Source organism: Hordeum vulgare, chromosome 5H (assembly GCF_904849725.1).
Source record: "Hordeum vulgare subsp. vulgare chromosome 5H, MorexV3_pseudomolecules_assembly, whole genome shotgun sequence".
Lineage (NCBI taxonomy): Eukaryota > Viridiplantae > Streptophyta > Magnoliopsida > Poales > Poaceae > Hordeum > Hordeum vulgare.
The window spans coordinates 222,086,147-222,158,235 of record NC_058522.1 but is presented as its reverse complement, the minus strand read 5'-3'; the positions used below and the strand labels follow the sequence as shown (position 1 = coordinate 222,158,235).

Genomic DNA, 72,089 nt, shown 5'->3' with positions numbered 1-72,089 from the left:
AAGTTGGATGCACACCCACTAGTTTTCCATTGAGCTTTCACATACTTATAGCTCTAGTGCATCTCTTGTATGGCAATCCCTAATCATACACGTTGATATCTATTAATGGGCATCTCCATAGCCTATTCATACGCCGAGTCAATGTGACCATCTCCTCCTTTTGTCTCACAACCACCACCACACTCTATTCCACCTATAGTGCTATATCCATGGCTCGCGCTCATGTATTGCGTGATAGTTATAAAAAGTTTGAGAAAGTAAGAGTGCGAAAACAATTACTTGGCCAATTCCGGGGTTGTGCATGATTTACATTAGTTGTGTGAGGATGATGAAGCATAGCCAGATTATATGATTTTGTAGGGATAACTTTCTTTGGCCTTGTTATTTTGAAAGTTCATGATTACTTTGCTAGTTTGATTGAAGTATTACTGTTTTCATGTCAATAGCAAACTATTGTTTCGAATCGTACAGATCTGAATATTCATGCCATGTGAAAGAAGTTGCAAAGGACAACTATGCTAGGTAGCATTCCACATCAAAAATTCATTCTTTATCACTTCCCTACTCGAGGACGAGCAGGAGTTAAGCTTGGGGATGCTTGATACGTCTCCAACGTATCTATAATTTTTGATGGTTTCATGTTATTATCTTGTCAAACTTGGGATGTTTTGTATGCCTTTTATTTATTTTCTGGGACTAACTTATTAACTCAGTGCCAAGTGCCAGTTCCTCTTTTTCCATGTTTCTGACCCCTTTCAGAGGAGATTTTTAAACGGAGTCTAAACGGAAGAAAATCCCCGAAAAGATTTTTTTGGAATGGAAAAAGATTGGAGAGCTTGGGGGCCAAGCCAGAAGAGCCCCAGGGCCCCACAAGCCCCCACCCCACGGCCAGGGGGCCGCCCCATGCAGGCTTGTGGGCCCCCTGGAGGTCCCCTGACCTAGATCTTGCGCCTATAAATTCCCAAATATTCCCAAAAAATCAGGGGATCGTCGTAAATCACTTTTCCGCCGCCGCAAGCTTCTGTCTCCGCAAGATCCCATCTGGGGCATGTCTTGGTGCCCTGCCGGAGGGGGGATTCGGACACGGAAGGCTTCTCCATCAACACCATGACCTCTCCGATGATGCGTGGGTAGTTCACCATAGACCTACGGGTCCGTAGCTAGTAACTAGATGGCTTCTTCTCTCCTTGGGTCTTCAATACAAAGTTCTCCATGATCTTCATGGAGATCTATCCGATGTAATCTTTTTTTGCGGTGTGTTTGTCGAGATCCGATAAATTGTGGATTTATGATTAGATTATCTATGAATCTTATTTGAGTTTCTTCTGATCTCTCTTATGCATGATTTCATATCCTTGTAATTCTCTTCGAGTTGTGGGTTTTGTTTGGCCAACTAGATCTATGATTCTTGCAATGGGAGAAGTGCTTGGTTTTTGGTTCATACCGTGCGGTGACCTCACCTAGTGACAGAAGGGGTAGCGAGGCACGTATCGTGTTGTTGCCATCTAGGGTAAAAAGATAGGGTTTTCATCATTGGTTTGAGATTATCCCTCTACATCGTGTCATCTTGCTTAAAGCATTACTCTGTTCGTCATGAACTCAATACACTAGATGCATGCTCGATAGCGGTCGATGTGTGGAGTAATAGTAGTAGATGCAGAAAGTATCAGTCTACTTGTCTCGGACATGATGCATATATGCTAGATCATTGCCTTAGATATCGTCATGACTTTGCGCGGTTCTATCAATGGCTGGACAGTAATTTGTTCACCCACCGTGATATTTGCTATTTTGAGAGAAGCCTCTAGTGAACACTATGGCCCCGAGGGTCTACTCCACACCATATTTTCAGCCTTACACTTTTCACTTCGTTGCACTTTCCGCCTTCAGATCTAACTTTTGCAAACAATCTTGAAGGGATTGACAATGTGACAGCCCGATGCCGACGTTCCAGAAGATTCCTCCTTCTTTCCGTTTTCGTCGTGTGTCTATTTTTATTTGTTGCATCATCATTGCATCATGCACATCATCTGCATTGCATCGGCGTCTCCGTTGCCGCCCGTTTTCAAAACTTGCATCCGTTAGTAGTTGCCGGTTCTCGTCGTTGGCCGTTCTGAGCCCGACCGCACACGCACGCGCCCGCGGCATCGTCGAAACCCTGTTTTAAAAGTGCGTTTAAAAACTTTCTCTGATCGGGGTGAAACTTGGCATGCGGTCGTGATTAGTTATAGCCAGGCCGCCTGTCGAATTTCGTCGCGATCGGAGTCCGTCTGGTACCCGAACGGTCGACCGTAGCGGCACCATATTCGGTCTACCGTCGGACGTGTGTAGGTGTTTTAAAATTCGTGCCGCGCCGCCCGTTCTCCCTCTCGTCTCCGGATATCCCCTCTACACGGCCGCATACCCATACCCGCGTTCAGAATCGTCCGAATTCGACCCCGCGGTTGGATCCGGAACGCGATTCCGGTTAACCGAGCCCCCCGCCCCCGTTTGTCTATATATAGCCCCATGCCATTAATTAGACGGCCTCCCCTAATCCTGCCTCAAAAACCGTGCATTCCGAAACCCTAGCTAGCCTCCTCTCTCCCTCTCCAGCCGCCACGGGCCTGCCGAGCCCAGATCGGGCCCGGTCGAGCCCATCCGCCGCCGCCGCCGCGCTCCCGTGCTCCCGTGCCTGGCACCAAGCAGCGCCGCCTTGCCCGAGGAGCCGAGCTCCTGCCCCGAGCCGCACGCCGCCGCACCTCCCCGTCGGGCCGTCTCCTGGCCGCTCGCCAGAGAGCTGAGCCGGCCAACCTCCGCGCCGCTGCAACCCCGTCGCCAGGTCGCCGTTCCCTCGCCGCGTTCCCCGTAGACGTGTTGCCCACTGCCTGCAGCAGCCACCGCGCCGCCCTCCCTGTAGCTGCGCCGTCGCCCAAGGGTGTCGCCGGCCGGATCTGGCCAGATCCGGTCTGGGGAACCTTCTCCGGCTAGAGCCACTCCTCGTCCTCGCCGGGATTCCTACCGGCCAGCCGCCATGGCATTGCTCGGGCACGAGGGGGATCGAGCCGTGCGCCGTCGAGCCGGTTCCCCCGCGACCCCGCGTGGGCCTCCCACCTCGCCTGGGCCGGTTCCTCCCCTCGGTCCACCAGCAGGTGCCACCCGTCAGGCTTCCTCCATCGCGCCGCGGCCCAGAGGGCGAGCCGGCCCAGCTTGCGCCTCCACTGCCTCGCCCAGTCCCCCACCAACCATCGACTTGGGCCTCGGCCCGCAAAGGTGAGAAGCCCCCGGAACACTATTCCCCGCCCCCTGCGGTAGATAGTTTCTTGCAACCCCTGTGCGGCCCATTAGTGTATTAGGTTATTTTTGGATTTTTATTTAAATTCCAGAAAATAGACGTATTTTAAAACGTTGGTATCTTTTTTTCCGAAAGTCGGAACGAGGCATATCTTATATGGTTTTGAGGTAGTTTTGCGAGTAGAACATGATTTCACAACTTGCATATTTATTTGACGTAGTTTAACGTGCCAAATGCATAGATCAGCGTGCTGTCCCAATAGGATTTAGGCCGTATTTATTTTCGCGCTAGACCGTATTGCCCAAATACCGTTTTAGAAATGCCCATGTTTTAGGGACCATTTTTCCATGCATTTTAGCGCGGTCATTTGTATTTTTGCGCGTAGGATTTGCCGGTAGTTTATTTTTCCGTATCTAGGTGTTTATCTCGCATTAATGTGTGGCATTATTTTGTGTTGCAGACCCCACATATTTTATATGTTTCCGGGGTAGAAAAATCCCATGGATTTTTCTGTGCATTTAGTTTTAGCTTTCGAGTAAGTTAGTTCGCGAGATATTTTGCCATGTTGCCCTTTTGATTAATTCGTAGGATTTATTCCGTGCCTCGTTTGAATTAGTTGTCAACTAGAGAGTTGATCTTGGATGTTTTGTTTAGCCGCTGGTATTTTTGGTTGCAATAGAAATGCATGTTTAGGTGTGTTTTGATTGCCCTCAAGTTGCTAGAAATAGTGCTGTTTTGGACGTGCTGAAATATTTCTAAGTCTGGAATCTGTTATATTTTGTTGCTGTCTTGTCTTGCTTATATCTTGTGATATGTAGCTCTTTTGAGGTTGGTCCAATGGAGTTAGTTGTACCCCTTGTGTTTGTCTAGCATGCTGTAAATTTTCATGCCATTTGGGGTCCTGTAGCTATAGGTTTTGCTGCTGTAAATATAGCTTCAGATCGAAAACTGCACTTTCATGAGGTGTAATTTTCACCAAGTCTGAAATAGTGTGTGAGATGCCATTTTGTGACTTCTTTCCCTAGTGTTCCTTGCAGCCATGCTAGTTGTTGTTAGTTGTTCGTAGTAGTGCTTCTTGCCCTCTTCCGTGCCATGCCTTGCTTGAGCATAACGGAGTTGTGTAGCCGTAGTTGTGGGGCGTAGTAAATGCTATGTGGCTGTTTTTGGCAGATTGTAGTCATTTCTTGTTTTGCTCTAGTTTTTGAACCGTAGCTCCGATTTGACCGTGTCCTACATGAAACTTGCTTAGAATCTCGTGTAGTTTCATTTTATCTTGCTGGTTGTATGTTTTGAAGTGCTCGTGACCGTCGTTGCACACATATTGCATTCATGCCATCATATCTTGCGGTGCTTGTATCTTTTGAACCATAGCTCCGTTGGAGATGTTCTCTACGTGTAAATTGCTTGTAACGACGCGTAGAATCACGTGAACCTATTTGTTTTGCTGTTTAACAACTAATTAAATGTGTTACTTCAAATCTGGACAGAATTGTAAATTAACGTGTAAGGTCGTTTCGGAGGTGCTATATGTCATTTCTGACCTCATTTAAAATGTCTAGATAGGTAGTTTAATTTCCGCTTCACCTCTCGCATGTTTGACAACATTAATATTGCCGTGTATCTAATCGGGATAGAACTAACTAAATAAACGTGGAGTATCGTCAATACGCAACTCGTTGCATATTGAACTTCACTTAATGTGTAGTGTTTGTTTGTGTGATTTGCCATGCCATGACTTGCATGTTTTCAGCTGCTCATGCATCATATGTGTTGTGCATCGTGTGGTGTATATCGTGTGTTGATTTGTGTTTCCGGTTTGCTCCGTTTCGATAGAGTTTCGCAAGCGTGTCGGATTGTGAGGACCCGTTCGACTACGTCGGTTCGTCTGCTTCACGGAGGCATTCTTCTTCCAAGGGGGGTCTCTGGCAAGATGACCATTTCCCCAGAAACCATTACTATCACTGCCATGCTAGTTTATCGCTTCTATCGTTTATGTCTCGTTGCCTACCACCTGTTAAATATCAGCCTCTCAACAATGCCATGATTACCTTCAACCTGTTCGACCTAGCAAACCACTGTTTGGCTATGATACTGCTTGCTTAATCCTGTTGATAGCGTTGCTAGTTGCAGGTGCAGTTGCTTCCATGTGAAAGCATGGGTTCCTTGTTATATCACCATATTTAAATGCTATTTAATTTAATGCACCTATATACTTGGTAAAAGGTGGAAGGCTCGGCCTTTCTAGCCTGGTGTTTTGTTCCACCTTTGCCCCCTTAGTTACCGGCTACCGGTGTTATTTTCCATAAATGATCGCTCCTTACACGATCGGGGTTGTTATGGGGACCCCCTTGATAATTCGTTTTAGATTAAAGCTGGTCTGGCAAGGCCCAACATTGGTACTACATTTGCCTAATCACCTAATAAAGTTGCATAGGGACTTTCCGGGCCCCGAGGATAATTTAATCAACCCCCGGGCCAGTGCTCCTCATGAGTGTTGGTCCAAACCAGAGCAGCTTATTAACGCTACCCGGGGCAACTCGGCGTTTGGCGTGGTAACCATCGCTCATCCGTCGTGTCCTGAGAACGAGGTACGCGACTCCTATCGGGATCGTCGACACGTCGGGCGGCCTTGCTGGATTAGTTTTACCTTTGACGAGATATCTTGTGCATCGGGATTCCGGTGATGCTTTGGGTAATCTCAGAGTTGAGGTTTTCCACGAGGGAATCCGACGAGATCGCGAGCTTCGTGATTGAGGATTTCTATGCGGCTTGTGGTAATTTGTGATGGACTAGTTGGAGCACCCCTGCAGGGTTAAATCTTTTGGAAAGCCGTGCCCGCGGTTATGTGGCAACGTGGAAACTTTGCTTAACACTGGTTCTAGATAACTTGAAGTTAACTTAATTAAAATATGCCAACTCTGTGCGTAACCGTGACTGTCTCTTTCGTGAGTTCTTTCTCCGATCGAGGACACGGTGGTGTTATGTCTAACGTAGGTAGGTGTTCAGGATCATTCATTTGATCATCAGTAGTTCACGTCCGTTATGCGTAGATCTTCCCCCTCTTACTTCTTGTACTCGTAAGTTAGCCACCAAATATATGCTTAGCCGCTGCTGCAACCTCACCACTTAACCATACCTCACCCATTAAGCTTTGCTAGTCTTGATACCTTTGGAAATGAGATTGCTGAGTCCCCTGTGGCTCACAGATTACTACAACACCAGTTGCAGGTACAGGTACAGGTTACTTGACGCGAGCGCGTTGATTGTTCATTTGGAGTTGCTTCTTCTTCTTCTTCTTCATCATCGATCTAGGATGGGTTCCAGGCCGGCAGCCTGGGATAGCAAGGATGGACGTCGTTCTTATTTTTCTCGTTTGTTTTCGTCCGTAGTCGGACCCTGCTCTTACTCTTGATGGTTATGTAATGTACTGATGTGACTCTGATGTAGCTTGTGGCGAATGTAAGCCAATTCTCTAAATATATCTCTTCTTTTCAGTACATGCACTTATAACGATATCCATTCTTGCGACACGACGAGATGCGCTTCTATCCCTGACGAGGCCTTCGTGCCAAATTGAGGATAGGTACGCATCTTGGGCGTGACAAGTTGGTATCAGAGCCGTACCGACCTAGGAGCCCCCTTGATTGATCGAACTTGGCCGAGTCGAGTCTAGTAAAAATACTTTGAGTCTAGTTATATATCGGAGAGTAGGATTCTTTTTTCTCCTCTTCTATGCTCTGGTGAGGAATCTTGACGTAATAATTTAATTCTACTCCTCTTCTCACTCAAACTTTTTTAGGATCACGCGGATATTTTTGGAATCTATATGATGCCGATGTGACGGAGTTCTGTCTTGGTGCCTCCTGTCTGACTTGATCTTCTTCCGGGGAGTTGAGCTCCAGGGGATTCTCGAGCACATCGTTATCATTCAGATTTCTTAATATCTCAGAACGAAGGATGTTCGTAATTGCTTCAATACTAGTAGTGGCGAGATAACCCCGATTGTCCCCAGTACTGGTGCAGATTGTTCGAGAGTACTGCCATACTTTGTATCGTTGTGATCACGAGGGTCTGTTGTAGATGAAGGTCCGAGATTCTGGTTGTGTGTTGACGGATGTGATACAGGTGACGGGTTAGTATAGGAGTTGTGTGATACTACTCCTTGTATCCGTGTACCAGATTGCATGACCAGAAATTTCGGGAATTCATAGGTGGGAATTCAAGTAGTTACTTATAGGACAATCTTCCAACAAATGCATGATGTTAGGTTGGGGTTCGACATCTAGTGGATTCGTTTGTTCACGGTCGACTTACAGCGGTACACGTTGTGTCTTAAAGAGTCCTTGTAGCTTGCTACGACTCGGGGACGCTTCGTATGTCGGGTGCACTGCCTTGCACTTGATGGCTACTGTAAAATCGAGCCCGTGCGATCTTGTCCACAAAAATATCAGACGAAATATTTCTCATGAGTTTGTTCTGGCTAATTGCAAGCCGCACCCTTTGTTTTGTTGGAATATGGTAATTCAGTTGCTTCAATGTCAAGTGGTGATTTCAAATCTTTCCAAGAGGTGTTCTCATATTTTTACGTGAATGCAAATTCTTTGCTCAATCAATTGTCATATCAATTCTTGTCAACTGGAGTCGTCATGTTATTTCTTTTTCAACCTGTGTGTCTCTCTTCAAGTAATTCTATCCTTTCCAATTTGTGCAAGATCATTCTCTCATTTTATTCCGGAGTTCATTCATCTAGCCCAAGTTGTCTTTGTTTTTCCCCGCCCTCCCACCCTTTTTCTCAGTGATTCAATTTTCATCCATGAGTTTTCTTTTCATTGTGCTTCCGCTGTCGGTGCTTTTCTCTCTTACTCGGTGATTCATTGTGAAGAGTCTAAGGAACTTCGTGTTCTTCTTTATTCGATCTTGTTATCTTTTCCAGTGAATTTAATTCAGTTGTTTGTGTTCAACATATCCTTTTCATCCTTGTAAATTCTATCCCATGTTGGAGTTTCTTGTCAGCATATCATGTTGTTCATTTCTCTCTAGCCTATCCGGAGTGCTGAAGTTATCTCAGAAATTCTTGTTTTCAATTCTTTCATTTATTTCGGGGTGATAATCTCATCTAGTTTTCATTTGTACCGGTGCATTCAATCTTTCTTTGAATCTTTTCTAACGGTGGTTTCTTTGAGTGGGCCAATAACCCACAGGTTTGCTCAGGATCTTTCCTGGCTCTTTAATCTTTTCCCGGAGATCATTAATTCTTTTCAGCTATGACGTAAGTATGATTTCCATCAGTCATATTACTTCTTCAAGATCTATTCGAATTAATTCTCATATTTGGCTCAACGTTTCATTCTTCTTTATTCCGGAGTGTCTCATTAATTCTTGGTGGTGTTGTTCTCATCATCATTCTCAGCTTGCAATTCGAAGGAGTGTTTCTCTCAAATCTTGCTCCATTCTTGTGAAGTTTGTCATCTCAGCTTCGTATTATCCTCTCGATTGTTTCTATCGTGAGTAATCCCTTTCTTGCTATCCGGTGCGTTTCTGAGTTGTTTTTATTTCTCGATCCTCCGAAGGCCATCATTTCAGAAGATTCTTCGTTCTCAGCTTTCAGCTTTCATCCGCAATTCTACTCAATTGTTGTCTCTTCGGTCGTCTCTCGATTATTCGGTGCCTTGTTCAAAGTTTTCTCTCAGGTGGCTTATGTTATCTTCATTCTCATGTATCTCCATTAATTCGTGGTGTTCCCATTCAATTGTGAATTCTTACCGATGCTTCCTTAATTTTACTTCAAGTGGTGCTTATCTCTCTGCCTCTTCAAGATTCTTTCAAGAAGAATAAGTTGTATGCTAATTTCTTTCCTTGTCATCAATTAAACTTGATGAAGGATAAGCATAACATAATTCTTATTCTTGTTCATAGTAATCTGAATTCTTCTTCCGGAGGACTCATGATATCAATTCTTTTCTCAAGTATCCGTTCTCTTGCATTCCCAAGTGCATTTGTTCTTACTTTATCCTTTGAGGTGGTATTATAGCCTTCTTGTTAGTGTAGGAGCCTCAGAGAGTTTTCCTTTCAAGGATGAGATAATTAAACCCACCGATTCTACGGTGTTGAGATATTTTCAACCCATGATTTCTTCATTGAGCTATCTTGGTTTGGATTTCACCTAAAGCTTTTCCTATGGATTGTTGCTATCATGGTGCTTGTCTTTAATCCCAGTTCTCAATGCACCCTCTTGGTGTAAGAAGTTTTGATATCCTTGCTTTCTTCTATCCTTGGTTCTTGTAGTGGTTGGTTGTCACCTCATAAATGTGAGATGATTTCCTTGAAGCCCACTACTATCTTGTTCTTTTCGTTGTTGTTTTTCCAACAACTTCGTCCAATTCTTCTTGCAAGGATGCTTGCCAAGTCCATTTGTGATATAGTTGTCATTCTTTTCTTCATTCTCTTCTTCCGTATGATCTAGTTCTTATTCTATTGTTCTGGAAGCATTGTGATGTTGTTCTTTTGGGTCTATTATGTTGTTCTATCAAGATCATGGTGTTCCCTTGTTCTATTTAGTTGTTTGTTATGTATATTGTCTATTTCTACCATCTTATCGAATTTTTTTGTCCCATTTTCCTACCGAAGTGCTGCCGAAATTTTCCGTCAATTCTTGCTTCTTTCTCATATCATTCTTCATCTCTTTGCAACCTTCAAGGATCGTTGGTTTCACTCGTTTGTCAAAGAAGCAATTAAGTTTTAACCTCGTGTTCTTTCTCATCCTCTCCCCCTTTCATTCTTGGATCTCGGGGCGAGATCTTCTTCTAGTGTAGGAGAGTTGTGACAGCCTGATGCCGATGTTCCAGAAAATTCCCCCTTCTTTCCGTTTTCGTCGTGTGTCTATTTTTATTTGTTGCATCATCATCGCATCATGCACATCATCTGCATTGCATCGGCGTCTCAGTTGCCGCCCGTTTTCAAAACTTGCATCCGTTAGTAGTTGTCGGTTCTCGTCGTTGGCCGTTCTGAGCCCGACCGCACACGCACGCGCCCGCGGCATTGTCGAAACCCTGTTTTAAAAGTGCGTTTAAAAACTTTCTCTGATTGGGGTGAAACTTGGCATGCGGTCGTGATTAGTTATAGCCAGGCCGCCTGTCGAATTTCGTCGCGATCGGAGTCCGTCTGGTACCCGAACGGTCGACCGTAGCGGCACCGTATTCGGTCTACCGTCGGACGTGTGTAGGTGTTTTAAAATTCGTGCCGCGCCGCCCGTTCTCCCTCTCGTCTCCGGATATCCCCTCTACGCGGCCGCGTACCCATACCCGCGTTCGGAATCGTCCGAATCCGACCCCGCGGTTGGATCCGGAACGCGATTCCGGTTAACCGAGCCCCCCCCCCCCCCCCGTTTGTCTATATATAGCCCCATGCCATTAATTAGATGGCCTCCCCTAATCCTGCCTCAAAAACCGTGCATTCCGAAACCCTAGCCAGCCTCCTCTCTCCCTCTCGAGCCTCCACGGGCCCGCCGAGCCCAGATCGGGCCCGGCCGAGCCCATCCGCCGCCGTCGCCGCCGCCGCGCTCCCGTGCTCCCGTGCGTGGCACCGAGCAGCAGCGCCTTGCCCGAGGAGCCGAGCTCCTGCCCCGAGTCGCGCGCCGCCGCACCTTCCCGTCGGGCCGTCTCCTGGCCGCTTGCCGGAGAGCTGAGCCGGCCAACCTCCGCGCCGCTGCAACCCCGCCGCCAGGTCGCCGTTCCCTCGCCGCGTTCCCCGCAGACGCGTTGCCCACTGCCTGCAGCAGCCGCCGCGCCGCCCTCCCTGTAGCTGCGCCGTTGCCCAAGGGTGCCGCCGGCCGGATCCGGCCAGATCCGGTCTGGGGAACCTTCTCCGGCCAGAGCCACTCCTCGTCCTCGCCGGGATTCCTACCGGCCAGCCGCCATGGCAGTGCTCGGGCACGAGGGGGATCGAGCCGTGCGCCGTCGAGCCGGTTCCCCCGCGACCCCGCATGGGCCTCCCACCTTGCCTGGGCCGGTTCCTCCCCTCGGTCCACCAGCAGCTGCCACCCATCAGGCTTCCTCTATCGCGCCGCGGCCCAGAGGGCGAGCCGGCCCAGCTCGCGCCTCCACTGCCTCGCCCAGTCCCCCACCAACCATCGACTTGGGCCTCGGCCCGCAAAGGTGAGAAGCCCCCGGAACTCTATTCCCCGCCCCCTGCGGTAGATAGTTTCTTGCAACCCCTGTGCGACCCGTTAGTGTATTAGGTTATTTTTGGATTTTTATTTAAATTCCAGAAAATAGACGTATTTTAAAACGTTGGTATCTTTTTTTCCGAAAGTCGGAACGAGGCATATCTTATATGGTTTTGGGGTAGTTTTGTGAGTAGAACATGATTTCACAACTTGCATATTTATTTGACGTAGTTTAACATGCCAAATGCATAGATTAGCGTGCTGTCCCAATAGGATTTAGGCCGTATTTATTTTCGCGCTAGACCGTATTGCCCGAATGCCGTTTTAGAAATGCCCATGTTTTAGGGACCATTTTTCCATGCATTTTAGAGCGGTCATTTGTATTTTTGCGCGTAGGATTTGCCGGTAGTTTATTTTCCCGTATCTAGGTGTTTATCTTGCATTAATGTGTGGCATTATTTTGTGTTGCAAACCCCCACATATTTTATATGTTTCCGTGGTAGAAAAATCCCATGGATTTTTCTGTGCATTTAGTTTTAGCTTTCGAGTAAGTTAGTTCGCGAGATATTTTGCCATGTTGCCCTTTTGATTAATTCGTAGGATTTATTCCGTGCCTCGTTTGAATTAGTTGTCAACTAGAGAGTTGATCTTGGATGTTTTGTTTAGCCGCTGGTATTTTTGGTTGCAATAGGAATGCATGTTTAGGTGTGTTTTGATTGCCCTCAAGTTGCTAGAAATAGTGCTGTTTTGGACGTGCTGAAATATTTCTAAGTGTGGAATCTGTTATATTTTGTTGCTGTCTTGTCTTGCTTGCATCTTGTGATCTGTAGCTCTTTTGAGGTTGGTCCAATGGAGTTAGTTGTACCCCTTGTGTTTCTCTAGCATGCTATAAATTTTCATGCCATTTGGAGTCCTGTAGCTATAGGTTTTGCTGCTGTCAATATAGCTTCAGATCGAAAACTGCACTTTCATGAGGTGTAATTTTCACCAAGTCTGAAATAGTGTGTGAGATGCCATTTTGTGACTTCTTTCCCTAGTGTTCCTTGCTGCCATGCTAGTTGTTGTTAGTTGTTCGTAGTAGTGTTTCTTGCCCTCTTCCGTGCCATGCCTTGCTTGAGCATAATGGAGTTGTGTAGCCGTAGTTGTGGGGCGTAGTAAATGCTATGTGGCTGTTTTTGGCAGATTGTAGTCATTTCTTGTTTTGCTCGTAGTTTTTGAACCGTAGCTCCGATTTGATCGTGTCCTACATGAAACTTGCTTAGAATCTCGTGTAGTTTTATTTTATCTTGCTGGATGTATGTTTTGAAGTGCTCGTGACCGTCGTTGCACACATATTGCATTCATGCCATCATATCTTGCGGTGCTTGTATCTTTTGAACCATAGCTCCGTTGGAGATGTTCTCTACGTGTAAATTGCTTGTAACGACGCGTAGAATCCCGTGAACCTATTTGTTTTGCTGTTTAAAAACTAATTAAATGTGTTACTTCAAATCTGAACAGAATTGTAAATTAACGTGTAAGGTCGTTTCGGAGGTGCTATATGTCATTTCTGACCTCATTTAAAATGTCTAGATAGGTAGTTTAATTTCCGCTTCACCTCTCGCATGTTTGACAACATTAATATTGCCGTGTATCTAATCGGGATAGAACTAACTAAATAAACGTGGAGTATCGTCAATACGCAACTCGTTGCATATTGAACTTCACTTAATGTGTAGTGTATGTTTGTGTGATTTGCCATGCCATGACTTGCATATTTTCAGCTGCTCATGCATCATATGTGTTGTGCATCGTGTGGTGTATATCGTGTGTTGATTTGTGTTTCCGGTTTGCTTCGTTTCGATAGAGTTTCACAAGCGTGTCGGATTGTGAGGACCCGTTCGACTACGTCGGTTCGTCTGCTTCACGGATGCATTCTTCTTCCAAGCGGGATCTCAGGCAAGATGACCATTTCCCCAGATACCATTACTATCACTGCCATGCTAGTTTATCGCTTCTATCGTTTATGTCTCGTTGCCTACCACCTGTTAAATATCAGCCTCTCTACAATGCCATGATTACCTTCAACCTGTTCGACCTAGCAAACCATTGTTTGGCTATGATACTGCTTGCTTAATCCTGTTGATAGCGTTGCTAGTTGCAGGTGCAGTTGCTTCCATGTGAAAGCATGGGTTCCTTGTTATATCACCATATTTAAATGCTATTTAATTTAATGCACCTATATACTTGGTAAAAGGTGGAAGGCTCGGCCTTTCTAGCCTGGTGTTTTGTTCCACCTTTGCCCCCTTAGTTACCGGCTACCGGTGTTATTTTCCATAAATGAGCGCTACTTACACGATCGGGGTTGTTATGGGGACCCCCTTGATAATTCGTTTTAGATTAAAGTTGGTCTGGCAAGGCCCAACATTGGTACTACATTTGTCTAATCACCTAATAAAATTGCATAGGGACTTCCCGGGCCCCAAGGATAATTTAATCAACCCCCGGGCCAGTGCTCCTCATGAGTGTTGGTCCAAACCAGAGCAGCTTATTAACGCTACCCGGGGCAACTCGGCGTTTGGCGTGGTAACCATCGCTCATCCGTCGTGTCCTGAGAACGAGGTACGCGACTCCTATCGGGATCGTCGACACGTCGGGCGGCCTTGCTGGATTAGTTTTACCTTTGACGAGATATCTTGTGCATCAGGATTCCGGTGATGCTTTGGGTAATCTCAGAGTTGAGGTTTTCCACTAGGGAATCCGACGAGATCGCGAGCTTCGTGATTGAGGATTTCTATGCGGCTTGTGGTAATTTGTGATGGACTAGTTGGAGCACCCCTGCAGGGTTAAATCTTTCGGAAAGCCGTGCCCGCGGTTATGTGGCAACGTGGAAACTTTGCTTAACACTGGTTCTAAATAACTTGAAGTTAACTTAATTAAAATATGCCAACTGCGTGTGTAACCGTGACTGTCTCTTTCGTGAGTTCTTTCTCCGATCGAGGACACGGTGGTGTTATGTCTGACGTAGGTAGGTGTTCAGGATCATTCATTTGATCATCACTAGTTCACGTCCGTTATGCGTAGATCTTCCCCCTCTTACTTCTTGTACTCGTAAGTTAGCCACCAAATATATGCTTAGCCGCTGCTGCAACCTCACCACTTAACCATACCTCACCCATTAAGCTTTGCTAGTCCTGATACCTTTGGAAATGAGATTGCTGAGTCCCCTGTGGCTCACATATTACTACAACACCAGTTGCAGGTACATGTAAAGGTTACTTGACGCGAGCGCGTTAATTGTTCATTTGGAGTTGCTTCTTCTTCTTCATCGATCTAGGATGGGTTCCAGGCCGGCAGCCTGGGATAGCAAGGATGGACGTCGTTCTTATTTTTCTCGTTTGTTTTCGTCCGTAGTCGGACCCTGCTCTTACTCTTGATGGTTATGTAATGTACTGATGTGACTCTGCTGTAGCTTGTGGCGAGTGTAAGCTAATTCTCTAAATATATCTCTTATTTTCAGTACATGCACTTATAACGATATCCATTCTTGCGACACGACGAGATGCGCTTCTATCCCTGACGAGGCCTTCGTGCCAAATTGAGGATAGGATCGCATCTTGGGCGTGACACACAACCCCTTTGAAGCGTTGGGTGCAAGGTTGTTTGTTTTTGCGCAGGTACTTTGGACTTGACGAGGCCCTCTTTTTGGTTCGATACCTTGGTTCTCAAACTGAGGGAAATACTTACTGCTCCTGTGTTGCATCACCCTTTGCTCTTCAAAGGAAAAACCGACACAAACCAGAGAAGTAACAAGAAGAATTCCTACGCGCCAGGGAAGGACTTTTGTTGCCGCAACATATGCCATGCCGTGTACCGCACCTGATGTGTGCCTTGGGACAAGTCTGTTAAGAGGTATAGAGAGTGATCCAAGATTGAATCACTGAACAACGGTCAAAGTTATCCTTAGTAACTAATGGACTAAGGAATTTTTCTCGATTATGGAGGTGGTTAAGGAGTTTGTCGTAAAGGGTTACGTTGATGCAAGCTTTGACACTAATCCGAATAACTATGAGTAGTAAAACAAATTCGTATAGTAGAGTAGATATTTGGAGTATTTACGAATAGCACGTAGTAGCAGCATCTATAAGATGACATAAAGATTTGTGAAGCACACACGGATTTGAAAGTTTTAGAACCGTTGAATAAAACCTCTCTCACAAGCAAGACGTGATCACACCCCAGAACTATATGGGTGTTGGATTCGTTAAAATCACATGGTGATGTGAACTAGATTATTGACTCTAGTGCAAGTGGGAGACTGTTGGAAATATGCCCTAGAGGCAATAATAAATTAGTTATTATTATATTTCTTTGTTTGTGATAATTGTTTATTATCCATGCTATAATTGTATTGAATGAAAACATGATACATGTGTGGATACATAGACAAAACAATGTCCCTAGCATGCCTCTAGTTGGCTAGCCAGTTGATCAAAGATAGTCAAGGTTTTCTGGCTATGTGAAAGTGTTGTCACTTGATAACTGGATCACATCATTAGGAGAAACATGTGATGGACTAGACCCAAACTATGAATGTAGCATATTGATTGTGTCGTTTTATTGCTATTGTTTTCTGCGTGTCAAGTATTTATTCCTATGACCATGAGATCATATAACTAACTGGCACAGGAGAAATACCTTGTGTGCATCAAACATCGCAACGTAACTGGGTGACTATAAAGGTGCTCTACAGGTATCTCGGAAGGTGTCCGTTGAGTTAGTATGGATCAAGACTGGGATTTGTCACTCCGTGTGATGGAGAGGTATCTCGGGGCCCACTCGGTAATACAACATCACACACAAGCCTTGCAAGCAATGTGACTAAGTGTAAGTCACGAGATCTTGTATTACAGTACGAGTAAAGAGACTTGCCGGTAACGAGATTGAAATAGGTATGCAGATACCGACGATCAAATCTCGGGCAAGTAACATACCGAAGGACAAAAGGAATGACATACGAGATTGTATGAATCCTTGGCACTGAGGTTCAACCGATAAGATCTTCGGAGAATATGTAGGATCCAATATGAGCATCCAGGTCCCGCTATTGGATATTGACTGAGGAGTACCTCGGGGCATGTCTACATAGTTCTCGAACCCGCAGGGTCTGCACACTTAAGGTTCGATGATGTTTTAGTATAGTTGAGTTATATGTGTGGTTACCGAATGTTGTTCGCAGTCCCGGATGAGATCACAGACATCACGAGGGTTTCCGGAATGGTCCGGAAACGAAGATTGATATATAGGATGGTTTCATTTGGTTACCGGAAGGTTTTCGAGCATTACCGACATTGTACCGGGAGTGACGATGGGTCCCGGAAGTTCACCGGGAGGGGGGCAACCCACCCGAAGGGAGCCCAATGGGTTTGGGGGTGGCGCACCAGCCCTTAGTGGGCTGGTGGGACAGCCCAAGAAGGCCTAGGCGCCAAGAGAAGAAAACCAAAGAAAAAAAAGGGGAGGTGGGAAGGAAGAGAAGGATTCCACTTTCCAATCCTAATTGGAGTAGGATTGCTTCTCTCCTTCCTGGCCCGCGCACCCTTGGGGACTTGGTCCTCAAGGCAAACCTCCTCCCCCTCCCTCCTATATAGTGGTGATTTAGGGCTGATTTGAGACAACTTTTGCCACGTGCAACTCAGATCTAGACACCATAGTTTTACCTCTGGATTGTATTTCTGCGGAGCTCGGGCGGAGCCCTGCAGGAGTAGATCCTCACCACCATCGGAGCGCCGTCACGCTGCCGGAGAACTCATCTACTTCTCCGTCTTGCTTGCTGGATCAAGAAGGCCGAGATCATCGTCGAGCTATACGTGTGCTGAACGCGGAGGTGTCGTCCGTTCGACACTAGATCGGAACGGATCGTGGGATGGATCGCGGGACGGTTCGTGGGGCTGATCGAGGGACGTGAAGACGTTCCACTACATCAACCACGTTTCTTAACGCTTCCTGCTATGCGATCTACAAGGGTACGTAGATCCAAATCTCCTCTCGTAGATGGACATCACCATGATAGGTCTTCGTGTGCGTAGGAATTTTTTGTTTCCCATGCAACGTCTCAGCCGCCGCCATGTGTCGACCTCTGAGCGTTTCTTTCGGATTTCGTTTTTTCGCACGTGTTTTTGGCTTTTTAGATTGGGGGTTTTCTCATTTTTTTGGTGTTCCGGTTATTCACCGGTCTTTTTTAGCCTTTTGATGAAAATATAAAAAAAAATCATTTTTTCACAAAAAGATGCGTTTTCTGTTTTTTCGGAAGAGACATGGTTTTGCTTTTGCGAGAGGCACGATTTTGCCTTCGCGAGAGGCACTGCCGTGCCTTTTAGAAACGAAGAAACATGTTTTTTTACGAAAGTCACGGTTATGCTTCTTTGGAGAGGCACAATTTTGTCAATTAGAGAATTAAAGTGCCCCAATGAAAAGCAAATAACTATGATTAGTCAATTTCCAAAATTTCTTTGCACTAATTTGTCCTTGACCATATTTGCATGATTATTGATGTTACAAGGTGGATGCAGTGAGACAGAATCATGGAGATAGCGAAAACTAAAGGCCTAATTTGCCTGCACACATGGTTTTGTCTTGTCCAATTTCACACTTTACTGGTTAGTAACTTACTGTTCTACTGGTAATGGAACAAACTATGTATAAGTCTAGGTCAAGGCGAGGTGAATGATTCATTTGCTTAAGTTAGGCAGGGTCTAGCAACACGAAACTTCTCGATAAAAGAACATTTCATAGTTGCGCCTTAGAACATCAAGCTATGAAAATACTATCAAATTCTCTGTTTTTTCAACGGTCTTTCAAAAATAGTTATCTTTTCTTTGCGAGTAAAAGATAGTTATCTTTTCGTGGCACTTGTTACCCCCTCTTCAACGGTTTCAATGTTAGCTGGACCACATTAAAGATTACATCACCTAGGCGCAAAGGCAATATGTGGGCGCTCGAAAACAAGCCGACGAATTTTCACATGATTCACAAGAGTGCTTCATCCCTACCACATGTGCACATCCTAATTGTTTTATCTCTACCACATCTTCACAACCTGATTAGTTCATCTCTACCACATCTGCACAACCTGATTCTCATGCCTTGTAGGCTATGCTACTTTAGCAGAAGGAAGAATGTGGGGGTGCTATAATTTCTTCCATTGCAACACACGTACAATTTTTGTAGTATTTTGTATTGCTCACAAATAAATATCGCTTGCCTCTTTGCATTGGTTATTTGCCTTTTTGCTAGAATGGTTTGCAAATATGAGTCTAGAGTATACGTGCCCGGCCCGGACCGACCCGACCCGACACGACCCGACCGTAAATAGGCCCCGCACGACACGACCCGTCTAGGCACGAATATTAGCTGGGCCGTGCCGTATCGACCGACATGCGCAGCCTCCAGTCCCAAACACGACACAGGAGCTATACGGGCTAGCCCGTGGACACGCGAGGCCCGGTTTTGACCAATTTTAGGTTATTTTTGACCAATTTGACACATTGGACACATTGGGCTAAATAAATATAAATATAAAATATAAACTGTAAACAGTCCGTGCTATGCCGGCCCGCGTGCCAGCCTTCAGGTCGACCCGACACGAGGTGGGAGTCACTAGTTAGCGAGCGCTCCTTCAAAAGTCTCCCACCAAGCAGTTTCGCGCACTGCCATTTGGCGCGTTCTCAGCCGCCGCCATGTGTCGACCTCTCAACGTTTCTTTCGGATTTCATTTTTTTCGCACGCGTTTTTGGCTATTTGGATTGGTTTTTTTTCTCATTTTTTGGTGTTCCGCTTTTTGAACAGTCTTTCTTAGCCTTTTGACGAAAATATAAAAAAAATCATTTTTTTTACGAAAAGACGTGTTTTCTATTTTTTCGTAAGAGGCATGGTTTTTTGCTTTCGTAACAGGCACGGTTTCACGTTTTCTGTTTTTTTAGAGAGTCACGGTTTTGCTTCTTTGGAGAGGCATAATTTTATTTTCATGAGAGGCACGGTTTTACCTTCGCGAGTCGTGCCTCTCGAAAAGGAAAAAACGCGTTTTCTGTTTTATTTTCTGCGAGAAGCACGATTTTGTTTCCGCGAGATGCACGATTTTGCCTTTGTAAGAGGCACGCGTGTGTCTCTCGAAAATGAGTTTTTTTTTCGTGAGAGGCATGATTTTGCTTACGTGAGAGGCATGATTTTGCCTTAGTGAGAGACATGAGGCACTGCCTCTCTAAAAGGAAAAACACGAAAAACGTGTTATCTTTTTTTTCTATAGTGAGAAGCACGGTTTTTTAGCCCGGTTTTTTCTTGAATATTTTTTATCAAAATTTATCAACATGAGATTTAATTTTAAAAATCTCGATGCGAGAAATCCAAGGATGAAAACAATTCGAGATTTGGACGCACGGTTTAGAAGATAAAACGTTTTGAAGATACGAATCTACGAAAAAAGAGAATACTTGAAAGTTACGACAAGCGCCATTTGTCGCAAGAAAATAAAAGTTATCTTTAAAAAGAATACTCCTAATTTTTTTTTGAGGGGTAAAAGAATACTCCTAATTAATTAGTGATTTCGACATGAATGCATGCCTAACACCACGATCCGTTTAAATTGTGCAGGCTGCTCGCATGTTTAGCCCGGCCCGTTTAGCCGACTATAGCGGAAATCCCCACCCCTTCCCTTCACATCTCTCTCTCCTCCAACCCTTTGTCTCTGACTCTCTCTCTCTCTTTCTCTCACTACCCCCAAAGCAGCAGAAGCAGCAGCAAGCACCAAGCGAGCAGCGAAGCCGATTCCCCAAATCGCCTCCCACATGCAATTCCTCGCCTGAAGAAACCCTACCTTACTCCACCGCCGCTGTCGCCGCCATGTCGCTGCCACCGGTGGACCCGCCGGAGTGGCTGCGCACACTACCCGTGGCGCCGGAGTACCGCCCCACCCTCGCGGAGTTTGCTGACCCCATCGCCTACATCCTCAAGATCGAGCCAGAGGCGTCTCGCTACGGCATCTGCAAGATCGCCCCACCGCTCCCGGCGCCGCCCCGGGAGGCCACCGTTCAGCGCCTCAAGGCCTCGTTCGCCTCCAATGCGGCCGCTTCCGCTGCCGGCGACGCTGGCCCCACCTTCCCGACGCGGCTCCAGCAGGTGGGCCTCTCCACAAAGAACCGCCGCGGTGCTAACCGTCGCGTATGGGAGAGCGGCGAGCGCTACACCCTGGAGGCCTTCCGCTCCAAGGCCCGCGACTTCGAACTCCCGAGGCACGCGACACCGCCAAGGCACGCGACGCCCCTCCAGCTCGAGGCGCTCTTCTGGGGCGCTTGCGCCGCGAGGCCATTCAATGTCGAGTACGGCAACGACATGCCGGGGTCCGGCTTCGTCAAACGGGAGGTACTAGACCTGGACACTGACAATCCGGCAGGGCCGCCCAGGGACGTCGGCGAGACGGACTGGAACATGAGGGTGGCTCCGCGCACTCGGGGTTCGCTGCTGCGAGCGATGAGCCGGGACGTGGCTGGCGTCACGACGCCGATGCTGTACGTGGCGATGCTCTACAGCTGGTTCGCTTGGCACGTGGAGGACCACGAGCTGCATAGCCTCAACTACCTCCACTTCGGCAAGCCCAAGACCTGGTACGGTGTGCCCCGAGATGCCATGCTTGCTTTCGAGGATGCCGTCCGCGTCCATGGGTACGCGGACGACCTCAACGCTATCAGTGAGTCCTCTGTTCCACTATGCTTTTACTTTACTTCTGTTTCTTGCTTACAAGGGCTTGAATTCTATTTGACTTACTTGAAAAGTATAGGAAGTGTTTCATTCTTGACTTGTAGAGTCAAAACCTTGTTTTGAATTGTCAAATTCTGCTGCCAATTGGGGATATAACTGACATGTCGGTAGTGTGAGGCTATCAGCAACTTCAGATGAGCAATGTGCAATTGCAACAACGTGTAAATTAACCAGGAACCATTGCCCTTCAATATGCAATTTATGGCTCTGAAAAAAAATACTAGCGAATATGCAATCTGGAAAATGAACTTATCAAGTAGATACAATAGGTACTAATTTCAAATTGAACCATTGCAACCTCAATGATCATAGGAGGTTGCACTGCGACACGCTGGTAGGAGCAGTGCAGAGGTTGTGATTTGTGGCTAGGGACTGAGAGACAAGTGAGAGATTTAAGAAGGGTAAGCTGATCTTGAGAAGGGGAGCCTATGCATGCTCGATTTGTTTGGTAAACTGACTTCTACTTTAGTATGACATGTGATGTGGGGGGCTGCACAACACAACTTGGCGATCAACTCTGTTGGAATATTGAATAATAAACACATAAAACGGTGTTTTACCTCCGCCCCTATCTCCCTCCTTGGCGCAACTGTGCCGAAGCCCAAATATCCTTGCCCTCACCCTCCACCTCTCATAACTCCCCTATCAGAACCTCAGCACGTGATAGACCTATCTGAAATGACAGTGCACACTGCATGCACAAGGATATGTCTATCAATCAAACCATCCTTCATAGTAATGAAATCCATTCTGGCTCCAAAACCTCTTTTGCATTTTCAAGGTATCTTAAGCATCATAAAATTGGGGCTGCTAGATTGCAGAACATGTAAAATTGAGCCAATAACATATATGTCATGAGCAAGACATCAATGATAGCGGTTGAACAAATGGTACTGTGGGAGGATGGCATTGATCACCAATTTTGTTCTGTGGGTATCTGGCCGACAGGTTATTTGTGTAGTGCCCTCAGGAATCATGATGCTACACGGCTTCCTGCGTCGCTGGCAAATTCAGACATAGGTATGTATTTACAAAGACAAGAAGATTTAGGGAACAGAACCAATGCTCCCAGGACTTGGATTCAAAAGAAATAGAAATACGCAAACTACACATAAGTCATCCGCGTGCCTATCCAGTGTCAAGAATAAATCTTGTTTGGGTCATCCGTGTTCAGTACTGCCCCTGTCCCATAATATAGTGCACATTTGTTTTCATGAAAGTCAATCTTAACAAACTTTGACCCATAACATAGTGCACATTTTTTCTCATGAAAGTCAATCTTAACAAACTTTGACGAGGTTTACATACAAAATTATCTGTATCTACAATACCAAATACATACCCCATGAAAATATATTTCATGATGAATCTAATGGTATTGATTTGATATACTAGATGTTGATAAAATTTCTATAAGCTTGGTCAAAATTTACAAAGTTTGGGTTAAAATAAAAAAATTCTAATACACACTATTTTTGGACGGATGGAGTATAAAATTAAGATATCAAGTTGCACTATTTTTTTTGGTATACTTCACTGCTAGGAGAAACATTTTAGGATGGCTTTGTAAAGGCCTTTCTTTTATTCCAGGGGTTCTCAAGATGGTTGCAGCTAAATTATGTTGTGATCATGTCATATTGGATTTTGTCCACATTTTGAAGACTTGAAGTTATCAAGTCACCTCATTTGCATGAAGTCCAACAATATTTTCCAATGAGCTAAGCTCTCAGAATTCATAAATTGTAAACTATCAACAACAACAATAACAACAACAATGCCTTTAGTCCCAAACAAGTTAGGGTAGGCCATGCACCCCTGTCCATGGCTAGTTCTCTGGTGACACTTCAGTCCTTGAAATCTCTCTTTACGGACTCCTCCCATGTCAGATTCGGTCTGTCACGACCTCTTCTGACATTATCAGCACGCTTTAGCCGCCCGCTATGCACTGGAGCTTTTGGAGGCCTGCGCTAAATATGCCTAAACCATCTCAGATGATGTTGGACAAGCTACTCATCAATCGGCGCTACCCCAACTCTATCACGTGTGTCATCATTCCGGACCCGACCCTTCCTTGTGTGGCCACACATCTATCTCAACATGCGCATCTCCGTCACACCTAATTGCTGCACATGTCGCCTTTTAGTCGGCCAACACTCAGCGCCATACAACATCGCGGGTCGAACCGCCGTCCTATAGAACTTGCCTTTTAGCTTTTGTGTCACTCTCTTGTCACAGAGAATGCCAGAAGCTTGGCCACTTCATCCACCCGACTTTAATTCGATGATTCACACATTCATCGATATCCCCATCCTTCTGCAACATTGACCCTAAAAATATAGAATGGTGTCCTTTTGAGGCACCACCTGCCCATCCAGGCTAACCTCCTCCTCGTGCCTAGTAGTACTGAAACCGCACTTCATGTACTCGGTTTTAGTTCTACCAAGTCTAAAACCTTTCGATTCCAAGGTTTGTCTCCATAGCTCTAACTTCCTGTTGACCCCCGTCCCACTATCATCGACTAGCACCACATCGTTCGCAGAGAGCATACACCATGGGATATCTCCTTGTATATCCCTTGTGACCTCATTCATCACCAAGGCAAAAAGATAAGGACTCAAAGCCGGCCCCTGGTGCAGTCCTATTTTAATAGGGAAGTCATCAATGTCGCCATCACTTGTTCGAACACTTGTCACAACATTATCGTACATGTCCTTGATGAGGGTAATGTAATTTGCTGGGACTTTGTGTTTCTTCAAGGCCCACATCCACAGAGGAGGACGACACATCCACATTACGTGAACGACGAGTGAAATACTGAGGAAAAGATGGAAGAATACAAGGAGGAACCGCTGAGGTCGAATTGAGGGGTGGAGACGAAGAAGTGACCGGAGATGAAGGTGCAGAATCCGGTGACATGCTAGGTGAGGAAACCGTGGGAGATGGTGGTGGCAAATCGGTAAGAGGTGGAGAAGCAGAGGTAGCAAAACGAATAGACAAAGGCTCGATGGGGTTGATAGGTGTGTCAGGAAAAGTGAGGAAAGAGATATCCTCCACAGAAAAGGTCAAGGAAGATGGGCGCGGGTAGAAGGGACGAGACTCATCAAAAGTCACATCCCGAGAAATACGCATCCGACGACCGATAGGATCCCAACAACGATATCCCTTATGCTCATCACTATAGCCTAAGAAGACACTCAACAGACTGAGCGGTCAGTTTGGTGCGTTCGCGAGGGGCAAGAAGAACATAACAAACACAACCAAACAAACGAAGCGCCGAGTAATCGGGAGAACGATCAAAGAGACGCTGGAAAGGAACGCCACCCTGCAAGGCAGCGGATGGCTAAAGGTTGATGAGATAGGTGGAAGTAGAGACAGCCTCAGCCCAAAAGTGAGGCGGAAGAGAGGTAGCGATCATCATCGCACGAGCCATCTCAAGAAGGTGACGATGCTTGCGCTCAACCACACCATTCTGAGCATGAGTACCAGGACAAGAGAACTGAGCAAGTGTACCCTGCTCAGCGAGAAATCCATGCAACATCTTGGAGATATACTCTCCAGCAGAGTCAGCATGGAACACACAAATAGGCGTAGAGAACTGAGTGTGAACCATGGCAGCAAAACGCTTATAGATAGATAAGACCTCATTACGAGGAGACATGAAATAGATCCACGTGTGTCTGAGAGAAATCATCTATAAAGATAATATAGTAGCGATGGCCCCCCTTTGAGGCAAAGGGAGCTGGACCCCCAAACATCAGAGTAAACAAGGTCAAAAGGACGCTGAGACACAGTCTTGCTATGAGGATAAGGTAACTGAACCTGTTTACCAAGCCGGCAACCCTGACAGTCTAAGGACACAGCATCGGAGACGGATCCAAGAAGACCACGTCGAACTAAGGATGAGAGACGAGAGATACATAAATGACCCAGACGATGATGCCACTGCTGAAAAGAGCTGGTAGACAAGGCAACAGAGGTGGAGAGACTGGCTGCAGTGACAACGGTTGGAAGGTGAAGCCAGTCAAGCTCCCAGAGACCCTGAGAGTCACGGCGCCGGGGGCCAGCACCAAGAAGAGCACCAGGTCCAGAACTGAACATGAGTCAAAGTCAAGAATGACCCGACAACCAGAGTCAACAATCTGACCACCAGAAATGAGCTGCATGGTAAGCCGAGGAACATGAGCAACATCGGGAACATGAAAAGATGAAGTGCTAAGAGTGCCTCGGCCAGTAACCGGGAGAGAAGTACCATCAGCAGTAAGAACATGAACAGGAGAATCAAGAGGTCGAGTAGATGACAGAGTTAGATGAATCATGAGTCATATGAAAAGATACTCCAGTATCAAGAATCCACGGAGATGTACCTGCTTGTGTAGAAGGTGGTCTCACAATGCCAGAAGAGTCCGTAGCAGAAGCAACCGAACCTATCGATGAAGAATCAGAAGGTGGAGCAAGCAGACATCAAAATCGCCCAATCTCCTGCTCAGTCAGGGGAGTAATGGAAGATGTCGATGTAGACGCACCCGACAATAGAGTCAGAGACAATCAGCAGGGCGCGAAGTCGCGTAATCTCATCCTCGGTGAAGTACATAGCTGAAGTAGGCGGCGTAGTAGCATCGGGAGAGGAGCAGACACCACCGCCTGTGGAAGCCGCTAGAGGTCGACGTGTAGCATAACCAGTAGCACCCACAAGACCCAATGAAGGAGACGAGGGCGCACACAGACAAGCCCCAAGCGCCAAGGGAAGGCGCGTGTCGATGAAGTCATATGCACCAATACAGTCGATGAGAGGAGTCGGTGTAGAGTGACAATCACCGGTAGAAGTCACGGAAAGAGTCGATGTAGAGTGACAATCACCGATAGGAGTCACAGGAAGAGTCGATGTAGATTGATAATCACCAAGTGTGGAGGTCGCAGGAGTCGTAGAAGAGCGACCTACACAGTCAGCAGAGTGACAATCACCGGTAGAAGTCACGGAAGGAGTCGATGTGGATCGACAATCACCATGTGTGGAAGTTGCAACAGTCGGAGAAGAGCGACCCACACAGTCGGCGGAAGACTGCAAACAGAATGACGTCAGAGACGAATGAGCACCATGCTGAACCGAGAGACAACGCATGGGCGAGACGGAAGCAGGGTAGGAAACACCCTCAAACGCCAAGGATGGACAAGCGGAAGGCACCATTTTTTTTAGAACTCACGGCGGCAGCAGATCAGAAAAACCGCACGGGAATCAGCAAGGGCGGTAGCGGAAACCGGCGGGATCGCGGCTTGATCCGGCAAGGGCGAAGGACTGGTGGCGGTCAGCGACGGAGACGCGAGCAGGCGACCTGGGTGATCGACACCGGCGGCGCAGCCCGAACCAGAGCCCCAACAGAAATCGGCGAGCGGGATCGATTCCTTCTGGAGGCGCGTGATCGATTCCTTCTGGGATCGATCCGATCGGGCAGAGGACTGGCGCGCGCGATCGTCACTGGCGCGCGGGATCGATCCGATCGGGAGGATTCGGCGCGGCAGCAGCTGGATCGGCAGCGGGATTCGGCGGGATCGATCCAATCGGGAGGATTCGGCAAGGCAGCGATCTGATCCGGAGACTGCTTCGATCGGGGAGGAGATCGATCTGATCGGGAGACTGCTTCGATCGGGGAGGGCCGGCTGCTTCGAGCGGGCAGATCGAGGATGCCTCGAACGGGAGCATGAGATCGAGGCCTGCGGCTTCGATCGGGGAGGAGAGACGGATCAATCGCACGAGTTGCAGCGTGCAAAAAATTGACCTAGCTCTAATACCATGTTAGGAATATGCAACTTGTATTCCCATGAGGCCATAGGCCGATATATATACATGTACAGGTGTGGAATATATGCAGGAAACCCCTTATACAATGGGATAAGTACAAAAGGGTACATGGCTATATTATATATACTCTAACAATTGTAGGAAAGAATCTGTATATTATAACTTCCTAATGGGCCTTATGTTACTGCATGCAGTGGCCTTTCAAACTTTAAATCAGAAGACGACCGTCTTGTCCCCTGAAGTGCTACTTTCTGCGGGAGTTCCTTGCTGCAGGTACTGGGACATGGTTTAACATTCTTGTTTGTGATATTCTCTTGGTCATTATTTTGAGCATTGGGTACTATTGATAGATACTTCTCCAAAGCAGATTGGTTCAGAACCCTGGAGAATTTGTTATCACCTTCCCTGGAGCTTACCATTGTGGTTTTAGCCATGGTAGGCCATCGATCATGTCTGTATACATTGAGTGCATTTCTAGAAGTTATCTGTTTGCTCCTGCATGTATGGATCTACTTCACTAATTATTGTAAAGAAGTGTTCTCAGATACTTATAAATGGAATTTTGAAAGGCTACTTTCAGCAGGTGTTCTTATCATTTTATTCAACTTTGTTCGTCAGTCAGATGCTGCAGTAATAGTATATATTGTTATTTCTGATGTAGATGACAACCATTTGTTATAGCTGCTATTCTACGCCTGTGATGAAATGTTTCAGTGTATAGCTTCTTTTAGAGGAATCAACAGTGGGCTTGCACTTACTTGAAATAACTTTATTGGTGATTATTTCATGATAATTGAGCATGATGTTTGCACCCATAGAGGGGTTTAAAAGAGTTAACTGCTGTAGACGGTAGACCTAGTTTCTTATAATAACACAGTCCCAAATTATTGGAAGAGGGATGGCAGTTTTGACTGGTCAGGGCTTGTAATTTCATTTGCGGATGTGAATCACATGTAATCATTTTTCTGACTACCAAATCACTGCTATATTTAAAGTTTGGCATTTGATATGTGTCTTCTGAAGAGTCATGAATACTAATTATGGTAAAGGATTTAGACCCCTATGATTGAAACAATCAATTTATTTAACTATTTCATTTTCACAGGATTTAATTGTGGAGAAGCAACAAATATTGCCACTCCTCTCTGGTTGCAGGTGGCCAAAGAAGCTGCAATCCGGAGGGCTTCAACTAATTGTGGACCAATGATTTCTCATTATCAGCTGCTTTACGAGCTTGCACTGTCATTAAGTCAAAGGTGTGATGCAACGAATACAATATCATTCTTTTTTGTCATAGAACATTTTGTTTAGACTACCCACAATGGGAGTAACATAGGTAGTAACATAAGTGCCACCTAAGCAAAAAGTATGATGTGGCAACTAATAAATGAGAAGAGAGAGAAATTGAGTAACTTAGCATGTTACTACCTCTATGAGTAACATAGCGGATACCAAGGCAAGATGAGTCTATAGCCTAATAAATGATAGGCTCAATGTTACTACCCCTATGTTACTATCCACTGTGAAGGTAGTAACTTAGACTAATAACATATATATGTTACTACTGTATGTTACTCCTCATTGTGAGTAGTCTTATGCAAGAATACTGAACTGACGCATTCTCTTTATATCTTTTTAATTTAATTTACACTAAAATAACTAGATATATTGTTGGAATTCAAACGACTTATGATGGATGCATTACAGTTTCATCTGATTAAACTAGTCTCTTCAGTTATGACATAGCTTCGTCTTCAAAATAGATAGCGAATGTGAATTATCTTTGTAATAATTTTGTAGAGTTATATTTATGCAGTTGGTTATATTTTGGAAAATTATTTGCTTGTTATAGGGAACCTAAGGATTTCTATACTGTTCCAAGAAGCTCTCGGTTAAGGGATAAGAAGAAGAAGGATGAAGGAGATACAATGGTGAAAGAAAAATTTGTTGAAAGTGTGATTGAAAATAACAATTTGCTTAGTATCCTTCTGGATAAGAGTTCTTGTATAATTGTTCCTGAGATTCCATTTCCTCCTACATGCTTTCCTACGATGATGGAGCCTGAACTCCCAATTAAACAAAGTTTGACGGGTGGTCACTGTAGTATTAGTCAGCAAGCAGTGCACAATATGTCTGTTGATGTGGCACTAGACAAAAGTATAGTAGAGAACATGAGTCAGTCTCAGTCAGTTACTGAAGCATCTTTATCTGCATACAACAGAAGAAAGCTTTATGAAACAAAATATGGTGAACTCGGCTCTGCTGCCTTCTGTTTATCACCATCCAAGGTGCAGAGTGGAGTAACTGATAAAGATAAGAGAGGTGGGCTCTTAGATCAGGGGCGGTTGCCGTGCGTTCAGTGTGGCATATTAAGCTTTGCTTGTGTTGCCATCATTCAACCTAGAGAAGCGGCTGTCCAGTTTGTGTTGTCTAGAGAGGGCATCTCATCAAGTGCAAACCTGGGAGAAGTTAGTGAATCAGATGGTATCTCAAATTGGATAACCAAAAATATTGAGATGGTTCCTCAACAAGGTTCGTGCGACTTGATCTTTTACCCCTACATGATCTCATGTGCATAATAATCACGTTTACCCCATGTCATTGTGTTATGACCGAGGCTACTTATAGCCGCCGCCGGCCCAGTTATTATAGTTAGGGGCTTAGCCCAGTTATCATATTTTTATCTAGTTATGAGATTATATATACTCATGTAAAGACCTATTCTGAGATTAAGAAGAAGCAAACTTATTTGCTCGGCTTCTGCCGGGAAACCCTAACCCATAGCCGCTGCCGACGGCCTTCTCCATCTCGTGACCACGGCGCCGCAGCGCCGTCGCTCGCGCCTACAGCCTCGCCAACCCAGCAACCACCCATATAACCTACGCCTACGCCCTGGTAGGAGGCCAGCTCCTACCAATCTGGTATCAGCTGTCTCAGGCCCGATCATGTCTGCCCCTCTGCCCACCGCCTCCCAGCCGCCACCCGTCACAACCACGCCGTCAGCCCTCTCGGGGTCGGTCGCCGCCGCGCCACCACCCGCCGCTGCAACCGTCGTCTTCACACCGGAAGAGATGACAGCGGTACTCCAGGAGCTCAGGCAGGCGGCCACGGGCATCTGCCACTTCCTCGCGGGTCCCTATGCTCCGTCGCCATCCGGCACTTTCGCCGCCACCGCGGCGTATCAGCAGTCGCAGTGGCCGCCGCCAACCGTCTCGGCCGCCCCTCCCTCCAAGGGCGTCGCGACTGCCGGATCGGGAGCGCTATCGGGACCGTTTATACCCATCCACCAACTACGGTTCCCCCCGTCGTCGTCTCCATTGCCGTCGTGGCTCGCCGGCTCCGTCGGCCCGGTCTACACGACGGCCCCACTTCAGCCACATCGTCCGCACTGTCGCACCAGGCCGCGCCTTATGCGGGTCCTCAGGCGCCCCCGTACCTTACGTCGGCGTCAATGGCCCCCTCTTCCAGGGCGGGCCCTTGCTGCCAGCCTTCTCGACCACGCCTCCTCATCAGCCGGCGCCGAGGGCTTGCTCCCGTACGCTGTTCACGCCACGCAACCGCCGCGCTTCTCCAAGCTCGAGTTTGCGACCTTCGACGGTACCGTCGACCCTCTGAACTGACTCAACAAATGCGAGCAGTTTTTCCGGCGGCAGCGCACCCTCGCGTCCGACCGCACCTGGATCGCCTCCTACCACCTGCGGGGTGCGGCTCAGACATGGTACTACGCCCTTGAACAGGACGAAGGCGGCATGCCACCATGGGAGCGATTCCGCGAGCTATGCCTGTTGCATTTCAGGCCTCCGGTCAGCCGCTTGGCCGAGTTGGGACACCTGCCGTTCCTCTCAACGGTGCAGGACTTCGCCGACCGCTTCCAAGCCTTGGCCTGCCATGCCCCCGGCATCTCGAGTCGCCAGCGAGCTGAGCTGTTCGTGGGTGGTCTGCCCGACCACATCGGCGTCGATGTAGAGATGCGCGGGCCACAAGACCTCAGACGGCCATGTACTACGCCCGCGCTTTTGAGCATCGCGCGACGGCCATGCAGCAGGCATCAACATCGCGGGCCCCTCGCCAAGCGCTTCGGCCGCCACCTCCTGCGCCTCACCGGGCCCCGATTGTGCAACACCCACTCTGCGGTTCCGACGCGCCCTTTCCGTCGGCTCACGCCGGCCGAACAACTCGAGCGCCGTCGCCAAGGCCTCTGCTACAATTGTGACGAGCCCTACGTCCCCGGACACGTGTGCCCACGACTCTTCTACCTCAAGGCAGCCGACTACATCGAGGACGCCGCCGTCGCCGCCGCTCCCGGGCCGTGTCCGCCCTGCCAGGCGGGGAGGACGCAGCCGAGGCATCTTCGGCGAATGCCTTCGTGGTCTCGCTCCACGCGCTCGCGGGTATCCAGACGGAGAAGACCATGCTGCTGCCGGTCACCATCAAGGGTGAGAAACTCCTGGCGCTACTCGACACCGGCTCCACCCATAATTTTGTGTCCGGGGCCACCATGCGCCGTCTCGCGCTTCATCCGACGGGAGGGGAGCACCTCCGGATCACGGTGGCCAACGGTGACCGTCTTCCTTGCCAGGGCATTGCTCGCGATGTTCCTCTCGCCATCAGTGACGAGCAGTTCTCCATCACGTGCGCCGGTCTCAACCTGGGCTGTTGTGATGTCATCCTTGGCGTCGACTTCCTGGGCACTCCGGGTCCCGTTCTCTGGGATTTCGACGCGATGACCATGGTCTTTTGGCGCCTGGGCCGTCGCATTTGCTGGGAGGGTGTGCTGGGCGGTTCTGCCGCGAGTACCCAACCTCAGCTGGCGGCCACCTCTGCCGACTCGGCCCAACCCCTACTGGACCGTCTTCTGCAGCAGTACAACGACCTCTTCGAGACACCTCAGGGACTTCCTCCAGCCCTGGCCTACGACCGTCGCATCCACTTGCTGCCGGGCACACCTACCATGGCCGTCCGCCCGTACCGCTACCCCCAGCTGCAGAAAGATGAACTTGAGAGGCAGTGCGCGGAGATGCTTGCCCAAGGCATCATACGGCCGACCACTTCACCATTCTCGGCGCCGGTACTCCTCGTTCGTAAGGCGGATGGCACGTGGCGCTTCTGCATTGACTATCGGTCTCTCAGCATCAGAACCTCCAAGGATAAGTTCCCGATTCCGGTTGTTGAGGAACTACTGGACGAGCTACACGGGGCATGCTTTTTCACCAAGCTTGACCTCCGTTCCAGCTATCATCAGGTGCGAATGCACCCGGATGACATTGCGAAGACCACTTTTCGCACTCATCATGGCCACTTCGAGTTCTTAGTCATGCCGTTCGGCCTTGCCAACGCCCCGGCGACGTTTCAAGCATTGATGAATGATGTCCTCCGCCCCTACTTGCGGCGGTTTGTGCTCGTCTTCTTCGACGACATACTCATCTACAGTTCGTCGTGGGCCGAGCATTTGCAGCACATCACCATCGTTCTTAACGAGCTTCGGGCACATCACCTCTACCTCAAGCGCCGGAAGTGCTCGTTTGGCACACCATCCGTTGCTTACCTTGGCCATGTCATCTCGGCGGCGGGTGTTGCCATGGATATGGACAAGGTTGACGCCGTTGCCACCTGGCCGACGCCGCAGTCTCCTTGGGCTCTTCGCGGGTTCTTGGGGCTAGCCGGCTACTACCGAAAGTTTATTCTGGAGTTTGTCCTAATTGCGGCCCCACTTTCGCGGCTGCTGCGGCGCGACACGTTTGCCTGGGACACCGACGCGGTTGAAGCTTTTTAGACACTGAAGCAAGCCCTCACGATTGGGCCAGTTCTTCAGATGCCGGATTTCGACAGGCTGTTCACCGTCGACTGCGACGCCTCCGGCGTGGGGTTCGGCGCCGTCCTCCATCAGGGTGCAGGGGCCCTCGCCTTCTTCAGCCGACCGTTTGCTGCACGTCATCACAAGCTCGCCGCTTACGAGCGAGAGCTCATCGGGCTGGTCCAGGCGGTACGGCATTGGCGGCCATATCTGTGGGGGCGGCCGTTCCTTATCCGCACATCACTATAGCCTCAAATTCTTGTTGGACCAGCGCCTGTCCACCATTCCGCAACATTAATGGATTAGCAAACTCTTTGGTTTCGACTTCACCGTTGAGTATCGCCAGGGTCGCCTCAACACCGTCGTGGATGCATTGTCCCGCCGCGATTCTGATCAGGCTGTTGACACCGGCGAGGCCGAGGGAGCTGCCCTCTGCATCCGCTCCGGCCCCTCCTTCGCCTTCATCGACGATATCCGCCGAGCCACAGCGACAGCGGCGGACGCCCAGTTGCTCCAATTGCAGCTCCAGGAGGGAGCGCTGCCTGAGCCATGGCGCCTGGAGGGCGGCTTACTCCTCCATGGGCGCCTCTTTGTGCCGAACAACGGCGACCTCCGCCACCAGAGCCTGCTGCTCGCTTACTCGGCCGGTCACGAAGGAGTACAGAAGACGCTCCACCGCCTTTGCACCGACTTCTTCATCTCCGGTGACCGCGCGCTGGTGCAAGATTGGATTCGGTCTTGTGTCACTTGTAAACGCAACAAGACCACCACGTTGCAGCCGGCAGGACTGCTGCAGCCACTTGAGGTTCCCTCGCAGGTGTGGACGGACATCTCCATGGATTTCATCAGGTCTTCCCAAGGTGAGCGGCAAGTTCGTTATTCTCACGGTGGTGGACCGTTTCTCCAAGTACGCCCACTTCGTTGCACTGGGCCACCCCTACACTGCTACTTCTGTCGCACGCGCCTTCTTTGACGGCCCATCGTCTGCGACTGCGATCCAGTGTTTACCAGCCACATCTGGCGTGATCTTTTCAAGATGGCGGGTGCCAAGTTGCGGCTGAGCACAACGTTCCATCCTCAGACCGACGGTCAGTCAGAGATTGTGAACAAGGTAATCGCAATGTACGTACGTTGTGTTACAGGTGATCGCCCACGAGCCTGGGTGGACTGGCTCGCTTGGGCGGAGCACTGCTACAACACATCCTACCACTCCGCTTTGCGTGCCACTCCGTTCGAGGTCGTTTATGGCCGTCCTCCACCGCCCATGCTTCCATTCCAGGAAGGGGTGGCTCAGACCGAGGCGGCAGGCGAGCATCTCCGCAGCAGGGATGAGGTCCTCGCGGAGGTGCGTCAACGTCTTCTCCAAGCGCAGCAGCTGTCCAAGAAGTACTATGATGCCCATCATCGCGATGCAGAGTTTGCGGTAGGCGATTGGGTGTGGCTGCGCCTTCTCCACCACACCACTCAATCGCTTGACCCGCGCAGAGTTTGCGGTAGGCGATTGGGTGTGGCTGCGCCTTCTCCACCGCACCACTCAATCGCTTGACCCGCGCGCCAAGCGCAAGCTCGGGCCGCGTTACGTCGGGTCGTTTCCAGTGGTGGAGCGCGTCGGCAGCGTGGCCTACCGGCTACAATTGCCGCCGGGCGCCTGTATCCATGATGTCTTCCATGTGGTGCTGCTCAAGCCTTTCCGCGGCGAGCCACCGGCATCTTCGCCGGCCCTTCCGCCAGTTGCCAACGGTCGCCTACTTCCAGGTCCACAGAAGGTGTTGTGGGCTCAGCTGAGCCGTGGCGTTTGGCGATTTTTGATTCAGTGGCAAGGCCTTTCCGAGGAGGACGCCACTTGGGAGCAGCTCGAGGAGTTCCGCCAGCAGTTTCCGGACTTCCAGCTCGTCTCGAGGACGAGCTGTTTGCGCAGGCGGGGAGAGATGTTATGACCGGGGCTACTTATAGCCGCCGCCGGCTCAACAGTAATATTTTTATCTAGCTATGAGATTATATATACTCATGTAAAGACCTATTCTAGGATTAAGAAGAAGCAAACTTATTTGCTCGGCTTCTGCCGGGAAACCCAAAATCCCAGCCGCCGCCGGCGGCGTTCTCCATCTCGCGACCACGGCGCCGCAGCGCCGTCGCTCGCGCCTACAGCCTCGCCAACCCACCAGCCACCCATATAACCTACGCCTACGCCCTGGTAGGATGCCAGCTCCTATCACATTTTCCTGTCCTCCATCTTGTCATCTCTAAATATTGTACTGGTTATGGTATTGTTCTTTTTTTTTATCAGTACATATCATCTTGATCATCTTTCTGATTTTGGTCAAATTGGAGCTAAAAACAGAAATAGCGTTGCATTCAAAGTAGCGTTTTTGCACTATGAGAAGTGATCGATCTGGTAAAGTTTTCTACTTCATTATTTCTTGTAAATCCTAATATCAAACAATGTTATGTTTTGAGATTATTATATTTGTATGTGAAAGGTGCAAGTGATAAAATCATCAGTGGGTCTTTCTTAGTTCCTGATTTCCTACAGCTGAATGGAACTAAAGGATAAGAACTATTATGATGAAGTTTGTTTCATTGTGCATACCTGGAAGACTTGATATAAATATCATGTCTCTTTTCAACAGGACAAGCTTCGGAAGCACTTAGCGTAAGTTTAGCGCATGTATCTGATCGGTGTGGGCAACTATACAGCAGGAACAATAATGGGTCAAGCTCTGCTCTTGGGCTTCTAGCTTCTACTTACGGATCATCAGACTCCGAGGAGGAATCAAACCAAGGCAAAGATAATCAGTTATTGGAAACATCATTTAGCCTCTCAAGTACAGGTCAGCGTCAAAGAGCAAATATGCATTTGTACGAAGAGTGTTGTGAAGCCAAAACCACAACTTCTTTGATGAAACCTATAGAGGATAACAGTACGACAATAACTCGATGTGGTAGGGACACAGATACCAATCATTTAGCAAAGCTGAGAGAGCAAGGAACTTCCTATGATCAGTGTTCTGTCTACGTTGATTTGGCGAATGATCCAACCATATCAGGTGTAAAATCCTATTCAGATACTCATTTAACCACAGCTAAGTCCTCAATTGAACCAGATGTGTTGACCCAGCTCAAGTACAACAAAGATTCTTGCAGAATGCATGTATTTTGTCTAGAACATGCTTTGGGGACATGGACACAACTTCAAAAAATTGGTGGTGCTAATGTTATGCTCTTGTGTCATCCGGGTATTAACACTGTTCCATAATCTCTTGAGTCCTGAGTTTATCCTTCATTATGTTATCTTAAACAAAAGTCCAGTTTTGAATCTATTGCAGAAGTTCAGTTTTCAACCTTGGAATCTGAAATCGGTTGTTTAATCTTGAAACGCTGAATCAGTTTTATATTTCACGGCTAGAAGCAACCAATTTTAGAGTTAAGGTTGAAAACTGATCTTCTGTGATAGTTCCGGGTTGAAAAGTGGACTCTTTTCATTATCTTTAGATATTGGGCTTGTACAATAGTATTTTACACTTCAAATATTTTCTTGTTTGACTGTTTTGTGTATGCACCTTATTGGTGATTATAGATTTGAGATTATCAGCCAGATGGTAAACTAGAAATGAAATATGGGGAGATTACAACCTAAGAATTTATTCAAATAGACTGACACCCTTGACGTTGAGCATGTTATTTGAACAAATACAATATTTGGTTTCCTTTCTATACTCCCAAAATATATATTCATATTAATTGCAATTTTCTTGGGGATATATCTGAATTAGTATGTGGGTATGCTGAAAGGGATAAAGTATACAATTTTTATTAAGTGAATAAAGTGTGAGCTTTTTGTAGTATGGAATAGTCATATGATTCCGTAATCCTAGGAGTGCCTTCCTACTCCTCATGTCCAACATGTTTGTGTTATACCCTTAATATCATTTTAAATATATTTAAGTAGTAACTACAGGATACTCCAAAGAAAACTGGATGAATTTTCCTTTTTGGTCCATATTTTTAGCACAACTGCTGTGCATACTCTGTTGTATGGAGAAGGGCATATAGTAACAAAGAGCTTCAGTTGCATATTTTTCATCAAATTCAGTAATGGGGTATACTATATTCTCAACAACACTTCAATAGTGCTATGAACGTGCAAGGAGAGTGCTTCAAAAGCTTCAGAGCTTTCGTAGGGACTGTCCTTGTTTTCTTTCTGGAAATATAGGCTATATATATCATGTTAGAAGAGCCATTTTTTAAACAATCTTCGTAGTATTGTTACTAGAGTGGACGTCAATCATGTATTCCATGTAAAATGAAGTTATTCTTGATTAGTGATTTACGTTGCATTTTCAGAATATCCTAGAGCAGAGTCAACAGCAAAATTCATAGCAGAAGAACTTGGTTTGAAGCCTGATTGGAAAGATGTAGATTTTGAAGAAGCAACTGATGATGACATTAGAAGAATTCAGTTGGCTTTGCATGATGAAGATGCTGAACCTGCAAGCAGTGACTGGGCAGTTAAAATGGGTATCAATATATATTATAGTGCAAAACAGAGCAAATCCCCGCTTTACAGCAAGCAGATACCATACAATTCCATCATTTATGATGTATTTGGCCAAGAAAACCCAGACAACTTGACAGATTACGGACGGCAAAGATCAGGCGTGACAAAGAAAAGAGTGGCTGGATGTTGGTGCGGGAAAGTTTGGATGTCAAACCAAGTCCATCCCTTTTTAGTTCGTGAGCATGAAGAACACAATCATGCCATAGTTTGCAGCAAAGTGATGCTTGGTGCTAATTACCATGCGAAAGTACACGATGAACCATCGCTTACATGTAATACAATAGTTATCTGTAGCCCATCAGAAAGGATATCCAGAAGGAAAGGAGGGGACTCTATTGAAAAATCTGGAGCCAGAAAGAAGAGATGCTCCGCTAATGATGAAGCCACTTTGCCTTGCAGTAGCCTTGGGACGAACCCTAAAACCATCAACGATCAGCCTAGAAACTTCGATGATCATGACAAACATGAAGGAGGTAAAATTGCAGAAGCACCAAGCACTCAGCAATATCAACACTTGCAAAGCATGAACATGAAGTCAAGTTCTAACAAGCCAAAGGATGATAAAGGAAAGTGCAATTTTCTTGACCTGTACGATGAAGATAATGGCGTGGACTGCTGGTTTAACATAGATTCTGGAGATAATGCTGCAATACGAAACTTGGAAGACAGTCGACAAAAAGAACTTGATACTGTGAAAGTTAAATCTCCAGGTAAGTTGCAAGGTAATATGAGAAAATCGAGCAAGTGCAAGGTGAGAGATGATTCTCTGAATGGAGACAAGAAAGTGCAAAAGGTGAATAAGAAATCAATTTCTAGGAAGCAAAAAGATGTTGATATAAATACACAGTTTCGAGAAGAATATAAAGAAGATAACAACTGGGATGAAGTTCCAGAAGGAAAAGATCATGATGTGGAAGTGGAATCTAGACCCAAAACACGAAGTGGCGAGGATGATAAAAGAAACAACTACTCCCATGAACTACGTTATGAAGATAATGATATGGATTGCTGGCATGACAGACATGGTGGAGAGAACGCCACAATGGGAAACTTGGATAACAGTCCAGTACAAAGACTTGAGGCTGCGGAAGTGAAATCTGGTGGTAAATTGCATTGCTGTAAGAGAAAATCCAGCAAGGGCAAGGCAAAGGATGATTACTCAAATGGAGATGAGAAGTTACAAATGCTGAACATTGAATCAATCTCTAGGAAGCAAAAGAGTGATAACCAGTTTGATGAAGGTTGCGACAGAGATAACGCTTTGGACTCTTTGCTTAATGATGTGGATGAAGCCACACGAGAGAACTGTTATGAAGTTCGGGAAGAAGAAATGGATGGCATGGAAGTGAAACCTAGAGGGAAAGTGCAAACTGGTAAGAGGAAAACCAGCAGATGTCAAGCGGGTGATAAAGCAGCAAAATTTCCTTGTGATATAGAAGGGTGTGACATGAGCTTCAGCTCACAGCAGGATTTGTTGTTGCACAAGCGTGATATTTGTCCTGTTAAAGGATGCAAGAAAAAGTTCTTCTGCCATAAATATCTGCTCCAGCACCGCAAAGTGCACATGGATGAAAGGCCGCTCAACTGTGAATGGAAGGGCTGCAAGAAGACATTCAAGTGGCCATGGGCGAGGACAGAGCACATGAGGGTCCATACGGGGGTGCGACCTTACGAATGCATGGTACCTGGCTGTGGTCAGACATTCAGATTTGTGTCGGATTTCAGCCGCCACAAGAGAAAGACTGGCCATTCCAGTGGTAAGAAAAATAAGGAGAGTACATAACTTCTAATCCCTGTGCAGGAGTACATGTTCTTTCTCTGAAGGGATGCTGATTGAATAACTGCATCAGATTCCACTTGTCGTTGGATTAACCTGCATTAGGAGTCTAATTCATTCCATTGTTTACTGACTCCGCATAACGAGTCAAATTTTCCATTGCCTTGGGTCCAACGAGCCTGTTGTTGACTGTGGTTATTCCAAGTCAATTGTATGTGCTTTAGTTTAGCGCGAACGCTTGGGAAGTTATTTTTGTCATCATGGTTAAATTGACATACTTACCTTGTTTTCTGGTGGCATTCGGTTAGTTGTTCGTTGTTTTTTTCTTATTTATTATTACAATATTGCAGCTTAGGTAACACAGTAATTATGTGCACGCTTCTTACTCTGCTACATCTTTGTTTTTTCCTTTTCAAAATATTGTCAGATAGATCTCACTTTCGATAAAGGTTTTTTATTTGGGTTTGCTAAGATTCAATCCAGTCCATGGCGTTAGATCCATGTGCGCTAAGATTCATGTATTTTGTGCGTTTGCTTTTTTTTTCTTGAGGGAATTTTTTGTCCGTTGGGTGAGTATGTCTCAGCTGTTCGTGTTTTTTCTCATGCAGGTCGCGTGGCCCATCCAGGTTTGTGGGTGTTCTTTCTTGTAATTCGTTTTTTTTCTTGGTTGAGCGATATGGACTTTGTTTTGAACATGCAACAGTGTTTTTTCCCCCTTGGATCGTAGCACATGTCCTTTTTATTGTGTGTGTTCTCCTTTTTAAAACTGTTTTTTCTTACTCCATTTTCGTTTCTTTTTAAATTTTTCATTTCTTTCAATCTTTCCTTTCTGATAGTTCTTTTTTACAAAATTAACTTTTATTTGGTTGACGCATGTATTTTGTTTATGGTCTGGTTGGTGTGTACTTTCTCCGTCCGGTGAAGAGTGTACCTTTGGTTTTAAAATTTATTCATAAAAGAGCATACTTTTATCTTTTCTATGTACTTTAAAGTATAAAAAATGCTTCTCTCTCATCACATGGTAATCAAGACCAATAACATTCTACACATAGTCTTTTTAATTTCTACACACACTTAGAGCATGGTTAATAGTATAGCCAACTGCTGGCTATAAGCTATCTTATAGCCCATCTTATAGCTAACTTGTACTCCATCCGTTCCTAAATATAAGTCTTTCTAGAGGTTTCACTAATGGACTACATACTGATGTATATGGACATACTTTAGAGTGTAGATTCATTATTTTACTTCGTATGTAGACCCTTGGTGAAATCTCTTAAAAGACTTGTATTTAAGAATAGATGGAGTATAATAGTTAGCTATAAAAGATTACTATTTTTATCTTATATGTCCCATCTTTTATTCTCACAAAGCACCTAGGAGCACGTGCTAAAGCTGGCTCTTCACGAAGAGCCCGCTTCCTTTCTCTTTCCTCTCCTCTCTCATCCAACTTAGCAGAAATATATTATTTTAACCCTTGCAGCCTGCTGATTGTACCTTATTGTACTTGCTCTTAGCTCATTGGGATTAGATAATTAAAAAAGAAAGAGATGGTGTGTTGCACCTTTTCAATGCATTTTTTACCCCACTTCATAATTTGTCCTAAAATGTCTATATGTACTCTTTTCATCGGACGGATGGAGTAGCTATTTTTTCTCTTTCTCTCTCTTAGATACTCCTCCCGTCCGAAATTACTTGTCGCATAAATGAATGAAAATAGATGTATCTAGAACTAAAATACATCTAGATACATTCATTTATATGACAAGTATTTCGAACGGAGAAAGTATATACCTACAAGCATAGTAACGCCTCTCTCTCTAGTGCAACATTTCGGAGCCCATCTTATTTGCACCCGGTCATAAAAAAATTATAATTCATCAAAAAATTTCTACTCCCTCTGTCTGGAATTACTTATGGCATAAATTGATAAAGATGAATGTATCTAGAACTAAAATACATCTAAATGCATCCATCCCTATGACACGTATTTTCGGATGAAATGAGTATTCTTTTTCATGGTAGAAAAGTTCTCGCGTGAGGTGCGCTTTAATGTTTAGGTCATTGGGATATCTGAGCAGCTATCAGCAAAGAAAAAAGACACATTAAATAAAAATAATGCATGAATAATAAACCTTTATACAGATTTTTTTTTTTGTTGAGATGTGAGATGACGCCACGTCGTTCATGTCGCCATCCGCCGATTCGCTCCTCGCTCAGTTAGTTGGTTCTCTCGGCTCTATCACTCCTGTGTTCAGCTCCAAAACAGCCCGTAGCTTCTAAAACTTCGGCGGCTGGACTGGGCACACCATCCCTAACCCATCTGGACTGGGTCAGCTTCAGTCGTCTGCCGCATCTCTTGTCGCCGCCGCCGCCGCCGCCACACTCGTCTCCGTCGTTCGCCACTGGCCAATCGTCAGCTTTTGTTGTCATCTCCTTCGTCCTCCTCCCGCCCCTTGTCCGGCACGGGATAGCGGGAGTGCGGCCGCCGGCCAGACGCATGTATGTCTCCAATTCCCTTTTTCTTCTGCTCGCCGCCGCTCCCCTTTTCCCATGTTTTTTTTTGTTTTAGTGTCAATCTATTTCGTTTTAGTGAAACTGGTGACCACTGAACTTTGATTAATCATAGTTCAGCACCTTAGCTTTCAAGTCTCCTCCATTTTTGTCACTTGTCAAGTTGTGATGTCATGGATAGCACACGTATACAGTATACTTTACTGTCTAATTGACAAAATTGGTTATTCAATCTTGGCAGAAGAACTGGGAACCACTTCAGAATTGAAGAAAAGGAGACTGAGCAAACCATTGGAGAAGATGGAATCTGAGATCACTTGTGATATTTAGAAGAGGCCAGAAGGAGCTATGTTGATCAAGTCAAAAAATCTGAAACTAACTAAAGCTTTAGCTGTAAGACATGATCTGAACTTTGCAGCACAAGCACGTTTTCAGAAAATGGAAACAACATAAGGTTGCTTGTCGTTGATCAACAACATGAAGAGTGTAGAGCGGTGGTATTATATGTAAAACACTGAAATTTATTGTGCAGCTTGCGTCATGTAAATATGTCTTGTAAGGAAGCAGCTCATGTTCGGTAAAATCAGCCAAATATGATGTGGTATAATGAGTACCATGTGATTGTGTGGACCAATTTCTGTAAATAACATAATTTCAATGAATGACAGCTAATGAAATATCTGTCTGGTTTCATGCAAAAAAAAAAACTGCATATGTTATCTTGATGTCTTCCTAAATCTGTAGTTAAAAACTTGTGATGGTTTTTGAAGTTTCTCTGTTTTTTATGGGGATCAACAGGCAGCCTACTCAATTTGTCTGCGTGCATAAAAACATGTTTAATTTGACAAAAATCCTGACAGAAATCCGAAAATAATGAAATTTGGTAGCATCAATTAATTATACTGCAGAAACATTGTACTTCCTACGTCACAGTTTATAAGGCATGCACGTATACCTAGATCGTCAATTTGACTTATATAAAATATATTGTTTAACATAAAAATTATATCATTAGAAAATAGAACATCTAAAGTTTCTAATGATATATTTTTTGTTAGATATGCCTTTCATTAAGTTGACTAAATTGACGACCTAGATACATGTGCCGGACTTGTAAACTGAGACGGAGGAAATAAATGAAGACAGAATATAGTGTGCTACATGTTATACTATGTATTTGTACAATTTCCGTGTATACCCCTTATATATATATGGGATAGCCACACCCCGTATTGGGTGTCGAGCAGTCCTACCAAAAACATTGTCTTACATGGTATCAGATTAGGTTAGATTGTTTTCTCCGCTTCCGCCGCCGCCGCCTCATGGCTTCTGCGTCGGGTGCCGCCGCCACCACGATCTTCACCGGCCCGGCCGTCCCACCTGCTGTCTGCCCAACCCCTGCCGCTTAGGCCACCTCGGCCTCTCCATTTTTGGCGTCCAGGCCGCTGGTCTCTTTGACCGGCGTCTCCATGGTCGCCCCGCCGCAGTCCCAGATCATCCACGACACGGGCGCTCCCTCTGCCTCCGCGTCGCCACGACGCCGTCTCGCCGCCGGCGTCCTCTGGTGCCGCCTACCCATCGGCACCCTACTCCGCTTATGCCCCGTAGGCGTACGGGGGTCCTGCCCCGCCCGCGGCTGCGCCCTCTGGTGCCGCCCGCCGGCACCCTGCACTCCCGCTCCTTCCCCGCACGCGTACGTGGGTCCTGCCCCGTCTGCGCCTGCATCGTGGTGGGTGTACCAACATCTGCCGACGGGCCCCTCGCCCGTGGGTGCTCCACACCTGCAGTCGCTGGGGACTGGCTCCTATGGCGTTGCTCCTGCCAACCCATGGCCGAGTACGCCCCGGCTCCGGTGGCCTGTGCCCATCTGCCTGTCTCGGCTGCCGTGCCGTCTTATGGACCGTACGTGGCGTCGCACGATAGTCCATCAACGGTTCTCGTGGTTCCACCCTCGGGCGGCTATGCCCCTCTGCCATCTTCGGATCAGGGTGCCCCTGCTGCACTGTTCTACTTCGCGCATCTCATACCGGTAAAACTGACGACCGAGAACTACCTATCGTGGCGTGCTCAGATCTTGCCACTTCTCCGCAGCCGCTACCTGGAGGGCTTTGTTGATGTCACTCTATCGTGTCCTCCGTCGTATCACCTGGGGCATCATGCGTGGCTGGCTCAAGATCAAGCCATCCTTTCAGCCATCCAGTCCTCTCCTACGGAGGGGGTTTCGTCACTGATCATCTTTGCCGCCACGTCTCGGGACGCATGGATGGCCCTTTGCTTCGCAGTCTCAGGCACGGGCTCATGCTATTCACACTGCGCTTGGGGAAGTGAAGCTTAATGGTCTCACCGTCACCGACTACTTCAACAAGGTGACGGGCATGGTAGATACACTTGCCTCCACTGGCAAGGCTCTTGGGTCGGAGGAGTTCACCTCCTATGTGGTGAACGGGCTGAGTGACGACTATGATAATCTGTTGGAAGATATCAATGGTCGCGACACTCCCATCCAGCCGCGTGAGTTGTACGCGCGCCTTCTTGCCACGGAGCAGCGCATCTAGGCTCTCCGATCTCCACCGACCTTCCAGGCTGCCAACGCCGCCATGCGTGGCAAGGGCAAGCCGCCGCCAGCTGGTGGCAAACCGCCGACCACTTGTGCTCCGTGGAACACCACTACCACCGCAGGTGGTCGTGTCCACGCCAGCCGTCCTTCGTGTGGGGCTCAAGTCCCTTGCCAGCTTTGTGGTCTTGATGGCTATCTTGCTTCCCGCTGCCACCATCGCTTCAAAAAGGATTTTCTGGGCATCGGGAACAATTGCAAAGGGAATGAGAAGCATGATGCCTTGGCGAGTCATGAGCATGGTCACATCCCTTATCCGGTTGATGCATCCTGGTACATGGATAAGGGAGCTAACAACCACTTGACGAGCGGTATGGGAAAGCTCTCCACACAGGAGCCATACCGTGGACATGATCAGGTTCATACTGCAAACGGGGAAGGTATGCACATCTCACATATTGGTCCGGCATCTCTTCTTACTCGTTGATCCACACAATTACGTCTTCTTAATGCCCTTCGCGTTCCCTTTGTTTCACGTAGTTTGTTGTCTGTTCCTAAACTTACTCATGATAATAATGTACTTGCTGAGTTTCATACTTTTCAACTTTTTTGTTAAGGATCGGGACACGAGGGACGTACTCCTTAGAGGTCGCCTGCACAATAATGGTCTTTATGCACTTGATGTGCCACCTGCTCCTAGTGCTTTGAGCAGCGTTCGTGTGTCTCCATCACATTGGCATGCGCGCCTTGGTCATCCTGCCAGTCCCATTGTTCGCCATGTTCTTCATCGACATGAGCTTCTAGTTGTGTCCAATAAGTATGTTGATGCAGTTTGTGATGCTTGTCAGCAAGGCAAGAGTCATCAACTTCCTTTTTTCTGAGTCGAGTCATGTAGTCACAAAACCGCTTGAGCTTGTGTTTTCGGATGTATGGGGTCATGCCCAAACCTCTGTTAGTGGTCATAACTATTATGTCAGTTTCATTGATGCTTATAGCCAGTTCACTTGGCTGTATCTTCTTAAGCGCAAGTCTGGTGTGTTTGACGTTTTCTTACAATTCCAAGTGCATGTTGAGCGTCTGCTTAGCCACGAAATTATTCATGTGCAATCTAATTGGGGTGGTGAGTATCACAACCTCAACGCGTTCTTTAATAAGCTTGGAATTACTCATCATGTGTCTTGTCCTCATACACACCAACGGAATGGTGTAGCTGAGCGTAAGCATCGTCATATAGTTCACACTGGTCTTGCTTTGCTTGCTCATGCATTAATTCGTTTTTGGAGAGATGCGTTTTCCACTGCATGCTTTCTTATTAATCGACTACCTACATGACTCTGTCAAACGAAAACACCTCTTGAACTTTTGTTGAATGAAATCCCTGATTATACGTTCTTCAAAGATTTTAGGTGTGCTTGTTGGCCACATCTTCGTCCATATAACCAACGCAAGTTAGAGTTTCAGTCTAAACAGTGCGTGTTTCTTGGCTATAGTTCTCTTCATAAAGGGTACAAGTGTCTTCATGTTCCCTCTAACCGCGTCTACATTTCTCGTGATGTGGTGTTTGATGAGAATGTTTTTCCTTTTGCCACACCTCCAGTCATCTCCACCACTCCCACCACACCTGAGCAACCCACCTTACCATTGCTTGGTCAATTTGTTGATGCTGCATATACTCCCTTGTTACTACCTAACCAAGGTGCATGTACTGGACATGGAGCACGCCTTGAGCTTCTGGACGTGCAGCCGCTTGTGCCCTCTTTGCCGCCTGCTGCACCTGTAGTTGCGTCGGTTGCGTTGGTCGACCCGCCCTCGCCCGGGCCTGCTGCGCTGGCCGAGCCGGTCTCGCCTGGGGCAGCACCGGCTCCGCCTTTGACTGTGCCGGCCGGCCGTGCCGGCTGCGCTAGATGAGCTGGCTGCGTCGGCTGATCCTGCTTCACCCGCGCCAGTCTTGCCGTCTCCAACAGCACCTGAGCCTGCCTCACCGTCTACATCAGCCTCTGCCGCGGGGGTTATACCCCTGGCTTCAGAGTCGGTGACTTCGGCATCCCAGTCGCCGTCACCTCCACTACCTACTGCTCCTATGCATCCTCGTACGCAGAGTCAGAGTGGTATTGTTCGGCCGAAGGAACGTACTGATGACACAGTTGCATGGATTTCAGCGTGCATGGCACATACAGATGTTGATCCCACTGCTGAGCCTCGTCATTTTCGGGAAGCTCTTTGGATTCCTCATTGGCGCGCTGCCATGGAGAAGGAGTTTCAGGCACTGCAGAGGAATGATACTTGGCGTTTAGTTCCTCCTGTGTCTCGTGTCAGCATCATTGATTCCAAGTGGGTTTTCAAGGTAAAGAAGCATGCTGATCATTCCATTGAGCGCTACAAGGCGCGGTTGGTGGCAAAAGGTTTTAAGCAACGGTATGGTCTTGATTATGAGGATACTTTCAGCCCAGTTATTAAACCTACCACTATTCAGTTGCTTTTGTCCTTGGCTGTTGCCAAGGGGTGGTCTCTACGTGAGCTTGATTTTCAGAATGCTTTTTCTCCATGGGGTCTTGGAGGAACAAGTTTACATGCGTCAACCCCCTGGTTTTGTTGATCTAGCTCATCCACATCATCTGTGTTGCCTTGTTAAGGCGCTTTATGGACTTAAGCAGGTTGCTCGTGCATGGCATGCTCGACTTGGTTCGGTTCTTCGACAACTTGGGTTCACTCCATCCACTGCTGACACGTTGTTGTTCCTCTTTCATCGCTCTGGGTTACTATGTATCTACTGGTGTATGTTGATGATATCATTCTTATCAGCTCCTCTGTGTCTGCTGCGGATTATGTGTTGTCTACTTTGAGTGCTCACTTTGCTGTCAAGGATCTGGGGTCTCTCCATTACTTTCTTGGCCTGGAGGTTTCACGGTCTTCTACTGGTCTAACTCTTACTCAGCATAAGTACTCCTTGGATCTGCTCCGCCGTGCCAGCATGTTGTGTTGCAAACATGCTACCACCCCTATGTCTACGACAGATCGGTTATCAACCTTGGATGGTGACTTGCTCCCTTCAGATGATGCCAGTGAGTATCGCAGTGTTGTTGGAGCTTTGCAGTACTTGACTATTACATTGCGTGATATCTCCTATCCGGTCAACCGTGTGTGCCAGTATCTTCATGCTTCTCGGACTTCACACTAGTCAGCTGCGAAGCGTATCTTGCGTTATCTCTCTCATAGTGTCTCCTTCGACGTGCATCTTCGGTCTACCTCTTAGTGTGCTCTCTCGGCCTTCTCTGATGCTGATTGGGCTAGGAGTCCAGATGACCGGCGATTGATGGGGGGCTATGCTGTCTTTTATGGGGATAACTTGATCACTTGGAGTGCGCGCAAGCATGCTAAAGTATCTCGGAGTAGCACTGAAGCAGAGTACAAGGCGGTTGCAATGCCACGACTGAACTCATTTGGGTACAATATCTGTTAATAGAATTGGTTATCTCTCAACAGCAGCCACTCGTTCTTTGGTGTGATAACATTGGTGCGACATATCTTTCATCTAATCCAGTCTTTCATGCTCGTACCAAGCACATCGAAGTTGACTATCACTCTGTAAGGGAACGCGTTGCACGGAAAATTCTTCATATCAAGTTCATATCTTCCAAGGATCAACTTACTGACATCTTCAGGAAGCCGCTTCCAAAACCACAGTTTGAGGGGTGTAAGGGCAATCTTAACTTGCTTTGTAGTTCAGGACACTATGTACTTCTACAGTTTCCATGTATACCCCTGTATATCTTGTATACCCCTTATATATACTAGCAAAAGAGCCCGTGGATTGCAACGGAGGTGAAAATAACACACACTTTGAACGCAATATATTTTCACATGGCATCACATTTGTGTTGCCGACAATGGCTTTAGTGCTCAACCAATGAAAACGCGTTTGAATATACACTCACTCGGAATAAGATGAGAAATATGTCGTTTCTCCCCACGAGGTTTTTGAAAGGTGTGCATGTGTTGTTAACGATGTTTTCTTTTCTCTAAATTTGATTTTAATTTAATGGATGTTTATTGCAATTCGTATCGTCGCCGGAAAAAGAGAAAAAAAGGACCGTGCACTACAGATTAAGTTTGCTCAAAAAATAATATTTAAGAAGTATTCAACACCTAAAAATAACATCCTATTTAGATTCTACACATTTTTCTAATCACCATATATAACATGTTGAAATCGGAGTTACGGTTTAAAAGAGATAGATAATTTTATTTTAGATAAAATATAGATTGATTAACTGAAAAGTTAGGTTTTTTGTTTGTTAAAATACGGAGGGCGGATTGATTACGTGAAACATCAGGTTTTTTTTTGGAAAAATGCAAAAAAAAACGATTCGTTTTCTGACTTAAATCCGGACTACGGGTTGATTACGGGAAACATTAGGGGTTTTCTAAAAAATGCAAAAAACAATACTGAAAAAATGAGGGGTGTTTTTGCAAAATGACCGCGACGGTCGACAGAAACGCTCCACGCTTTATTATTATAGCAAAATGGCCCGTGCGTTGCAACGGGAGAAAAAAAACATAATCTTCAATGATGATGACCACAATATGTTCACACATCATCGCTTGATTTTGAAATTTTGTGCACAAATGCAAAAAAATGTTTCTTCTTTTAAATTTATTCACAAGTTGAAGCAATCTTTACATTTTCAAAAAAATATATATCATGGTTATCAAAAATCTAGGTAACTCAAAGAATTATTCTTAATCTTAAGATTTTTTTAAGAAAACATACAATAATAATCTGATCCATCCAACAGTTAATTCTTCAAAAATCACACGGGTATATTTTCACAAAGACTTAGAAGCATTAACGTTTAACTACATACATTAGATATTTCATGAACAATTTTAAAAATATGAGAATAATTTTAAAATCAAGGACATTTTTTACAATTTACAAACATTTACTAAAAATCGTGAATATTTTTTATATTTCAAACGGGTTTAAATATTTTCTTTTGAATTGGCGACCAATTCTAGAAAAGACGAACATAATTTTTGATGTTGGAGGATTTTACTTTAAATTCACAAACATTTTTGAAACGCATGAAGTTTTTCTGAATAAACAAATATTTTTATAAGTCAGTAATATATTTATTAAATTCACGGACATTGTTTTCGTACTTGCAAAAAAATATATAAAAAGCCGACGCCTTTTTTGAATCCACAAACATTTTATGTTTTCGTCAACATTTTAATTCAAAATTCCTATTTTTAATATGCAAATGATTTTGTAATTCTAAATTATTTAAATTAGAAGTAAACAAAAATGGAACCGAAAAATTTAAATAAAAAAAGAAACTATCAAAACAGGCATTAGCTATTTTTAAAATTTTAGGACATTTTTCAAATACATTAACATATTTTGAACTAGAAAGCATTTTGTTAAATGCTTTTAATAATTTGTAATACATGGAGTTTGATTTGAAGTCATGGACTTTTCTTATTTAAAAACATTTTTTCAAACTTGAAAACATTTTATTGTATATGCAAGCATTTTTTACAAAAACTCCGTGCAGTTTTTGAAGTCACACACATTTTATTTTTTTAAATATGTCGATCTATAATTTTATGTTTATTAAAAGTTTAAAGATTATTTGAAGTTCTAAATTAATTAAAATAGAAAAATAAAATGGAACTTAAGATAAATAAATAAACGGAACTAAAAATACTGGCGCCTGTGCATGGGCCGGCCCATACGGTGTGCTGGATATTCTCCCAGGATGCAGAGCGTAATATAGGAGGTTTTTTACATGGGCCGGTCCAGTCCGAGATTTTTCGCTTTGTGAAACGTTTTCTATTACTTACCGGTGGCATGGTGGGTAATTTATGCAAACTTCAAGGGCAATTTCCATGACGTACCACAGAAGCAATAGATGCTTTATTAATAGGTAAAGATGAGATAGCCACACCCCGTATTGGGTGTCGAGCAGTCATACAAAAAACGTTGTCTTACATTACAATGCATCAATTACAATTCATGGAGCATCCATATTTCAGAAACAATCTCCATTATTTTACACATCCATCTACAAGTATCTCACTCGAGACATCACCAATATACACTTGATACAGTCAATAGAAAATATCCCTCGATCTACAACTTGATCACCATGATAGTACTTTTCTACATCCTTCATGTGACACATCCTCGCTAAAATAGGCACCGCGCAACCAGTTGATATCCATAGAACACCACCTCTTTATTTTCAAGTTGAGCTTCTGAATCTTGTATAGTATTCACACAAGTACATCTCCATTGCCCCGACACCAAGAAAGCTAGAATCATGAGTTTGTCAGCAAACTTAGAATCTCTAGCTTCAATCTCCACCTAAGATTGCTTACAATTTCTGAAGGCGAAAGGCCAAACATTTGCATTGGCATCACTACAGACCACACTAGTTGTGGCATCCTACAATAGCTCACCATGTGTGACAAATGAAGTATTCTGAACAAACTAGGATTAATGTACATGATCAAGACTACCAAGTTAAATCTCTGAATAAAACATTCTGAACAAACTCGTGTCAATGTTTTGAAAATTTGCGAAACAAACTTCGCCGAGGAGGATAACTAGATTGGGCTGGTTCTCACCTTGTGGTTGACGTGAGCTCCCCGACCACGGCGATCCTCTCCGATGCACCCTATGTCTCCCAGCAGTGGATGAGAGAGAGGCGATCGTGGGATCACGAGGAATATGAAGAGAAACACGACAACATTGGGAGGCAATATCGCTGCCGAAGCGAAGACCTGGAGCCGCGAGACGAAGAGGAGCGTGATATGTCTCCAATGTATATATTATTTTTCTTGTTCAATGCTATAAATTATTATTCTTGGATGTTTTTATTATCATTTTATACCTTTTTATATCATTTTGGGGGACTAACCTATTAACTTAGTGTCAAGTGCCAGTTCCTGTTTTCTGCCCTGTTTTTGTTTCAAGGAAATCAATATCACATAAGATAAAACCGTCCCAATTTTTTTAAGAATTTTTTATTGAAGATAAGGATTACCTAGAACTTGGAGGCCAAGGAAGATCTTGCCGGAGGCCCCCACACAACACAAGGGTGTGCCCAGGGGGGCCTGATGTTGTGTGGGGCCCTCCAAACTCCATTTGCCATACCTCCTCCACTATAAATTCAGCAATACTCGAGAACCCTCAAAGGAGTCTTGATGGCACTGAAATGGAATTTTTTATTCTCTTGGATGTGATAGTAGAAAGACCAATGTCTTGATGACACTAAAACGATGATGAGCGAATAGAGATAGAAAAAATATTTACTTTCTGTTTGGGAACTGCCTATGATGTATCCAATGTGAGAAGTGTTGGGAACCTTAAGTCATTCTCGTTGACGAGAAAAGCATGCCACCCAAAATAAAATTTTCATTTCTTTTAAAACTTGAGCTCTGGCACCTTTGTAAATCAATGCTTCCCTCTGTGAAGGGCGTTTCTATTTAATTTTTATGTTGAGTCTCTTCCTACTCTTTAAAAGCACCAATTAGGGGGTCATGTGGTCATGTGTGTGCATGGAGTATGATTGATATTCGAGTGTGTATCATGAATGGATCAATGATTAAGCATAATGGTCTAGAGATAATTTATTTTAGCATTGTTAATTTGAAAGGCATGGTTGCTTGTTAGCATCACTTGAGTATCTATGTCTTCATGTCAAATATAGACTATTTCTTTGAATCATCTAAGTCCTCATGTCTATGCTATGAAAATAGCTTGAACTATGTTGGGTAGCATTCCACAATCAAAAATATGTTTTATCACTTCCTACTCGAGGAGGAGCAGGAGTTAAGCTTGGGGATGCTTGATACGTCTCCAACGTATCTATTATTTTTGCTTGTTACATGTTATGATATTATTATTCTTGGATGTTTTTATTATCATTTTATACCTTCTTATATCATTTTTGGGGACTAACCTATTAACTTGGTGCCAAGTGCCAGTTCTTGTTTACTGCCCTGTTTTTGTTTCGTAGGAAATCAATATCAGATAAGATCAAATCGTCCCGAAACTTTTTGATGATTTTTTATTGAAGATAAGGATCACCTAGAACTTGGAGACCAAGGAAGATCTTGCTGTAGGGCCCCACAAAACACCAGGGAGGCCCCCCTCGGGGGGGGGGGGGCTGCTTTTGTGTGGGCCCCTCCACACTCCATTTGCCCTACCTCCTCCACTATAATTTCAGCAATATTTCAAAACCCTCAAAGGAGTCCATGAAATACTTTTTCCGCCACCGCAAGCCTATGTTCTCGCAAGATCCCATCTGGAGGCCTTCTCCGGTACTCCGCCGGAGGAGGAACTCATCATGAAGGATGATGCGTGATTAGTTCACCTTGATGCCTCTCCGATGATGCGTGATTAGTTCACCATAGACCTATGAGTCCATAGGTAGTAGCTATATGTCTCCCTCTCTCTTTGTATCTTAATAAAACCGTATCCATGATCTTCATGGAGATCCATTCGATTTAATGACTTTGTGCAGTGTGTTTGTTGGGATCTGATGAATTGTGAGTTTATGATTAGATATATCCTTGTTTTTTTTGAGTCCTTTGATGATCTACTTTATGCATGATTTAGAATAGACTTGTATTTCTTCTCAGAAGTTTTGGTTTGGTTTGGCTAACTAGATTAGATCTGCTTGCAATGGGAAGAGGTGCTCGGTAATGGGTTCGATCTTGCGGTGTTTAGTCCTAGTGACAAAAGGGGAGTTGATACGCATGTGTTGTTGCCATTATGGATAACAAGTTGGGATGAATTCTTATATGCTTTTGTCGTGACTACATCATGTCATCGTTCTTAATGCATTACTTCGTTCTTATGAACTTAATACACTAGATGCATGTTGGATAGCGGTCGATGTGTGAAGTAATAGTAGTAGATGCAGGCAGGAGTCGGTCTACTTGATTTAGATGTGATGCCTATATCATGATCATTTCCTTGGACAACGTCATAATTATTTGCTTTTCTATCAATTGCCCAACAATAATTTGTTTACCCATCGTGTGCTATTTTCTTGAGAGAGATGCCACTAGTGAATCCTACGGCCCCCGGGTCTACTTTTATTATAAGATCTATCTCATTTACTTATACAAAAATACAAAAAATACATGCTGCACTTTTTTATATTTTATTTATTTATTTATTTATTTATCAATCTATCAATCTATCATATATCATTTAATCTCGTTCTTGACCACCGAGAGATTGACAACCTCTCGTCTGCGTGGGTGCGAAGGTTTGCGTTGTGTGTGCAGGTGCCGGTGTTGCTTGGTTCTCCTAATGGATTGATAGCCTTGGTTTCTTAACCGAGGGAAATACTTAATCTACTATGCTGCATCATCCTCTCCTCTTCGGGGATAAAAATCCAACACAGTTTACAAGTAGCAGGAGGAATTTCTGGTGCCGTTGTCGGGGGGATCAATCCAACATCATCAACTTGCCAATCTCTGGCGCCATACCAAGTACCTACACTATCAACTCTTATCTTTGCATTTACTTTATTTGCCATTTGCCTCTCGTTTTCCTCTCCTCCACTTCTAATTTTTTTTACAAAAATGTTTGCCTTTTCCTTTGCCATCTTTTATTTGCCTCTTTTCTCTCGCCGTTTCTTTGCCTCTTTATTTGCTTGCTACCATTGGCGATCTTGTTGTGGAGAAAAGTGAGTATGGAAAAATTCCGAGGATTGTAACCACCACTAATTTGGATGCTAAAGTTTTTGTGTTGGGACACGGGAATCTCTTAGGTAAAAATATTATCCAAGAGTTCTTCAATTGTGTCGGAAATTTTCCTTTAGATGACGCTTCTATTCTTAAAAGAACCACTAATTATGGTGATGCTATCTCTCTTTTGGTGCTCAAACGTGAAAGAAAATTTATTCGCACTCATCCCACCTTGCAAAGATTTTTTATGAGTTGCTTGTTATAAAAAACCCTAGGGCTAAGAAGATAGCCACCCTTGTTCTCATGAATGAATTTGATGATATAGTGCGGGAAGCTAGGGAAATCTTTGTTTTTATGGTATGGATCGTGAGAAGCCCGTAATAGATGAGATTCTTTACGATAAGGATTATCTGTTGAGGCATCTTTTTCATGATAATCACACTTTTTATGAGAACACAAAAAAAGCAGGTGCCTCCTATGCATATCATACATCAAGTTTTAAATGGCATCAATAAACAATTTCCTTGGATCGTTTCCGGTAATCAAAGAGGTTATGAGGAGACACAACTTTCTAATGCCAAGATACCCTTGGATGATGTGTTTTATATTGCTTTTGAAAAAACTCTTGCCAAAAGCTCCACTATTAAATCTAAGGATGACAATACTTGATGTATTGTTTTATGCCTAGCTAAGGGCGTAAAATGATAGCGCTTGTTGGGAGGCAACCCAACGAATAAAATATTTTTTTGATTTTTTGTTTCTGTTATTTCTATTTTCCTTTATTTGCTTCTGTTTTGAGTTGGTTTTATATATTTTAATTAGTGTTTGTGCCAATTAAGACCTTTGGGATGATATGGATGCTTGTGAATGCAATTATGTGAAAACATAAACTTTGATGCCCAGTCCAGGAATTTTATAAATTCAACAAAGCGTCGAATGTGTATGATTTTTTGACATGTGATTTATATACAAAATTTCCATGTTGTACTATTTTTTCAGAAGTTTTGGAGTTTCAACATCCTGGCTTTTCAACAGATTACTACAGACTATTCTGTTTTTGACAGATTTCTATTCTCGTTGCATTGTTTGCTTATTTTGGTGAATCTATGGATTGTACCGGGGGGTGCACGCCATGGGAAAGTTAGAATACAATACCTATAATGAAATTATAAAATTTGAATGTGGTTTCAATAGTACTTATAGTAATAATTTGTTTGGTTATAGTAATGGATCTCACGAAGGTTTTGTTGAGTTTTGTGTGATTGAAGTTTTCAAGTTTTCGGTGTGACGTTGATGGATGAAGGAATGAAGAGATGCAAAATCCAAAGATTGGGGATGCCCAAGGCACCCCAAGGTAATATCTATGGAGACTCAAGAGTCTAAGCTTGGGGATTCCCCAGAAGGCACCCCCTCTTGCTTCTAACGACTACCGGTAACACACTTGAGGCTATATTTTTATTCGTCACATGATATGTGTTTTGCTTGGAGCATCTTGTATGATATGAGTCTTCGCTTATTAGTTTTTAACAATCATCACCTCTAAACACATTTGCTTGAGATGGCCCTACATCATCATAATTTGTTAGAATTGCTTCTTGTGATTCACTTAAATTTGTTAAGCTAGGCGGTTGCTCTAGTGCTTCACTTATATATTTTTGAGCACGATGGTGCGAATGTTTTGAAGAAACTTGTTCTCATGCTTCATTTATATCTTTTTGAGAATGCTATATGTTTTGAAGAAACTCGTTCTCTTGCTTCACTTATATCTTTTTGAGAATGTTAGAAAATTTTGCAGAAATTCACTCTCTTGTTTCACTTATATCTTTTTGAGAGTGTGAAAATAGTCTTGTTAATTCATACAAGATATGATGTTTGGTCCCTTTGTGATGAATATTCAAGTAGAATAATGAAAACTAGCATACAAAATTTTTATGGGACATGAAAAACTTGATTCTTTGTAATAGTTTTGAGACATGTAGATGATGATATGTGAGTTATGTTAGTGAGTCAATTATGCTCTAGTATGAATATTGATGTTAAGGTTTATGATTCCCAATGCAAGCACGAAAAGTCAATAGTTATGCAATGAAGTTATATCCTACTTATGGTGTATTGTTTGATGTTGGTTTTGTTTTATGTATGCACGTGCATCATTATGATTTTCTAGTTGGGCGCTTCTCAATATTTGTGCTAGCATTCATTTGTACTAAGCGGGAATACTGCTTGTGCATCCATTATCCTTAAACCTTGTTTTGCCACTTGTGTCCACCATACCTACCTATATGAGGTATTTCAGCGCCGTTCCAAGTAAATTTGCACGTGCCATCTCTAAAAAAATCTCAAAAATATTTTCTCTTTTTATGCCCGTATCGCTCATGAAGCAGTGAGGAGTGGCCAATATTTTTTGTGTTGGCTATGTCATTCTCACAATGAGTGTTATTCATTTGTCATTGCCCGAGAGTGTGGCGGTAAAAGGGATGACCAGTCCCAAAAATAAGTGGAATGTGATGGTATGGAAGACACCCGTGAATTCGGTTGGCTATGGATTGTGAAAAGTAATGGTGGAACCATTTTTTTTATTCTCTTGGATGTGACAATAGAAAGACCAAAGTCTTGATGACACTAAAACGATGATGAGCGAATAGAGATACAAAAAATATTTACTTTCTGTTTGGGAACCGCCTATGCTGTATCCAATGTGAGAAGTGTTGGGAACCTTAAGTCGTTCTCGTTGACGAGAAAAGCATGCCACCAAAAATAATTTTTTCATCTCTTTTAAAACTTGACCTCTATCACCTCTGTAAATCAATGATCCCCTCCGCGAAGGGTGTTTCTATTTAATTTTTATGTTGAGTCTCATCCTTCTCTTTAAAAGCATCAACTAGGGGGTCATGTGGTCATGTGTGTGCATGGATTATGATTGATATTCGAGTGTGTATCATGAATGGATCAATGATTGAGCATAATGGGCTAGGGATAATTTATTTTAGCATTGTTATTTTGAAAGGCATGGTTGCTTGTTAGCATCACTTGAGTATCTATGTCTTCATGTGAAATATAGACTATTTCTTTGAGTCATCTAATTCCTCATGTCTATGCTATGAAAATAACTTGAAGTATGTTGGGTAGCATTCCACAATCAAAAATATGTTTTATCACTTTCCTACTCGAGGATGAGCAGGAGTTAAGCTTGGGGATGCTTGATACGTCTCCAACGTATCTATTATTTTTACTTGTTGCATGTATGATATTATTTTTCTTGGATGTTTTTATTATCATTTTATACCTTTTTAAATCATTTTTGGGGACTAACCTATTAACTTAGTGCCAAGTGCGAGTTCCTGTTTTCTACCCTATTTTCGTTTCGCATGAAATCAATATCAGATAAGATCAAATTGTCCCGAAACTTTTTGAGGATTTTCTATTGAAGATAAGGATCACCTAGAACTTGGTGGACAAGGAAGATCTTGCCGGAGGGCCCCACACAACACGAGGGCGGGCCCCAGGGGGCGCTCCGATGTTGTGTGGGCCCCTCCACACTCCATTTTCCCTACCTCCTCCACTATAAATTCAACAATATTCCAAAACCCTCAAAGGATTCCACGAAATACTTTTTCCGCCGCCGCAAGCCTCTGTTCCCGCAAGATCCCATCTAGAGGCCTTCTCCGGTACTCCGTAGGAGGAAAAACTCATCACGGAGGGGCTCTACGTCAACCTTGCCGCCTCTCCGATGATGCGTGAGTATTTCACCACAGACCTACCAGTCCGTAGGTAGTAGCTAGATGGCTCTCTCTCTCTTTGTATATTAATACAATGATGTCCATGATCTTCATGGAGATCCATTTGATGTAATGACTTTGTGCGGTGTGTTTGTTGGGATCCGATGAATTTTGAGTTTATGATCAGATCTATCTGTTTATTATTTGAGTTCTTTGCTAATCTATTTTATGCATGATTTAGTATAGCCTTGTATTTATTCTCCAAAGTTTTGGTTTGGTTTTGCCAACTAGATTAGATCTTCTTGCAATGGGAAGAGGTGCTTGGTAAAGGGTTCGATCTTGCGGTGTTCAGTCCTAGTGACAGAAGAGGAGTTGATATGCATGCGTTGTTGCCATTAAGGATAACATGTTGGGATGAATTATTATATGCTTTTGTCGTGACTACATCATGTCATCGTTCTTAATGCATTAATTCGTTCTTATGAACTCAATACACTAGATGCATGCTGGATAGTGGTCGATGTGTGAAGTAATAGTAGTATTTGCAGGCAGGAGTCGGTCTACTTGATTTGGATGTGATGCCTATATCATGATCATTGCCTTGGATAGCGTCATAATTATTTCCTTTTCTATCAATTGCCCAATAGTAATTTGTTTACCCACCGTATGGTATTTTCTTGAGAGAGATGCCACTAGTGAATCCTACGCCCCCCGGGTCTACTTTTACTATAAAATCAATCTCGTTTATTTATACAAAATACCAAAAATACTTGCAACACTTTTTTTTATCTTTTATTTACTTATCAATCTATCAGTCTAGCATATATCATTTGATCTCGTTCTTGACCGCCAAGAGATTGACAACCTCTCGTCTACATTGGGTGCGGAGGTTTGCATTGTGTGTGCACGTGCCGGTGTTGCTTGGTTCTCCTAGTGTATTGATAACCTTGGTTTCTTAACTGAGGGAGATACTTACACTACTATGCTGCATCATCCTCTCCTCTTCGGCGATAAAATTCTAATGCAGTTTACAATTAGCAGAGCACGCGTGGAGCCGACTCCGTGGTGCGTCATGAGGCAGGCCTCTTATCGCGCGTGAGCCGACCGAGCCGAGCGACACGTATGAGGAGGAGTCGAGAGCAAGCAGGTGTCCGATCGTGGCGTTGTCCACGCATCGGCCATCCACGACGGGGCTGCATAGGCACGGGTTTGCACCCTCTCTGCATATAATTTTTTCTTTAATCATCTTGCTTTTGCTCTAATTAATGACCAAACAACTAATACATCTAGAATGCTTTCATTTTGTTTTCCGAAACATTCTTTTGCAGAAACATTTTCACTAATTAATTTCCTTATTTCTGTTGTAATTAAGGATCACACGACTAATACATTTGAAATACTTTCACTTTGTTTTTAGAATTGAAACAATTTTGAGCTGAAATACAACTAATAAGTATATCTCATTTTTGCCAATTAATCACCTCATTTTTGCTCCAGTTAAGGATAGACGACTAATAAGTATATCTGAAATACATTCACTTTGTTTTTTGAACCGAGGCACTTTTTAGCTAAAATACTTGCACTTATTAATTGCCTCGTTATTTCTCTAACTAAGGATAAAACGACTAATACATCCAATTTTTTTTCACTTTGTTTCTTGAACAACGACATTTTTGAGCTAAAATACTTGCATTTATTTATCACCATGTTGTTGTTCTGAGTTAGGATTAAACAACTCATAACATCCGAAATAATTTCACTTTATATTTTGAACAAATTGTTTGCGCTAATTAAGGATCGAATGACTAATGCATCCAAAATACTTTCAATTTTTTTGAGATGAAACATTTTTGAGCCAACATATTTGTGCTAATCAATCGCTTCATTCGTGAGTCATTTGCTGTGGTTCGTTCCTTTAGTGCATCATTAATTATGGCATTGGTCGGCATATGCAGAGGATTGAGCCGCATGCACTCGAATGGGTCATTTAGTTGAGTCCTTAACCCCGTAAGGTAAGCAATAAGCAAGCTTGCTTGTTGACTGGTTAAGCGACATCAAATGGCTGGTTAAATGGTGCCTTGAAGACGAAGACAGTCTGCAACTTTTGATTGACTCCACATTTATTTGTCTCACGTTGTACTACCTGAACTGCATACTGTATTTCTGTGTATGCTGATTTATGTAAGGAATACAAGCTCTTTAACTGATAAAAACACTACTTTATCTGCACATCTCAAAGCATGTGCAAACGGCTAGGATCAAGGGGCGCGTGTCGCCCGGAGCGAAAAGTGTGCTTCCCCCTAGTAAGCCTCCGTTAGACTAGTTTGTTGATCAAAGATGGTTAAAGTTTTCTAGCCATAGTGAAAGCACAGTTTCTCCCTAGGGTGGTTTTAATAATTGATCATAACATATATGCATCATTGGACTAATATGTTTATCCAAGTATAAAGATGCTTTGGCTAAAGGCTTATGGAGAGATGCCCCTTGATGCAAGAAAGGAATAGGATTGGCCCAAACTTCAAGCTAGAAGACTCTTCATTTTATATTTGTGAGAAATCACTTTTGAGGCCATAGGAAAACCAATACTATTAAAAGGGGGTGAGGTATTAAAATGAATTGGTTGCTCAAGTGCTCAACATTAGCCACCAAAATACTCAGTCATTTTCCCACATAACCGTTCTGTCCAATTCCACACACTCAAATTCGGTGCCACCAGCTTTCCCATTTCGGCCCCACCGAGTTTGACTTCATAGAGAACCCTAACCATTGCCACCAAATCGGTGCAACCGAAACCATATGGGTGCTACCGAGTTGAGGGTGACCAACTTTGTGTTGCCTCAGTACACAAAATCAGAATTTCCGAGTTTGCGTATCGGTGTCACCGAGTTGCGTCATATGATCGTTAGCCACCACTTCGATGCCAACAAGTTGTGTATATCGGTTCCACAGAGATTCAAAAGTTGCTGCCTTTTATGCAAGTCGGTACCACCAAGTATATGACTTGAGTGTCACTGAGTTTGCCACTTAAGGTGTAACAGTTGGATTTTGTGTGCTTCCTATATATACGCCTTCACCCACCTATCATTCGTGGGAGAAGCATTCCGAACACACACTTCATTTCCAGATCCATTTTTCTAAGAGAGAGCCACCTACTCATGTATTGAGACCAAGATATTCCAATCCAATCATTTGAAACTTGATCTCTAGCCTCCCCAAGCTGCTTTCCACCAAATCAATCTCTCCTACCCATGCCTATTCTGTGAGAGAGTAATATTGTGTTGATGAGACTATCTTTAGAAGCACAAGGGCAAGGAGTTCATCGTTCTACCACATCTATTACCTTTTGGAGGGTGGTGCCTCCTAGATTGGTTAGGTGTCGCTTGGGAGCATCCTACTTCGTGTTGTGGAGTTGAACCAAGATGTTTGTAAGGGCAAGGAGATCGCCTACTTCATGTATATCTACCGTGAGTAAGGCTAGTCCTTCGTGGGCGGGAGCCGTGGTGGAATAGACAAGGCCGCTTCTTCGTGGACCCCTTGTGGGTGGAGCCCTCCGTGGACTCTCACAGCCGTTACCCTCCATGGTTGAAGTCTCCACTAACATGGACGTACGATAGCGCCACCTATCGGAACCATGCCAAAAATCGACGTGTCAACCTCATGTGTTTGATCTCCCTACCTTACTCCTTACTTTACACTTACATGTTTTACATTCCTCTACTACACTCTTCGAACTGCATTTGTAGGGTGTACTTGACTTGCCATAACTGCCAAAACTGCCCCTCAACTGAAATTGGGAAAAGGCAAAATTTTTATCTTGTCAAGTAGTCTAATCACCCCCTCTAGACATACTTTCCATCCTACACATAGACATGAGTTATCATTTAATAACGGGATCACATCATTAGGAGAATGTGAGACTGACAAGACCCAAACCATAAGTATGGCATCTGATCGTTTCACTAAGTTTATTGCTTTTGCTTTCTACATATCAATGTATCTGTTCCTAAGATCATGAGATCATGTAAATTCCTCACACCGCAGGAATGGCTTGTGTATATCAAACGTCACAACATAATTCAATGATTATAAATATGCTCTACAAGTATTTTAGAGGGTGTCTGTTAGGTTGGCATGGATCAAGACTCGGATTTGTCACTCCGTATGACAGAGAGGTATCTCTGGGCCCACTCGGTAAGACATCATCACAATGAGATTGCAAGCAATGTGACGAAGGAGTTAGTCACGTGATCTTGTATTATGGAACGAGTAAAGATACTTGTTGGTAACGATATTGAACTTGGTATGGAGATACCGACGATCGAATCTCGCGCAATTAACATACTAATGGACAAAGGGAACTGCATACATGATTGACTGAATCCTTGACATCGTGGTTCGACCGATATAGATTTTCATAGAATATGTAGTTACCAATATGGGCATCCAGGTCCCAATATTGGTTATTGACCGTAGAGGTGTCTCGGTCATGTCTGCATAGTTCTCGAAGCCACAAGGTCCACACACTTAACGTTCGATGACGATATAGTATTGTTGAGTTAATATGTTGGTAACCAAACGTTTTTCAGAGTCCCAGATGAGATCCCGTACATGACGAGGAGCTTCAGAATTGTTGATAGGTAAATAATGATATATAGGAAGTTCCGTTTTGGTCATCAGAACGAGTTCGGGCTTCGTTTGTAATGTATCGGGAGTGCCAAAGAGTTACGGGGTTCCACCGGCTCTAGGAGGCCACATGGGCTAATGATACAGGGCAGACCCGTGGGTGTCGATCTTTCATGAATTGGAGGGGGGTTACTCAAGAACACAAAGAACACGGGGCTGAACAGGGAGAAATCACAACAGAAAACACTCAAGAACAAGTCGAATCACACATCCACTAGACTAACCACACACAAGATCCACAAAGGTACATGAACAACAACGGGAAAGTAAGATACATGGTAGAGTTCATCCCAAATCCCATTGGGAGATGGTGCCTTGAATCCACTAGGATATCTTACTTCGTAAGGGGCCTTGGCATCCACTATGTGGTCTTCTCACATGGGGGCATCTCCATGGGAGGAGGTAGGAGATGGAGCTATGCTCAACAATCAAAGATGTCTATGCATAAGCTAACCCTAAAACGGAGGTGGGAGAGGAGTATATATAGTGCAAGCCACAAAGGGGTTAGTGAGGGGTATAAGAGGTACACGGGCTGCGGCCCATGTCTCCGCGCACATGCAGGGCCGGAAGTTCCGGGCTTCGGAGGTTTCCGGCGAGGTCCGGATAGGGTCTGGGCTATCCAGAGAGTTGGCTCACCTTGGAGCTGCTCTCGACGCCGAAGGCCAAAAGGTCTGGGGTCCGGAGGTTTCGGGCACACGGAAGGTCCGGGCCTTCCAGAATCCGTGATTGCTTCTTCCTCCTCCTCCAAGCTTCACTTGCGGATGGTGTAGCCGTATGTAGGTGGTGCCACTCCTCCTCGTCCTCCGTGAAGCTCCGGCAATACCTATGTATGCGCGAAGAGGAGTGTCAAGTAGTATACCATCCTCAAAGGGGTCAAGTGAACACATGTAAAGGAGATGATTCACCTTTAAGTATGTGGAGTTGATGTCGCACATGTCACTTGCCAAACAGACTCTTGTCATGGTGATGTCCGTAGGATGCTCCGCATCATCCCCTACCCCTTGGGAAAGATCCGTCCTCGAATCAAAATCCAAATCACCATGGGAAGGAGATGTCGTCTCCGTGTAGAAGCGGACGACCACCAAGCATGTATCACCATCACGCTCAAAAGGGGCACTCTCCAATGTATCCCTGTCTAGTAATTCCCTCAAAAGGAGCAAATACGACAAACACTTGGAAAAACAAATGTGGTTAGCGGTAGTGCAAAACCCAGTATTCAGGTGGTGAATCACCGAACAAGTGTTGTCATCATGCATATCATATGGCGTGACAAAGGATTGTGGCATGGCATGTAAGCACGTAAATTGAGCGCAAGCAATGTAATCATGGGAATAATTGTGCAAAGGTGAGGTAGGGATGCAAATATGTGTTACAAGATAACAAGCATCTACCTCACGGTCATAGAAATCACGCACAAAGCGCTCGACGAATGGTGTATGGAAGGCATATAAATCATTCACAACACCAAATAAAAGGAAGTGTGTAAACACATGGAGCAATCCAAAGTGCAAGGCAATCCAAGCATAATGTGCACATGCCGTAGTGAAGATAGTGTAGGACTCAACACAATAGAAAGATTAATTGATCATCATGTGTGAGGCAAGCAAGTCAATCATGTAGCAAGCAATGTGGCATGGCAAATGTGAAGAATGGACATTTTTGCAACCAGGCATATGATAAGATCAGACAATCCGCAAGATGGATACACCACACAAGGTATATATGTCATTAGGCATGGAAAGATGGCAATCTAGAATTGAAGAAATATCTCTATCATGTGTGCAAGTGAGTGGTCCAAGATGACCAATACATGTCATGGTACAAGTAACACAAGTAGGATGATCCACAATATCCATGCTCGATAAGGATATCACCTTGAAAACTCGTCCTTGTGCGTCTTTCACAACACCGATGCGCAAGCAAGTGCGATGTAGAAACGCATCAGTGTAGCATGGCTCGCTTTCAAGATCTCTAATCGTCAACTCATGTGAAGTGGAAGTGGACATGTAATTGAAGCATCCTACACATACACACATACACACAACAAAGGAAACAATGTATGTGCATGGTAGACAAACACATCATCCATCATGATGCTTCCCTTCTCTTGCACATAACAGTTAGGAGAAAAAGAACATGAATAAAATGATGCATCAATGGCAATATTCATGACACTAGGCATATAGTGCAAGGAAGGAAGACAAGCATGCTTAACATGATAAATTTCAAAAGCTCCAATAATATAAGAGAAAACTATGGGGGCAATCTCATGTAAAAGATGAATAGCATTGTTGCACTCAATACATGGGAAATCATCTAGCATGAAAGAGGCAACACATGGAGACATATGACAATACGCAATATCAATCATGGGCAAAGCATGACAATGGTTGTCATCAACCGCATGCAAAGTGCAATTATGAATCATTGGTGATGCAACACAGGCAATCATATTGATCATGTCATGCAAACTAGTAGTGCGAAGATGCAACATACTAGAGGAAATCATGGCAATCATGTCATGTGAGAAAATAATTGGCTTAGACAATGCACATGACATATCACATGCACGGAAACAAGATATGATCAATATATCACCGTAGGCATGGGGAACAAAGCAAACATGGCAATAACAAGTAATATCTCCACCAAGCTTGCTAATACACATACAAATATGAGAACCAAGTGCCATATGAGATGCAAGGCATGGGTCACACATGCATGCGAAGGCATAGAAATGAGCATATTATGCAAAGTGGACATGGCAATATGGGCATAAGATGTGTAATGTACAATAACCCAAAACCATGTGAGGGCCATGTAGAAGAGATGCACGAAGTATTTGTGCAATGAGGAAGGGTGGAGGGTAACCACTCCATGGTGGCGCATGTCTTCATTTCTCTTTACAGCTCGTTTTTTCAATTCATGCGCTTGCGAGATTGATGATGAATCATGTGTACCTACATAAGGAGACACACGAAAAAAGTGTGTGCGTGGTAAATGTACACATCATCTATCATGATGTGTATGTGCACGTGATAGTTAGCACAAGATAAACAATTCTAAAAGAAATTTGAGGCATGGTGTAGGAATACATCATCCATCATGAAATGATAGTTATTGTGTTCAACATGAGTGGGATGCAAATTATAGCAAGTGTATGGCACAAGCATATCAGTCATATCAATGTCAAGCATATTGTGCACAAAAATATGGAGATCATGCAAAGTGTAGGATGTATAAAAATCTCCTAATAGGTAATAGGAAACTATGGGGGTCTCCTCATGTGCAATAGCGGAAGCATAATTCAGAGAACATTGACAACATCCAAAACAATGCATATCCAATGCTAAGCGGTCATGCCATGGCATATGTGAACAATTGCACAAATGATGTAAAGGAAGCATGTGAATATCATCACAAAAAAATCCACTAACCATGGGCTTTTCATTTATGCTATCTGTGAAAATTGGGTTTATTTTAATGGCATATGCATAGTTACTACAATGAGATTGTAAAGATGCAATATGGGTGATCTCATGCATAACATATGACAAGTCAAGCGGATTGTCAAACATGATGTGACTTAAATAGGCCTCACAGGATTTCCTATGTAACATGGCATCACAAGTAATAGACTCCACATGAGAATCATCAAACTCATCATAAATGGGTAATTCATTACATGTGGAAGTTGCATAATCATGAAGCATGGCAATGGGTGGATCATCATCATGCAAGCAATCAATGTCCACTCATGGGACAAGAGCATCACCTTCACCTATCTTACCTTTTTCAATCCACTCATGTGGTATAGGTGAGGTGGCATAGTGTTGGAAATATGCCCTAGCGGCAATAATAAAGTGGTTGTTATTATATTTCCTAGTTCATGATAATTGTCTATTATTCATGCTATAATTATGTTAACCGAAAACCGTAATACATGTGTGAATATATAGATCACAATGTGTCCCTAGTGACCCTCTAGTTGTCTAGCTCGTTGATCAATAGATGGTCATGGTTTCCTGATCATGGGCATTGGGTGTCATTGATAATGGGATCACATCATTGGGGAATGATGTGATGGAGAAGACCCAATCCTAAGCATAACACTAGATCGTGTTGTTCGTCTGCTAAAGCTTTTCAAACGTCAAGTATCATTTCCTTAGACCATGGGATTGTGCAACTCCCGTATACCATAGGATTGCTTTGGGTGCATCAAACGTCACAATGTATCTCGGTGATTATAAAGGTGCAGTACAGGTATCTTCGAAAGTGTCTATTGGGTTGTATAAATCGAGACTGGGATTTGTCACTCCGTGTGACAGAGAGGTATTTCTGGGCCCACTCGGTAATCCATCATCATACTAAGATCAATGTGACTAAGGAGTTAGCCACGGGATGATGTATTACAGAACGAGTAAAGAGACTTGCCGGCAACGAGATTGAACAAGGTATAGGGATACCGACGTTCGAATCTCGGGCAAGCATCATACCGGTAGACAAAGGGAATTGCATACATGATTGATCGAATACCCGACATCGTGGTTCATCCAATGAGATCATCGTGGAACATGTGGGAAGCAATATGGATATCCAAACCCCGCTGTTGGTTATTGACCGGAGAGGCGACTCGGTCATGTCTGCATGCTTCCCGAACCCGTAGGGTCTACACACTTAAGGTCCGATGACGCAAGGGTTATAGGGGAATAGTGTACATGGTTACAGAAGGTTGTTCGGAGTCCCGGATGAGATCCTGGATGTCACGAGGAGTTCCGGAATTGTCCGGAGGTACAACTTCATATATAGGAAGTGAGGATTTGGTCACCGGAAGTGTTTCGGGCGACATTGGTAATGTACCAAGACCACCAGAAGGGTTCCGGAGGTCCACCAGCAAGGGACACCAGCCCCAAGCTGCTACATGGGCCAAAAGTGGGAGGGAACCAGCCCCTAAGTGGACTGGTGCGTCTCCACAATCAGCCCAAGGTGCAGCAAGGGGTGGAGGAGGCAAAACCCTTGGCGTGGGGAGGCCACCTTGGGCCTCAAGGCCCACCCTAGGGCGCCTCCACCACCTTGGCCGCCGCCCAAAGCCATCTAGGGCTGCCGCACCCTTAGGGTGGGAAACCCTAAAGGGTGGGTACCCTCCTCCCTCTCCTCCTATATATAGTGAGGGTTTTGGGCTGATTTGAGATAATAATTGCCTCTCTCCACCACGCAACCCTACTCCTCCTCCTTCTCGTCCTCCGTAGTGCTTGGCGAAGCCTTGTTGGAGTAACACGCAGGTCCACCGTCACCACGTCGTCTTGCTACTGGAGCTATCCATCAACCTCTCCTCCCTCCTTGCTGGATCAAGGCGTTGGAGACGTCACCAGGCTGCACGTGTGTTGAACGCGGATGCACCGTTGTTCGGTGCATAGATCGGAATCCACCGTGATCTGAATCGCCGCGAGTATGACTCCACCAACCGTGTTCTAGCAACGCTTCCGCTTAGCGATCTTCAAAGGTATGAAGATGGTCTACCCCTTTGCTCGTTGCTGGTTTCTCCATAGATAGATCCTTGTGTGACATAGGAATGTTTTTGAAATTATTATGTTCCCCAACAGTGGCATCCGAGCCAGGTTCTACGCGTAGATTCTATGCACGAGTAGAACACAAAAGTTGTGAGCGCTGATTTTGTCAATTGCTTGCCGTTACTAGTCTTATCTTGATTCGGCGGCATCGTGGGGTGAAGCGGCCCGGACTGACTTTACACGTACTCCTACGTGAGACTGGTTCCACCGACCGACATGCACTTGATGCATAAGGTGGCTAGCGGGTGTCTGTCTCTCCCACTTTAGTCGGATCAGATTCGATGAAGAGGGTCCTTATGAAGGCTAAATAGCATTGGCATATCAACGTTGTGGCTGTCACGTAGGTAAGAAGCGTTCTTGCTAGAAACCCTAATCAACCACGTAAAACTTGAAACAACAATTAGAGGACGTCTAACTTGTTTTTGCATGGTATGCTATGTGATGTGATATGGCCAAAAGGATGTGATGTTACATATGTGATGTATGAGATTGATCATGTTCTTGTAATAGGATTCACGACTTGCATGTCGATGAGTATGACAACCGTCAGGAGCCATAGGAGTTGTCTTAATTTTGTATGAGATGCAACGCCATGTGATTACTTTACTTTATTGCTAAACATTAGCTATAGTAGTAGAAGTAATAGTTGGCGTGACGACTTCATGGAGACACAATGATGGAGATAATGGTGTCATCCCGGTGACAATGATGATCATGGTGCCCCAAAGATGGAGATCACAGGAGCAAGATGACATTGGCCATATCATGTCACTATATGATTGCATGTGATGTTTATCATGTTTTTCATCTTATTGCTTAGAACGACGGTAGCAAAGATAAGATGATCCCTCATTAAAATTTCGAGATATGTATTCCCCTAAGTGTGCACCATTGCGAAGGATCGTTGTCTCGAAGCACCACATGATGATCGAGTGTGATAGATTCCAATGTTCGCATACAACGGGTGTAAGCCAGTTTACACACGCAAAACACTTAGGTTGACTCGATGAGCCTAGCATGTATAGACATGGCCTCAAATACGGGAGACCGAAAGGTCGAACATGAGTTGTATGGTTGATACGATCAGCATGGAGATGCTCATGATTGATGACTAGTCCGTCTCACGTGATGATCGGACACGGGCTAGTCGACGTGGATCAGGTAACACTTGGATGACTAGAGGGATGTCGATCTAAGTGGGAGTTCATTAGTAATTTGATTAGATGAACTTAGTCTAAAATTGTCTTTACAAATATTGTAGATCCAATGGCCAAAGCAAATTTCTCATTCAACTTCAACGCGTTGCTAGAGAAAACCAAGCTAAAAGATGATGGGACTATGCGGATTGGGATCGTAAATTAAAGCTCATCCTCACTGCTTCCAAGAAGGCATATGTCCTTAATGCACCGCTAGGTCATCCTCCCGTTCCCGCGGCAACCCAGGATGTTAGGAACGCCTGACAGTCGCAAAGTGATAACTACTCTCTAGTTCAGTGCAGCATGCTTTATAGTTTAGAACCGGGGTTCCAAAGGCGTTTTGAGCAACACAGAGTATATGAGATGTTCGAGGAGCTGAAACTTGGTTTTCAAGCTCATGCTCGGGTCGAGAGATATGAAGTCTCCGACAAGTTCTTTAGCTGTAAGATGGGGGAGAATAGTTCTGTCAGTGAGCACATACTGAGAATGTCTGGGTTGCACAACCGCTTGACTCAGCTGGGAGTTGAACTTCCGGATGATGCGGTCATTGACAAAATCTTTTTTTTGACCGGCTTGACAGAATCTTCCATTCACTTCCACCTAGCTATAAAGGCTTTGTGATGAACTAGAACATGCAAGGGATGGATAAAACTATTTCGGAATTGTATTCAATGCTAAAATCAGCGGCGGTAGAAATCAAGAAAGAACATCAAGTGTTGATGGTGAATAAGACCACTAGTTTCAAGAAAGGCAAAGGTAAAAAGAACTTCAAGAAAGATGTCAAAGCAGTTGCCGCGCCCGGTAAACCAGTTGCCGGGAAGAAGCCAAATAAAGGACCTAAGCCTGAGACTGAGTGCTATTACTACAAGGGAACCAATCACTGGAAGCGGAATTGCCCTAAGTACTTAGCGACAAGAAGGCCGACAACGTCAAAGGTATATGTGATATACTTGTTATTGATGTGTACCTTACCAGAGCTCATAGTAGCTCCTGGGTATTTGATACCGATGCTGTTGCTCACATTTGCAACTCTAAGCAGGAACTGGGGAACAAGCGTAGGCTGGCTAAGGACGAGGTGACGATACGCGTCGGGAATGGTTCCAAGGTCGATGTGATCGCCGTCGGCACGCTACCTCTACATCTACCTTCAGGATTAGTTTTAAACCTTAATAATTGTTATTTAGTACCAGATTTGAGCATGAACATTGTATCGGGATCTTGCTTGATGCAAGATGAATACTAATTTAAATCTGAGAATAATGGTTGTTCTATTTATATGAGTGGTATGTTTTATGGTCATGCCCCGTTGGTCAATGGCTTATTCTTGATGAATCTCGATCGTGATGTTACACATATTCATAGTGTGAGTACCAAAAGATGTAAAGTTGATAATGATAGTCCCACATACTTGTGGAACTGCCGCCTTGGTCATATCGGTGTTAAGCGCATGAAGAAACTCCATAGAGATGGACTTTTGGAGTCTCTTGATATTGAATCAATTAACACATGTAAACCGTGCCTCATGGGCAAGATGACCAAGACTTCATTCTCCGGAACAATGGAGTGAGCAAGCAACTTGTTGGAAATAATACATACCGATGTATGCGGTCCAATGAGCGTTGACGATCGCGGTGGCTATCGTTATGTTCTCACCCTCACTAATGATTTAAGTAGATATGGGTATGTTTACTTAATGAAGCACAAGTCTGAAACCTTTGAAAGGTTCAAGGAATTTTATAGTGAGGTGGAGAATCAACGTGACAAGAAAATAAAGTTTCTATGATCTGATCGTGGAGGAGAATGTTTGAGTCACGAGTTTGGCACGCACCTAAGGAAATGTGAAATTGTTTCACAACTCACGCCGCCTGGCACACTGTAGTGTAACTGTATGTTTGGACGCCGTAATCGCACTTTATTGGATATGGTGCGATCTATGGTGTCTCTTACCGATTTACCGCTATCATTTTGGGGGTATGCATTGGAAACTGTCGCATTCACTTTAAATAGGGCACCGTCTAAATCCGTTGAGACGACAACGTATGAATTATGGTTTGGAAAGAAACCTAAGTTGTCATTTCTGAAAGTTTGGGGCTGTGATGCTTATGTGAAGAAACTTCAACGAGAGAAGCTCGAACCCAAAGCAGAAAAGTGTGTCTTCATAGGATACCCTAAGGAAAGTATTGGGTACACCTTCTATCTTAGATCCGAAGGCAAGATCCTTGTTGCCAAGAATGGATCCTTTCTAGAGAAAGAGTTTCTCTCGAAAGAAGTAAGTGGGAGGAAAATAGAACTTGATGAGGTAATTGTACCTCCTCTCGAACCGGAAAGTAGGGCAACACAAGAAAATGTTTCTGAGGTGCCTGCACCGGCTAGAGAAGAAGTTAATGATGATGATCATGAAACTTTGGATTAAGTTGTTGTTGAACCTCAAGGTCCACAAGGGTACGTTCTGCACCATAGTGGTACAACAACCCTGTTATGGAAATCATGTTGTTGGACAACAGTGAACCTTTGAACTATGAAGAAGCGATGGCGGGCCTGGATTCCAACAAATGGCTTGAGGCCATGAAATCCGAGATAGTATCCATGTATGAGAACAAAGTATGGACTTTGGTGGACTCGCCCGATGATCGACGAGCCATAGTAAATAAATGGATTTTTAAGAAGAAGACTGACGCGGATGGTAATGCGACCATCTATAAGGCTAGACTTGTCACTAAGGGTTATCAACAAGTTCAAGGGATTGATTACGATGAGACCTTCTCATCCGTAGAGATGCTAAAGTTAGTACGAATCATGTTAGAAATTTCCGCCTTTTATGATTATGAAATCTGGCAAATGGACTTGAAAACGACATTCATGAACGACTTTCTTAAGGAAGAATAGTATACGAGACAGCCGAAAGGTTTTGTCGATCCTAGCAATGCTAACAAGGTATGCAAGCTCCAGCGCTCCCTCTATGGACTGGTGCAAGCATCTCAGAGTTGGA

At 44.7% G+C, this 72,089-nt stretch overlaps 1 protein-coding gene and 1 long non-coding RNA gene across 3 annotated transcripts; both read left to right on the top strand.

Moving 5' to 3' along the window:
• Window positions 1-20,152: 20,152 nt before the first annotated feature.
• Window positions 20,153-39,452, top strand: LOC123399994 (lysine-specific demethylase JMJ705-like). 2 transcript variants are annotated; one of them, XM_045094384.1, is made up of 7 exons: window positions 20,153-21,156; window positions 27,219-27,297; window positions 27,392-27,459; window positions 28,130-28,280; window positions 28,877-29,556; window positions 35,449-36,054; window positions 37,163-39,452. In XM_045094384.1, exons 1-7 carry the CDS (start codon window positions 20,313-20,315, stop codon window positions 39,157-39,159), a joined length of 4,425 nt encoding a protein of 1,474 aa, XP_044950319.1. In that variant the 5' UTR covers window positions 20,153-20,312; the 3' UTR covers window positions 39,160-39,452. The 2 variants fall into 2 exon arrangements, with proteins under 2 accessions (XP_044950319.1, XP_044950318.1); XM_045094383.1 differs by having other exon boundaries at window positions 27,389-27,459.
• Window positions 39,453-40,420: 968 nt separating this feature from the next.
• On the top strand, window positions 40,421-42,344 carry LOC123399993. The gene is made up of 2 exons (XR_006610462.1): window positions 40,421-41,655; window positions 41,909-42,344. It is a non-coding gene; the product is annotated as an uncharacterized LOC123399993 (long non-coding RNA).
• The last annotated feature ends 29,745 nt before the right edge of the window (window positions 42,345-72,089 follow it).

Bases quoted from the DNA above. Each gene is read 5' to 3' on its own strand.
- LOC123399994 (XM_045094383.1), top strand. From the start codon at position 20,313: ATGTCGCTGCCACCGGTGGACCCGCCGGAGTGGCTGCGCACACTACCC. The intron at 28,281-28,876 runs GTGTGATGCAAC...TGCTTGTTATAG, and splicing joins GCACTGTCATTAAGTCAAAG to GGAACCTAAGGATTTCTATA. The intron at 36,055-37,162 runs GTATTAACACTG...TTGCATTTTCAG, and splicing joins TATGCTCTTGTGTCATCCGG to AATATCCTAGAGCAGAGTCA.